At 37.3% G+C, this 52,221-nt stretch overlaps 1 protein-coding gene and 2 long non-coding RNA genes across 5 annotated transcripts; 1 reads left to right on the forward strand and 2 right to left on the reverse strand.

The window, feature by feature from the left end:
* The first annotated feature begins 566 nt into the window (after positions 1 to 566).
* hectd2 (HECT domain containing 2) lies at positions 567 to 40,283 on the forward strand. 2 transcript variants are annotated; one of them, XM_065242604.2, is made up of 21 exons: positions 567 to 1,011; positions 2,070 to 2,196; positions 4,127 to 4,265; positions 4,355 to 4,457; positions 5,001 to 5,090; positions 5,202 to 5,266; positions 5,370 to 5,415; positions 7,019 to 7,128; positions 8,671 to 8,819; positions 8,917 to 9,040; positions 11,215 to 11,311; positions 11,619 to 11,726; positions 11,982 to 12,114; positions 13,838 to 13,926; positions 24,096 to 24,254; positions 26,959 to 27,033; positions 27,163 to 27,250; positions 27,502 to 27,608; positions 37,658 to 37,773; positions 37,866 to 38,009; positions 38,108 to 40,283. In XM_065242604.2, exons 1-21 carry the CDS (start codon positions 934 to 936, stop codon positions 38,226 to 38,228), a joined length of 2,268 nt encoding a protein of 755 aa, XP_065098676.1. In that variant the 5' UTR covers positions 567 to 933; the 3' UTR covers positions 38,229 to 40,283. The 2 variants fall into 2 exon arrangements, with proteins under 2 accessions (XP_065098676.1, XP_065098677.1); XM_065242605.2 differs by lacking the exons at positions 5,001 to 5,090; positions 5,202 to 5,266; positions 5,370 to 5,415.
* On the reverse strand, positions 15,274 to 23,656 carry LOC141282554 (uncharacterized). 2 transcript variants are annotated; one of them, XR_012337333.1, is made up of 5 exons: positions 23,088 to 23,656; positions 21,292 to 21,414; positions 21,033 to 21,130; positions 16,134 to 16,263; positions 15,274 to 15,913 (listed from the first exon to the last, which is right to left on the reverse strand). It is a non-coding gene; the product is annotated as an uncharacterized lncRNA (long non-coding RNA). The 2 variants fall into 2 exon arrangements; XR_012337332.1 differs by lacking the exon at positions 23,088 to 23,656 and having other exon boundaries at positions 21,292 to 21,599.
* Positions 40,284 to 41,462: 1,179 nt separating the features above from the next.
* Positions 41,463 to 51,672, reverse strand: LOC135720471 (uncharacterized). The gene is made up of 3 exons (XR_010521286.2): positions 51,458 to 51,672; positions 43,362 to 43,395; positions 41,463 to 43,241 (listed from the first exon to the last, which is right to left on the reverse strand). It is a non-coding gene; the product is annotated as an uncharacterized lncRNA (long non-coding RNA).
* Positions 51,673 to 52,221: the final 549 nt, after the last annotated feature.

Consider the following 52,221-nt stretch of genomic DNA (forward strand, 5'->3'; position numbering starts at 1 on the left):
TTGACTAACTGTAAATGCTGTAATATAGGCCTACAACTTTAACATTTGTTATGGTAAAGTTCAAAAACACTAGTATCAAGGACTTTACTACAGTTTAGTGTAATAAGGCATGTTTCAGTGTGGTGATTAATACCTTTAGATAATTAACTATGGTTTTACTAAAAATAAACCAAATAAACATAACTATAATAGTTAATTTGTATTTAATTATATGTAACTGTACTACTACTGTAGTTTATTATGATTTTTGTCGAATGTTTTGTAGTTGACAAAGCAATTAAACAACTGAATCGAATACAAGGCTTTTACTATAATAAAACTATGATTAATTGTCAAGAAGAGGGTATACAATGTAATATACAGTATATTAATTTACCTCTTGAACACACCCCTAAACACATAAGTGAGAATGGTGGGTGTAAAACATGAGGGTGTAATACATCTGACTAGCATCAGCACAGTCTCTCTCTCTCTCTCTCTCTCTCTCTCTCTCTCTCTCTCTCTCTCTCTCTCCGTATGTGTATGAGAGTGTTACGTACGTAGAGACCGTATCCAAGTGCGTAACTACAGAGCTCCTCATCCTCAACAACATGGCGCCAGCGTACAGCTGGATCGCGCACACAGACGCCCGGAGACTTCCTCACCAAGTTAGTTAACTAACCAAACGCAGCGTCGCGAAGACTTTTTTGCTTTTCTTTTTACTTTTCTTGTTATATAGTTCGCGTTTTCCCTTCGGCAAGCAAATATCATCAGGTTTTGGCCAGCAAAACTCACCTGTTTAACAGAAAGAACAGCGCGTACTACTGGACTCGCTGCTGCTGTATTCCTCCAAGTTAACGGAAAGCAAGGACTGAGATTACGTAGACGGGGAAAGAGTTTTTCCAGAAAAATAAAGCCATGTAACGGTGCTCGAAAGTGTTTTCATCAGAAGACATGCTTTTAAACATGAGTGAAAATAACTGTCCGTTTGAAGAAAGGGATAGAGACAGACTTCCTCCAATAATAAATCACGTACGTATTTTTTTCCCACTTAAAATTACTGACTGTGAATGTGCATAAATAATTATACAGAATTTCTTTTTTTAAATAATGCAAACACGTATTTAAATTCGTCATATTTGTAAAACTATATAGTTATATAAAAGCATTGTATTCGATTCAGTTGGTTTTATATATATATATATATATATATATATATATATATATATTTTATATAAATAAATAAAATAAATAAATATAAAATAAACATACATACATACATACATACATACATACATACTTAAATACAAATAAATATAACTAAATAATTTAAAAATATGACGAAAATATATATATTTAAATCCTATTTTAAATATCAAACATAATTTGATCTATGCTGTAGTTGATCAACCTAATGGAAATGATTGAATGTTTATTATTATTTTGCCTGCTACTAAGAAAAAACAAATCTATTATTAAATAACTCAGTCACAGCTAAACCTCCATATAAATATTTACCTCAAACTATTGCATGTTTCTCATAGACCTAAGACAAATCATAAAGAATACATTAGGCATTTTGCATAACTATTATGTAGTTTTAATGATGCTTGTATTATTATAATGTATTTGCTTATACTAAAGAAGACCAAACAGATAACTTTTCAGTGTGTTGTTGGTCTCCAGTTTAGTTTTTCTTTTTGTTTGGTGCTCTGTCAAACAGTCTGGTTACATCATGTATTGCAATATTGCTGACTCTTGTTTTTTGTTTGGGGGGTGGGGATACGGTGGTGCTTTAGTTGATATTCCTATGTTGTCATGTATTTTTGATGTTTATATACATTCGGCAGCCGCTTTTATCCAAAAGCGATTTACATGGCATAAAAGCTGTGAATTTTATAATTTTCCCTAGAATCGATCATATGATCTTAACGCTGGGAAAGCTTTAGGAAAACCCAATTATCTGTAAGATCATGGATTAAAATGATTCAAAGCTTTAAACATTATACATTATAGTTTTTTTGTTTATAGATTTTTAGTGTGATACGTGTGTTTCTGTTAAGGCATATGATGGCTTGTTTGTTTAACAGAGCTTGGATCGTGGACCGAAGCTTCACTTCCCCTCATACGGAAGCTTCATTTCCACCCTGAATCACAAAAGAGAATCTGGCAGCCACAGTCTCTCATCGCCTCTACTGCTGCCTGCAGTTAAACAAGGTTAGTTCTCATCCGGTAGTGATGCCACTTTTGATATGCAAAAGGTACATACCCCAAAGTAAACTATGAAGCAAGTTATCGTCTCCAACGTAAATCTCTTTTCTTGGACTACAACAAACACACGGATTGTAGGCAACAGTTTACTTCTTGGGATTGGTGATGTATATAAGACCGACTTTATCATATTTCCTCCCGCTTCAGATTTACAGCCTATAAGTTAACTCCTGTAAGCAACCGAATCTTTCAAACATTGTAAGGAGCGTCACGTTACCGGCTGACATCAGAGGTATTAAGGCCAATCACAACATACAGATCAGCTGGCCAATCAGGGAGCACAGAGCTTTTCAAATTCGTGCATTTCAGGAAGAGAGTAAAATCTAGAGCTATACAAAAATTTAAGGTATGTGAAAAGTAATGTGTTTTTTTTAAACAAAAACCACGCAAACACATTGTATTATACCAAATACACAAAATAACGTTGTTTTTTTTATCAATGAAATAGGTGCTCTTTAAAGGTAAATCTCTTTTAAAACACATGGCAAACAAAGCTCATTGCATTTCAAAGCAGCCCTTTCGGCTGTTTTGAATTAATAACCACTTCACTGTTTCAAGCAGATGTGTTTTCTTTCTTTGTCTTGGAGATCAAAGATGTCGTCAGAGACTAGAAGTTGAATGCATCATATAGACAAGACGAGTGTTCATGCCTAACATGTCTTGATTGAAGTGGGCTGGGACCTGACGCGGCTTTTAAAGATTGTTAAAAAGTCTCCTTTCTCCTTGTAAATTCAAAGCGTTAAAATTTGTTCAGACTCTTGTACGAAAGTCATTGTACGAATCTTTTTTATGAATCTTAATGCGCCCTGGTATGGTACCGAGGGATCCCACTAGTCAAACAAACCAGACTTTGGGGGTCATACGTACTTTGGTAAACTCTCAGAAAAAGAGTTCCAAAAGTTGCAATTGGGACAGTACCTTTCAAAAAGGTCCTAATATGTACGATTTTGGTACAGATACTGTACAGTAGGTACCAGTATGTACCTCTAAGGTACCAAAGTGTACCTTTTAGGTACCAATATGCACATTTTACGTATAAAAGTGTACTTTTTGAAAAGGTACCATCCCAGTGACAACTTTTGTACCTTTTTCTTGAGAGTGTATGGTATGCATAGTTTGAGTTCGCCTTTATAAATGAACTTTTCTCCCATTATTTCCCTATTATCTTATGTGGAACACAAAGCAGAAATTTCGAGGACTGTTATATGCAGTGAATGCTGGGTTTTGTGTGACTTCTCTAACCTGTTAACTTATGATTCGCAAAATGATGGAAAATGATTCACTTACTGTACAAGGCTGGCATCATTGTTCATGAATCATTCTTGTAAGAATCAAGTCGACTCAATTCATTTTCACCTTACTGGAAGTAAAGATTGGATCTTGAGGTTTCTCACACAAAGCTATTATATCATACAGACCAATTTTATTTTGCTGTTCCCAGTCATTTTAACAGCACCAAATATTCATTTTGGGGTAAACTAACCCTTTACGTCAGGTGTGTCCATTACTCCTCCTGAAGGGCTAATGTACATCAGAGTTTAGTTGCAACCCCAACCCAACATATCCAACTTTTTTTAGTAGTTTACGAGAGGAAAGGAAAGTACAGGGAGAAAAAGGTATTAGAGGATAAGGGTCCCTTTAAATAAACCAGCGCTCTCTGTTATTTTCCATGATTTTAAGCTAATGGTGATTGCATGTTACCAGTAGTCCCTGGAAAGATGAGAGTCATTGTTTGGTTGTTTCTGATCAAAATTGTTTGTTGTAGCCTGATAATCACCTTGGAGAACCTGCTTAACCACACAGTGTATTATTTATCTAATATTAAAGCTACCATCTCATTAAACCGATGTGCGCACTTTACTCTGTTTATTTTCAGTGAGAGAGCTTCCCCCAATATGTCCAGATGTGAGACAGAAGCATCGTATCTCTATTGATGTTCTGCCTCCGGAGGTGAAAGCGCGTTTCATCTCAGAACCCATTATTCCCATACGGACCAAAACCGGCAGAGAGTTCCAGTACGTACGCTTCCTTTGTTCAGTTACCCAGCAGTATGGTCTTTCCGACAATTTACATTATGTTAAACAGTGTCTTTGTCTGGTTAAAGGGAGGATCTTGAAAGAGCAACTATCTCAGGGGATTGGAAACAAGTCCATGATTTCTACTTGATCACATTTGACTCCTTTTTGGAACTCAATGCTGCCTTTAAGGTGTGTTGACGTAGTACTTACAATACAGTGTTTTGTTCAGTTTGAAGTATTCTTTTTCTAGTTTGCTTTCTGTTGATTGTTTTCATATTGCATGAACCGAGCGTAATGGAAGCCAAATGAACTGCAGCCAACAGTCACTTATAATCCAAATGAGTTTTAAATATTTCAGTAGTTATGAAATTAATAATTGCAAATAGTTCAATTGTTTAAAATGTGCTTGTATTTAGGCTGTTGAATAATGCTAATTTTACGAGCATCCTTTAAGCAAAGCCTAAAGTTTTTTTTATAAGAACTCTGTGGAAAAAGTAACCGTGAAAGTCTGGAACGGAGCAAAACTGAACTTTTTGTTTTCCAAACGAATCAATGAGCTCATTCAGGGAGTTGTGAGAAGCAACATCTGCATACGGTTTCATTAGAAAATCTTATTATATGAGGTGAACGTTTTACTGTCAATTTTATATGGAAGCATATATAAAACGGGTCATAAAAATTGATGGTAAGCAGTGTTTGATCAGTGGTTTTATGTTGTAATGTTCTCCTCAGAAAGAAGCAAATGCGCCCTTCAACACCATAGAAGACTCAGGAATAAACATCAAATTTGTCAATATTGTTTATGATGCCTTACTCTATACGGTATGTAAACTGTTACCTCAGAGTAATCGTATTAAAATTACACAGTAAGCCATTGTCTGCTATTCTGAATTTTGGTATGAAGAGAATTAATTTAATCTGGCTATTTTGCAGCCTGCGGACACACAAAAATCAGTTCTGAAGGGAATCATTAATAGCTTATTAAGAGAATGGAAAGGGTGAGTAGTGTATTGTATTTTCTCACTCGACCACAGCACGTTACGTTTTTGGAAAGAACTGCGTTTAAAAAATAAATGACTGCATGATCTGTGTTTTTTTTAGGCCTCGCACAAAAGACGACCTTAGAGCGTATTTCGTTCTTGTGCAGGTAACGTCTTTTATGTTTTGAAAGTGTTTGTAGTGATTTTACTTTCTTGCATGTTAAAACATGACATTGTTGGTATTTTCTGTTTATCTCTTAAAGTGACCCTGTGGTGAAAATCAAGTTATTGGTGTTTATATGTCATTGCTGGTTTGAACACCATTTTATTTAATTTTCTCCATAATATTGTGGTTTTCCGTAACAGTCTCACATCAAAACAGCTGAACGAGAGGATCAGTAGTCTGAGCCATATATAGAAATGTATGCCGCATGCATAGACTCGACTCTACTTCTGTGAATGCTCACACATGCAGTGTAAAATGCTCTACCTGTTAACATCAACTGCGGAAAAAATATGTGCTGCAACTGCGCAACTCGCAAATGTATTGTGAAACCATCCGCTGCATGTCTGGAACTGCCGAGTGTGGCATCTATGTACATATATATATATATCTATGGTCAAACCTGGTGAGATTGAGTGGAGACAGGCACTAATCTGCATATTCATAGATCTGCGTATACTAAATGAGGCAAAGGTGTAAGGGTTACATTCAAGCTATTTTAAGGCGTAAAGAAATTATCACCACGGTAATAAACTCTTACGAATGCTGTTTTAATGCCGAAATACGAGTTTTAAGGGATACAATTTCTACTACAGGGGGACTTTAAAGTAACAGTGTTTTTTTACTCTTTCAACTTTACTACAGCTAATCTATTTACTAATAATCTCAGGCCATCAATACAAAACTACCTTCATTATGCAGAACTCAAAAGCACAAGATACTTTTCCGTAATGCCTGCAATTTCCTGTCTCTCAACCCATAGCAGTTATCTGCATTTGAGTCTATAGATGTGCACTTACACGGCTAAATTGCTCTAATCTCTCCTAAAGTTGCCATTTGTGTGTTAAACTGAATGAGAGGGCGAATCAGAGTTTTGGGAAAGTCTTGATCTTCTCTCTCAGCACATGGCCCATTGAGTCCAGCCATAGCTCTGCTCGGCTGCAGACAGATTGTGAGCTAAGTGTTTACTTCACACATGACCAGCGCAGGCTGGACTGAGTCTGTCCAAATAAGGACACAGCCACTGTATTGAAGTCTGGGAAGCAGTGGGCAGAGAGGGATGATGGCTTAAACGAGCTGGCCGGTGTGCTTAGGTTTGGTTCGTGTATGTTTTTTTAGCTTTATAAAGTGTTTTTCCCTCCATTCGATGGAGATGCTGTGCTGGTGAAACTTTGCCGTTTTCATAGACAGAAGCATATACTGTGAGGTCTGCTGTGAGGCAGTCCTTCTCTAAAGTTAGCATATAATGTTATTCGTCTCCAGACTGTTGATGGGCTCCCTGACCTACATTTCTCTGGAGGACATGGGGAGATTTAAAAGGAGAGGCAATTATTGGGCCGTTCTGCCCGCCGCTAATGTCAGACAGCCTCTGTATTATTTGCGTTCGCTGCGCCTAAGGAAGGGATGATGTCATGCTGGAGAGGAAAAGAGCTGGTTTCCGCTGTAATGCCACTTTTTTATGGAAAGCCAGACTTCTTTCTCTGCTCCGAAACGAAAAGTTAGATTTCCTTTTTGAAGGTTTGCTAAAATGCTTTTCTGTCTTGCAGAACCCTCAGTACACCAGTCCAGCCACATATGTCATCTATGCACACTTACTGAGGCAAATAGCAGCTCTGGCTGAAGCAGACCACCATTTCCTGATGCACTGGTTTAAAAAGTGAGTCTCACTCCAGTTTGTATAAGAAAGCATTTCAGTAGGAAAAGTCATTTAGACTTTCTTCAAGATTCATCCCATTTTTTAAAGCTCACATAACACACAATGTTTCTGCTAATCTCATGTTAATCTTGAGTATATCTATAGAGTAGTACTGCATCCTTCATATAGTACAGGCCAAAAGTTTGGACACACTCACTTATTTTTTATTTATATATTTTTTTCACATAACAGAATAATAATAAACTCGTCCAAACTATGGCATAACACATATGCAACTGTGGGAATTATGTTGGTGACTGAAAGAATCCAAAATAAATCAAAACTCTGTTATATTTTATCATCTGAAGTGCAGTCACCCTTTGCATAGAAATTGCAAATCTATACTTGTGTAATTTTATCAAGAAGCTTCCTGAAGTTTTACTTTAAACTGGATTTTAAAGAATATTGAAGCCTTTTAATCTGGGCTCTTATTGACAGCTTTTTCTTTAATATTCAGTGCAAGTCATCTATTTTAAAAATAATATTTTAAAATAAAATTTTAGTTTTCTAATAACAGAAATTAATCTGTTTAGCACAGGTATAGTTTTTTTTTCTACAAACGTAATTTCATGCATTTAACCATAAACCTTCAGATTAAAAGATTTTTAAAATCATAGTTAACATTTTAGTCAAGTGTGTCCAAACTTTTGGCCTGTACTGTATATCCAAAGAGTCTTTAGTTGTATCAGATTTTTAAAAACCAGACCAGCTGTACATATTATTTTCGTATAAACCCGAGCTCCTGGAGGCGTACCACGGGTGGAGCGAGTCACGAGCAACACACACAAAACATTATCCCACTATCTCCAGACAACTTGTGATTCACTACGTTCATGACGTTTACATTATATGCAGATACGCAACAATTGCCAACAAAATTAGACGCTTGATGCAGTTTTACTTACCGTCTCCGACACATGACCCGGTTGGGACCACCCCCATTTAAAAAAAATCCTGCATTAAACAAACAAACACACATTCACAACTCCGGGTTACCCCGGATAAACAAACAACATCAATTTTTTCCATAATGCTGGGTTTTTTTGGGAAGCAGAACAAGCTTAATTTTTCACTTATAAACAACAAAACACTTCTTTGATGATGTTTATTTCTTGTCAGCTCTTGGTTGGTGTGTGCGTGCGCTTATCCATTTAAAGCGCCCATATAAGGACTTCCACTGTACTTCCTGCACTGATATTGCCCATTAAAGAAATAAAGCAAGATTGTTAGATATGAATCTCTCATGTTTGAAAAAAACTTTCAGGCACAGCAATACTCCGTCATACGTCCCATTGCTTTTTGACACTTTGCCTATGTTTAGCATGAGGAATCCAACTCTTAAATAGTGTTAATAACTCAGAATGCATGAAAATATCTTTAACCCCCCTTTAATGAAAACTTACTGTAAAAGGTCCATAACATCACCAAGCTATCATTATGTTAAGAATAAGAAGAGTGTATATGGACTAATCCTTAATGCTTAAGAGATGTTTCATCTTTCAGGCTTCCTCAGAAGCGTTTCAAACAGCTGGTGGAGCGTTTGCAGCTCTTCATCACCACCCGCCTATTTCCTGCCAAGCCAGAGGAGTTGCCGCCCATGGCCAAATGCTCCTGGTGGATTCCCTCAGCCACTAAAGTCCTCTCCCTGCTCAGTGAGTACTGAAGAAGGGTAAAAGTGAAATGCTTTCCCATGACCCTTTCATAGTCATTCTGACGTAAATCCTCACATGGATTTCGATTTTCTAACAGATGCGGCAAACAGCATTTCCAGTCCTCCCATCGTCCCTTTTTCTGATTTCTACAACCTAACGCTGGATCACATCGACTTTATGGAGGATTACCACACGTGGCAGGCTCATGGAAATTCAAACAGGTGCAGCAGCAAAAATATAATCCTGATTTAAGTTGGCTGTCATAAATCAGGTTATTAAAAACAAAATACGCTGCAGGGCTCATCAACTTTTGTGGACTTTGAGGCCTGTAGCTACAATTTACAAACAATTTATAAACCCTGCCAAAATTATTCTGCCGACAAACTGCTACTTCTGAATGGCCTGAGGCCGGGATTTAGCAGATTTGTGAAAGTATTTGATGAATGTGTAATGCGGTCCGAGAGCATTCGGTTAAAGGTCCCGTTCTTTCTGTGTTTTTAAAGCTTTGATTGTGTTTACAGTGCGCAATATAACACGTGTTCATGTTTCACGTGTAAAAAAACACAATATTTTTCACACAATTTACTTATCTGTATAGCGCTGTTTTCACTGTCCTCAAAACGGCTGATGTCTTCCTTGTTCTGTGAAGTCCCTCCTTCAGAAATACGTATCGAGTTCTGATTGTGTAGTTTTTTTAGTGGTTTGTGATTCAATAGCAGCTTAGCTTGCCGTTAGCTTAGCTTGCCGTTAGCTTAGCTGGCGACTGACGTATTCCTGTGGGCGGAGTTTAGTAAAAAAACTATTCTGACGTCATTAAAGCAGGAAGTAGAGGGCTGTAGTCCAAACCGGCCGTTTGCTGTAGGCTTTCAAATGCGAATTCCTGTAAAAAAAATATCGCCTGGCAGTGAACTTTGAGCTTTATCATTTTACAGGTATTATTTATACTATTATAGCAACATAGCACACTAACTAGAATTTATAAAATGGGATCAGGAAGAACGTGACCTTTAAAATCATTACCTAATTTTTGATGTAGGTGGCGTTTAGCGGAATTTTAACACTGTCTATTACGAGGTGGCTAATTCGTATTAATTCGTACGACCACATTTGTACTTTTTGTACGATTTTCCCACTGCGCAAAGTGACGTCGGAATTACGTCTTTTTCATGTAATTTTTGGACGTCCGAATCCGGTCCATAAAAGGGGTTGTTTTGTAACGCCAGGCGACGTCTTTTTTTCGACGTGTTCTGCACGTCTAAAAATGTTGACAACCGTAGGACCGCCGTGTAAGGAAAAGAGACATGAAAAAAGCGAAAAGACATGATTTCCTCTGCACTTCACCCATCCACCGCACCGAAACCTTTCAGACATATCCTGCCGGCTGTGGGATTCGAACCCCCGATCTCCGTGTTACAAAGAAGTCTCTCTAACCACTCGGCCACGTGGCCATACTTTCAAGTTGCAAATAAGGCATTCTTATTGCATTCATATCATGAACAATTTAATATGAGAATATTTTCATGTTAAATTGTTAGTATGGTCATATACTTTTAATATAACGAACTACACATTTAATTACATATTTTGAATGGTACATTTAGATGAATTTTTTATGTAATTCAAGAAAGCAGAAAAAACAGTATTGTTATAATAATATAGACTATTCGTATGTATTAATCATGTTGGTACAATAATGATGATATTTGTAAATAAACACATTTTTATAGGCCTAATCATGTAATATAAACATAGACCTGTCATAGACGTCCAAATGACGTCCAAAAATTACCCAGTTTAAACGTCAAATGTGGCCCATAAATATGACGTCCAAATGACGTCCAAAAAATTACCCAGTTTAAACGTCCAATGTTGCCCGTCAATATGACGTCCAAATAGGGTCATGGTGGGACGTCCAAATAGTGGACCTAGTTTGGACGTCGAATACATGTCCAGAATTGGTCATGGACCGACGGACCCAATATAGACATGATCTGCACGTCTATCCGACGTCCTGTGTTTAGTGGGTTTCTTTGCACCTGTGACATTGGGATTAGAGGTGGGGTTTCGTTATTGTTTTTTATGATAATCTCATGATTATCTGGCATGATTAACTTCGTACAAATTCTTATGAATTAACTTGTAAAATATGTACGAATTCTTGTGAGATCAGGCTAAGCGTTTGCATCTGAGCTCCTTGTATATAAGTATTTGCGAGTCTCTTTATTAGAATACAACCAGAAAAAATGGAAAAAAAATTATAAGCTAAAGAGGCAAACATCTCCCTTTACACTTGAGCAATAGCAACAAAGCTGGTAGTGGATATATTTAATATTACATTTTTTTTTACATTTTAAAATTAATTTATGTAACTCTGCAAATTTTCTGACTTCCTCAGATTCACCTTCTGTCAGTTCCCATTCATCCTGTCCACGGTTGTGAAGAAAGCCATCATCCAGAGAGACTCTGAGCAGCAGATGATCAGCATGGCAAGGGTGAGACTTCACCCACCCCAAAATCATTCCCATAATAAAATTCGTTACCTCTCAAAACAAAACTGCTTCACATATTAGTTCATATCTTGAGAGTATTTTTGATAGCAATCCTAGAATGGGTGGGGCGGCAGTAATCGCCATTTATATGGCTCCCTCCCAAACACATGTGTCCAGAATGTAGGATAAACAGACACACGGCTGGCGAATAAACGTACCGTCCTGAGAGCACAGGGAAATATTGTACTATCTATTTATTTGGCTGTTTGAGGGACGTTGATAAATGCATTCCTCTCTTTTTCCAATATAGCAAACCTTGGTGGACAAGGTCTCTCGCAGGCAGAGGGTGGATATGAGTCTGCTGTTTCTCAACATTAAAGTTAGACGTCTGCAGCTGGTCAGTGACTCACTCGATGAGGTAATAGCACTGCGAATGTAGAATACGTCTGTATTTGGAGATGTTACCGAGAAGTCATTTGAACCAATAAAAACTATATAGGACGACATATACGTTTCTTTACGGGCTGCAGTGCTCAGTACCGAGCAGCGGCATCTAAAATCTGTTTTCTTTTGGCTAAAAGCGTGTACGATATGTTCTGGAAAGTTTTAAGTCTGGCTAAGGTTTAATTTGGGAAAATATGGCCCCACCATAAACGTGTTCCTTTTTTAATAGCTTTCGAGAAAGCGAGCAGATCTGAAGAAAAAACTGAAAGTGACTTTCGTTGGGGAAGCGGGGCTGGACATGGGTGGACTTACAAAAGAGTGGTTTCTTCTCCTGATTCGACAGATTTTTCACACAGACTACGGTAAGACTGTCAAGACCAATGTCTGTTTTTGAAGTTCTGTGAAAGTTAGATCAAAATTTATCTGACTTTTCTGTCTTTTATCTCAAAAATGTTTGTGTTGAAGTCACTTTCCATATCTTAAAAAAATCTATTAATTATCAAATCTGACCATAGTTGAGAAAACTCCAGAATGTCAGTAACTACTATCCCTTACAAAAATCAAACCAATGTTTTAGTAGTAATCATGTTTTTTTTTATAGTAACCATGTTTTTTGCCATATTGATTATTATTGGCATACTATGGTTTAACTATAATTACCATGATTTAACCATGCTTTGTGTTACAGAACCATGGTTATTTGTAGTAACCATGTTTTTTGTTTTAACTGTAGCAAAATCATAAGGTGAAAAAGAAGTACACTTCCATAATTTACTTTAAGGGGACATTTCACAAGACTTTTTTAAGATGTCAAATACACTTTTGGTTTCCCCAGTGTATGTATGTGAAGTTTTAGCTCAAAATATCATATTAATAATTTATTATAGCATGATAAAAATTGTAAATTGCAGGTGTAAGCAAAAATTTGCTATATTGGGTGTGTCCTTTAACATGCACATGAGTTGATCTCTGCACTAAATGGCAGTGCAGTGATTGGATAGTGCAGATTAAGGGGGCATCACAAGGGGTACCTATTTTTTCACATGCTTGCAGAGAATGGTTTACCAAAACTAAGTTACTGGTTTGATCTTTTTCACATTTTCTAGGTTGATAAAAGCACTGGGGACCAATTATAGCACTTAAACATGGAAAAACTTTAAAGTGCTCTATTTTGGCACACCAACTTTGTACTTACTATACCAAAAAGATTCTTTAGTACTTTTTAAGATAATCTTAAGAACATCTAAGTATATGTGCTATTTTGAGACATCATGAATATGAACTATAATGTGCTTTTAACATACTATCTCCGTATTAAAAATGTATTTAGTTACCACTTGTAGTAAATTTGACTGAAAGATGGGTTCAAGTTTACAACAAGTAGTACCTAAATACATTTTTTAAATACATTTTTTGCTAATTTTATTTTATATTCATGGTGTCTCAAAATAGCACAGATAAGTACACTTAGAAATCCTTAAGATTATCTTAAAAAGTGCTAAAAAAAGAATTTTTATTATAAATTATTATGAAATAGAGCACTTTAAGTACATTATGGAATTGTACTTTTTTCACTTTTTTTCCTCTCATATGATCAGTGTTATGTCATAACATGTCTCTTACAGTATATTGTGTGTTGCATTTTTTTTTTTTTTTGGTACCATGAATTTGGTAACTGTATTTTTTGCACTTTTGGATTATGTAAGAAATGGATGTGTTATTTTCCTGGCGCCATGAATTTTGTGGTGTTGTCCACAGAAAGGAGGCGGCAAACAGATTTCTACTTCAAACTGATGTTTGTTGATGATGGCAACAGTAATGAATCAGATTCAGCAGATTAAATGGAAAAATACTTTGCAGTATCGTTAAATCACATAAAACTTACATAAAAGTTAAGAACAGTGTCAAAATATAACCTTGATATCTTCATTATTGACCGAGTAAGGTCATGTCAAAGATTGCAACTATTGATGCTCCTAATCTCATTATTAGATTATAAATCTTCAGGCTGGATTTCACAGGCAGGGTCATACTGTATATCCGACAGTTAATCTGTTAATGATGTGTCTTTTATGTCATTTGCAGGCATGTTCACTTATGTTAAAGAGTCACAGTGTCATTGGTTCAGCAGCTGGAAATGTGACAACTACTCTGAGTTCCGATTGGTTGGAGCCGTATCCTTTCATTTCCCTGCATCTTTTACAGTATAGGTGGTCACATGTAGGCGAAACTTAAAATAGCTCATAAATATACAGTCGGCTCCCACTTGGAACAAACATCATTCGCCTCCTTTCATTTCTAAACAGCGGTGGGGAATGTATTTTTTATTTACGGCCTTTTCAGATGTCAAGTACACAGACTTGTAATGCAATTTGGCACTAATTAAACATTCACATTTTTAGTTATGGTTAAGATACGGTTTACTAAGTGACATTGTGCACACTACGCTATGAGGGACGTGTGGGTAGAGACACAGTGGCAGCCAACGCCTGCCATGTCCTGCCATTACCCCTCTAATTGTCCCCTCTGGCTTGGTTTTCTGGACGCTTATGGCTGCCACTCCAACACTTGGCCACTGTTCGCACCCTGTGCTCAGAAAATCAGGCGCCCTGGGCCTGAGCTGTCACCCCTTTTTCCAGCTTTCCAGAACAGAAGTGCTGTGTCACGTCAGCTAAAATTATGAAATAAAGATTCTTTTGTTTTGTCTCGCTAGGGCTCGGTTTGTGTTGTCTTTATCATTGCCGTCCGCATGGAAACTATCCCGTCTGTCTGCGCTGCCTCTCTCTATTTCTCTCTCTCTCTCTCTTTCGGGTTGAGGAGTTTTTTCCATCACTTTCACTACGCATATGGAGAGCACATGGAGTCGAGTTGTCAGCTACAGCTGAAAGTACTTAAAGGCATTGCTTTTCACATTTTCCTCTCAATGTATTGTACACCTGTTGGGTGTTCTTCCACACGTCTAATGGTGCTACTATAGGCTGTGGGATGAGCTTAGTAGCAGTTATTTTGCAAATATCATAGGGCCTATCAAATTTAAAGAACAGACTTAAGGACTTCAGCCTCCTCAAAAAAGTTCAAGATGTGCTTAGTGCCAAAAGAGGTAACACTTAATACTGACAAAAGCTGGTGGTGGCCTAAAACTTTTGTGCAGCACTGTAGGTTTAGGTTTTCAGATCTCATCAGCTTCATCTTTAAGTTTTCAGTAGATACAGGTATTTTAATTTTGTGTTACCTGTAACTCTTTGTTACATTTACATTTGTCATCTATATCGAGCATAATATATTTCATGCTTATTTAGTTTCTGTGTTATTTAAATCCACTTTACAACTTTTAATGAGCTTGCCCGATGTCCCATCTAGATTTGATTTAAAAGCAAATTGGCCTTTAGGTCTTTGCCGTTGAACATTTCTACTTTATTGCCAGCAGGAATGTTAAAACTTGAAGGACAAATAAGCTTGTGTGTTTCTGTTATTTCACACACATTATCAGTTGTTAAATACAGTAACCTCCAATTGCCCAGCCAACATGTCCACGTGGGCCCCATGTGGGTCTTTGATGGGCTGTAACTTGGGCCCCGCATGGGCCACCCAAATGGGGCCCAGATAAATTTGTCCATCGGCTCCACATGGGCCCCATGTGTGTTAGCCCATGTGGGTTAATGATGGGTACACAGTGGGCTCCAAGTTGGGCCCATGTAGGAGTTCAGTTTATGGGCCCACTTGGGTCCCACATTATATAATATTAATGGGCCCAAAGTGGGTCCCATACATCACCCTTATGGGCCCTTATGGGTGATTTCACTGGACCCCCAATGACCCCGTATATGGGTTGTGGGGCCACAGTGGGCCCCATTTATTAGATAAACCTGATTTCTGTGGATCAAGTTAATGTGCTTTTCTACAAAATTAACTTTCAAATTACTTCAAATTTGTAACTTTTTTGTAAACCAGTACCTTCTCAAACCAAGAAAGCATCAAATCAACAGATTTTGTGTTGCTTTAATATTTTAATGTCTAAGGGACTACTAAATATTTGCAGGGAAAAAATGACTTCAATTCAGAATGTGTAAATAAAAGTTTTTTATTGAACAATGTCTTCAAGATAAAACCTCAAATAAAAGTTGTCACTCCTGTGCCTGTACAGACTCCTCAGCTTCAAACCTAAAGAGTAAAGAAAGAAAAGACAAATAAATACTTTAAAAATCCTAGCAGAACTGTAAAAAACTCACATGAAATTCATTAAAGAAATGCATGAGTATAATCTAAATTATAATTACGCTTATACCCCCAAAATAATCTAAACTAATACAAAAGACATGGATAGAACCACACAGTTTTGTTCTCTCTGCTGCATAAGACACCTTATCATGCTACCCTGTACCTTTTGACACTCTTTAATTTCTTCCAGTATTGTACACGAGCAAACATTCCATCCCTCACTGCCATTCCACTGGGCTGAACTTGTCTGCAGGGAGTATTAGTAGAACCTGTCTGTGCTGGAGTGCTGCGAACTGGCGTTTGTGCTTCCTGTAAGAAGTAAAATAAGATGAGAAAATTATAAATCTGTAACCATCTACTACAGCATCACATCAGACAGTGCATTTTAGTCTCCCTGAGGAAAAACTCAATTGATTCACTGCTATAGAAGAAGAAGAATTGTCCCAAAGCATTAACTCATCCAAATTAACCATATGCAAGTAGAGGAGGTTGCACACAGGACACGCAGCTCAGCACTGTGCCGTTCTAAAAAAAACTCTAACACATTGCTTTCTATGAGTATACAGACACCGGTGCCTGTCCGCGCCGCCCAGCTACGACTCAGGAAGTTGGTCAAATCCCTTTTGCGCCACAGAGCACCACTCACATAGTTTAACATTAAATAACATCATATTTGCAGACCAGCAAACTCATCATAGTAAAAAAGGTGACAGTGTCACACACCGGGGGGGGGGATTGTTGGGTTGGGGGGGTTTGTGGTGTATTTGCTCTATTTTTTTGTGATTTTAATATGATTCTGAGCATGACTTAACAAAAATCAACATACTTTAATCAAAAATCAATGGTAGCCCCTTATGGAACGGCAGAAATTCCACAAGGGGGCGTATTTGTTCCTCAGACGTTGCACAATAAACGTGACATCTGAATATATTCATTATAAATCGTGACTGGAAAGTGAGATTCGAACGAATGTCCGTTATTGAACTAATTGTATACACTATTTATATCGTAATTCGGTCAGAAATGTCAAGATTGTGAGATGAACAAATCGCTTTGGATTAAAAGGCTTGGATATTCCATTTCATTGGACTTTTGGGGATTTATGAACAATTTGTTTTGGACAATTTCACCGAAGTGGATAATGGGAAGATTTTGAAGGTAAATAAATATCCTAAATCGCTGCCGCCCGGTTCAGGTAACTAACAAATAGATTACAGTTTTATGACTGCTAAAAATCATATTATGCTTTGTGTGTGCGCTTAATGGAATTCCGAAAGTCTAAGCTTTACAACGATGTGCCGCATGACCGTATATTTTGAAGGTTTAATGCTTCAAAGTTACAATGACGTAATGCAGCCTCACGTGCAAGGGAGGGGGTGTACCGTGTACGGCACAGTGTTCCTTATCAGGTTAAAACATCCTTGAAGCTTAAGGAGAATGACACATTTAATATTTTACAAATGTTTTTATTTACAACTCACGGAAACGCCTGGAAGTGTTGTGAAGCATGACACTGAAATAAAAAAATAACAAGAGACAGAAATGAAAAAAATATATATTTTGCCGATGTTCGTGAAAGCTTTGTGCGACAGAGCCACTTTGTCCTCAGCCGACGTCTGTGCAAGGTTGACGATGACGGGCAATTGTGAATGGCAGTGAGTGCTCCACCAAAGTGCCCAGAACCATTGCCTGAAAGTAAATTAAAATCATTAAAATATAACCTTGCAAACTATCATACATAGGACTAATATGATAAAACAACGTGTCTCCATACTGTATGGCTGATATGCAGTGAATATCAACATACATTTCTGTTCAATAATTAATAATGCATTTTATATGTAGGGCTCCTTACTGTACATTGAATAAACAATCTCAAAGTGCTAGTGTTCATAATGTAAATTCAACTAACAACACAATGTAAAAATTTCATTGACAGACTTTGATGCAAAATGTAGCCCTTTATTATACAGAAATTGGCTGTTGGTGTATTATCCTAGGACAACACGCTCGACAGATTGTTTTATATAAACAGCCCTATGTTGTTAAAAATTACTGTTTACCAGGTATACAGCCACCAGGAATGAATGGGGCTAGGCTAAATCCTAACACATTCACAATGCGATGTACAAAGATTAAGTGCATCCATTGAAAAAAGATAGGTATGTATTAATTAGTCTAAGTTGAGGTAAGAACATAGTAAAATATTGAAAAACGGTGGGTTTTCCTTTAACATTACTCTCGCATCAGCTATTGTGTAAACGGTCACATTTACCCACATCACGAATGACTGCCTGCGCAAGCGCGCACCACAGCCACAGTAATGAAGTTACTCAGGGTAACGTTAGCTCAGAATTCGAGTAGTAGCCGTATATCTCGGAACTCAGGGCAGAGAGTAACGATAAGCCTAGCTAACAATCGTCCTGCTAAGTTAGCTTACATTAGTCATTTTGCTCGAAGCATAGGCAAACTTTATGCAAGGTCTACGTTTGTGCATTACTCGGCGTTGACTCGTTCCTAAGAATACAATATAAGCAGTAGCTAACGCTACAAACAAACAAATAGTTGTTGTTTTTGCTCCAAAAAAGTTGACTTACCTTGAATAAGATGGTTCCTTCACGTTAAAAGTGTCCATCAGACTCGCGTGGTAGCCAGGTGTGTCTCTCATCCACAGGACAGCGCTGTCTTCAAGATTCTGAGGGAAGTGCTAAGATTCCGATTGGCCCAGAGAAAAGCAAATGCTAAGATTCCAATTGGCCCAGGGAAATGTCAATTATAAGAATTATCCAATAATGTTTGGCAATTCTAGCCCGCATGGCATTCAGATAAAGGGCAGCCTCCTGACCCCCCACCACCTCAAAAAAAAAAAAAAAAAAAAAAACACAACTCTCCGGTTCTACGCAATTCACGTGAATGACCCAATTGACCAAGAAAACGGCGATTGTCGCCGAAAAGCGACAAGTTTGCAGGTCTGCATTTGTCCTAAATCATTAACTTATTAAAATTGGCCGCTAACGTATATTTTGCATTTGGAAGTAGACGCTATTTGAAGAAGCTTGCGCTATTTAATGTGCACTTCTGGTTTACGTTACCTCCGAGTTGTTCTAGACGCGACTCGACGCAGCAACTAATAAAGATTCTATAGGAATTTTTAAAGGAACATTATGTAAGAAATTTATATCGATTAATCATAAAATGGATCTTATACCACAAGTTTTGTGATTGCAATACCAGTTTTTGCCACAATCCTACATACTGTTCCTTTACGTAAATATATTAATTGTTATTAATTAAATATGTCAATGTATTAATAAATTCCTTAATAACATTTTATTAACTGATATTGGAAATTAATGTGTTAATTACCACAATGGGTTGAAGCCATGTACTTCAACTTAGAATTGTCTGCTTTAATTAATCATTGGCTAATGACTTGCAAATGTACCATTATGTTATTACATTACTTGTTGAGGCACATGACAATTAACTAACTGTTAAGTAATATGTAATTTTGGTTTTCACATCCTCACTTAAGCCATGGATTTCAATTTACAACCATCTACAACCAAGATTTCACTGCGTTTACCTTGTTGTTCATGCACAGGAAAATTTCAGGTTAAGCTTGAGGTTGTGGTACACTGAGAACATGCAGCTGAGCACTGCTATTTCATAACACTGTGTCTAGACTGGACAAAGACAATAGAATGTCCATCACGGCGCATTCACACGGGGCGAAAGCGTTAACGCTTGACGGAAGACTTGTCTGAAGCGTGGCCAACAGCCAATCACAGTGGCTCCAGCACATGCTCCGGTCTTCCATAAACGTAATTGGCTGGCTCTGCCTAGGTTATTTGCATAAGGCAATCTGATTGGCGGACGCTCGCGTTGCCGACGGATCGACAATTCAGTTCGCCAACGCTTGACGTCACCCATTAAAAGTGAATGGGAAGCATCAACGCTTACGCCCCGTGTGAATGCGCCGTTATAGTCAGTGATATTGATACTACACTGGATGCAGCACGATGCTACAGAATAAAACCCTGACAGTAAATTGATGTCACATTCTATTTCTGACATACTCCGAGCTCTTGTGCTAGTTCTGTTACAAAAGACAAAAGGTCTGTCATGTCCAGTGTAGCCAGCTGGTCTTGTCCAGTTTAAACAGTGTAACAGCGGTCAAAACCCATAAATGGCATATTATGTACCAATAGGCTTTATGCCCATCTGCACTACTTCCTGAACTTCAGCCATTTCCTTGTTTCCTGTCTGCCATTATTAGACAAACTGATGTGTCTGATTATTGTTGTTGTGACTACTGAGGTCAGGCACACCTGGAATAATCAGTTTGTTTGTGACTACTGAGGTCAGGCACACCTGGATTAATCAGTTTGTCCAATAATGGAAGACAGGAAACAAGGAGCTGGCTGAAGTTCAGGAAGTAATGCAGCTGGGCATAAAGCCTATTAGTAAATAATCATGAGCCTTAACAAGTAAAGTCATAACATGATGATACATTTGCAAATTATTAGTTAAGCAGACAACTGGAAGTTGAAGTACATAGCTTTGACCAATTGTGGTAATTAACTCATTAATTTACACTATAAGTTAACTATTAGCCTAGTTCTTAATATGTTTTTAAGAAATTAAAGCGTTATGACATTTAATTATTAACAAACAAAATATTACTTTATTTATTAACCATATAGAATTACACCATAACATACGCAAAAAAAAAATGGTATCGGAACATCTCTATATAAAATCTTTATTAGTTGCTGATGCAGTTATCATTAATTAATTGTTTAGTTCTTCATGAGTCACACACTAACACATGATTATCTGTGTATTAGTTAAGCATGAATTAATGCATATTAGTGCACCCGTACTGTAAAGTTTGTTATCGATGGCCTTTAAAAAGGCAGACTCTTTGATCAGTGCCCTGATTACTAAACTGCTGCTTAAGACACACCTATAGTTTTGGGGTGCATAATCATTCAGTAACTGTATTCCTGTAAAGCAACACATTTGAATTATCATGATTGTATAACATGATTAGTCTTACTTTTTTTTTACGCTTGGCTCTTTCTGGTTCTGGATCCGTCTGAAGATCTGAAGTCACTTCAGCTTTACGCAGCTTTGTTCTGGCAGCTGCATAGTCAGCTAAGGAAATGTGAAAAAGATTTACTCAACATTTAAGCTTTTCCATTCACTTAAAACATTTCCCACACACATTTTCAAGTACTATGAATAACATGGGTAATACAAATTCTTTGGATAGATTTATTAAAAATTAATAATCAAAATCTAACATTACCACTTACCAGCTTTTCCCAAAACTCGCACTTGGAATTTCATCCAATCTCCTGTGGGTCTCTTCCCTCTCGACAGTGGAGAAAGGTGGCCAGTAACACTCCTCTTCCTCTGGTTTCTTGGTATAATAGAATCTGAAATTTAACAGCAGTAGATTAAAAAGCAGAATTTAAAATAATTAACAAATGATTTAAAACAACATGAGTCCTGTGATTAGTGCAAATATACAGCAACATAATCTTTCTTTAAAAGATAAATTACATCTCATCTTTTTTCACCTAATTAAACTAAAGGCACAACTATGACATTAGTTTAGGATAATTAAAATATCAATAGCGACTAGGGATGTCAATTTATGCAACTTCCCATATTTGATGAACGTTTAAATTAACGATAAATCAATAAAATAGTCGTTAACAGTAATTGTGCAATAAGCCTTTACTGCAGTGGAATATAGCCAATTACATATTTATTTTGTCTAAATAATATGCTAGTGGGATTGTAAAATGAGTCAATGTAGTTGGCGTTTTAATAAAATCATCAATTTAAACTAATTTCGTAATGAAACATAATGACAAAGTATATGACTCAACAGTCGCATGAAAGTCGCGTCCATGACATGTCAAAATAAAAGTTTCATTATCATCAAGTGTTATTTTTCTAGTTTTTCACCTCGCATTCCTAGTTGTTGATACACAGTTTGCTGTAATTATATCCAAAAAGCACACAAAGGCCACTTTTCCCGTCGTCACTTCAGCTTAGACCTCCGGCGTACATTCAGCAAAGACGCTTATATTATTGAGATGGCAACCTTCATTTAGAAAACACGCAACAGTCAACTTGGCTAGCGTGTAGCCAGTCAATAATGTTCAGTGATGTTGCGGGCGTTCAGAGTTTAACGACAGTCATTTACAGTTTACATTTGACAGTTTCTTGCCAGGATTTAAGATTACGTTATAATCTGTACATTAAAAACGGCTTCTGGTCTCCTTCCCCGATAGCAGCGTTGCTATGGTAATGTTGCAGGCTACCCTGAAGAGGGTCTTGGCTTTCAGTAACCTAACCGTATTTGAAGTTTCTGTATCAGATCCACTGCGGATTTAATTCTTATCGACAATTAATTGAAGATCAAGTACAGTAATTGTTACCATTCCTAATACCGACACTGATTCATTGAAATAACAGATAAATAAGGTAACTACATCCATGTATGCGGAGACATCGCATTACAAACTGCTTGACCTGATCCGCACTTCAGCGAGTCACATGAGTCGAGCGAGACTTCAAATGAATTATTATGTCAGTTTTGTGCAGTTATTCACCAGGTTCACTAAAAAGAACCGATTAAAAAATGAATCATTCATTGCACGGGAAAACATCACTAATGTTTATTTTACTATGACGATAAATTTCGATCTATCCCTCAAATAAAACTCATGAATACTTAAATTGTGTGTACGAGTAGTATGCATTATTTTATGCGACTTTAAGCTCATGGTTCACACCGGCTGCAAAGCAAAGAAACGTCTAGAAGCATAATGAATGCTTCTCGGTCCTCGGTCATGAGGCCGAACGATTATGAAAAATACGATAACGTTAAGCGTATAAATGACGAAAAGTCGGCGCACACACTTTTATTATATAACATTTTATAATTAACCAACTTCATTTTAGTTCGCTTTTGTAATTGTTCCATCTCGGCTAATTAACCTTCGTTAAAGTTAGCTGTAATGATTCCGAATTCTCTAGTTTTAAAAATACTGAGTAAATCTAAGTTAATACAAAATAAAACGTATAAAAATCTTACCTTTGTGGAGTTAAACAGGAGATATTGACGGTGATGTTCTGAGAACTTGTTGCCAGGAGAGTTGAGACCGTTGGTGTGGGTTTTTTTTAAATGAAAAGGCGGGAGGAGGCAATCCGTATGGGGGAGGGGACAGCGTCATGCAAGTGCTTTTACTCTTTTAGATATATTATTAAAAAACATTGTTTTTTGCACATATGTACATTAAAAAAATTAGGCCATGACATTTACACAAAAAATCTTATTTGACAAACATGCTGTGCATTTTGTATAACATAAACTTAGTAAAAAATTGAAATGTTTTTTTTTTAAATACGCAATTATGGCAGTTAACTTACTTTTAAAACAATTACAAACCAAATTTAATAATTAAAGTTAAGACTAATATAGCCCACTTGGGGCCTAATCAAGACCCGCTAATAAATAATAATGGGCAGCCTAACTCGAGCCCACCACCTAAACCAAACTGGGGCCCATAATAACCCCATCAAATTGCCCACTTCGAGCCCATGCCCATATGACACCCATATAAACCAGAGAAAACCCATGTGGGGCCCACATGGACATGTTGGCTGGGTGCTGCCTAATATCCCACAATCCTATGCATGCAGTTGGTCTAGAAATGAGAGGAATGAAAATGTTGTCTGCCTGAGAGTCTTAAAGACCTTGATTCATTTATAAATCTTCACTTTTCTTCCTAAACCAAAATTATGATCCTGTTTGGTCTCGAAAATTAAGAACCGACGTCATTAAATATTTGCTTGGTTATCTCACGTATTTGTTTTAAATCTTTAGACGTGGCATTACGGTGCCTCGGAAGCCTGAAGCCAGTTTCCTTGAAAGGTGCCTTCATAGAAAAATTCTGCCTGTTAAGTTATTGACTGTCTGGGCAGCAAGGCAGCCGTCTTTGGTTTTGGATAGGGCTATTGTGTAACAGAAAGTTTAAGATGTGTGTGTGTACTATAGACACAGTGAATGTTCACAGCTGTGCACACTTAACCCAACTGTCAGCTCATGGGCTTGGCTGTGTACAACAGCATCACACTGGACATCCGCTTCCCTCCCTGCGTCTATAAGAAGCTGCTGACCCCGCCGATTGTACCGTGTGACCTCGACACTCCCGTTGGCATGGCGACTCTCACCCTGGAAGACCTTCAGCAGGTTATGCCCGTATGTATACAAGCTGTGATGGATCACATGCTGTAATTTCTTATTGAAGCACGTGGTGATGTGCATTTGTCAATCACAGATGGCTAAATCACCAGCTTTTAATGTTTTTTTTTATTTTTCTTTGTCTGATTAATATCAGCGTGGTTACTTTTACCTTTCCGCTGTATGTGTGAAATGACGGCTGATAAACTGAAAGGCGAGTCGGAAAGGGGCTGTGTGGGACGCCAACCGTCTGCGGGTGCATAATTATTGGATCCAATTTGAACCTTTGGATGCATTAAAAAAAAACTTGTGGCAGACACTACTTAAGTATTTTTACTTTCTACATAAAAGTACATTTTTAAGTATTCGTATTTTATCAGTGTTTTTCTTTGGAAAACATACATTCCAAAGCATATTATCATAATTTTTACTCCACTATACATTTCATAATCTCAAGTTTTTGGTTTATATATATTTAATATTTAAGTAAATTAAAATCTAGTATTTGTTTTACTTAAGTATAAAGGACTTTTGTACTTTTACTCAACAAAAGTAAAAGTACACATTTTTTATGTAATTAGATATTAAATCAATTTTAATATGCAATATAAAAGGAATAGTATGATTCCATGCTTTAGAATGTAGTGAACATTTTTTAGTAAAGTTAAGTACATTTTTCCCAAGACAAACAATCTGATAAAGCACAGATGCTTGAAAAAAATGCGTGGAAATTGTGCATCTACACCACATTTGACATGTATTTCAGTATGTTTCAATTAAAACACTGTGTGCACTAACACTTGATTCCTTTTAAAACAATTGATTACTGATAAGTAAATTATTAACTATAAATATATTCATAGATTAAAGGCTCTGAAATGAGCTTCTCTCCCATGTTGACAGGGATTTAAACTGAAATTTGATTACGACTGCCACCAGGGGGCGAACTCTGACTGTCGCATCCGAATGTAGTTTACAATGGAAATGTGGTTTAGCCTATATATCTTTAAAATATAAAAAAAATTATCATTACGAGAAGACTTGACTATATGTTGTGAATACAGTTATAAACAAAGAAGTTTAAGAGCTCTGCATAACAGTTAGTGCTATACAAAAATATAGCAAATATATGTATAAAATATATTAATATATTATATTAGTAACACATATATATAAAAAATATATGTGTTGATTATTTACACTTGCACTTTTTTGTGGAATGTTCATAGTTGAACTATTAACATATGGCTCTTGCATTGTTAAACTGCAATTGTTTTTAAAACTTAAAAAAAGAAAAAAACTCAGTAATTAAATTGGGTAAAATTAAAAATATATATAACAGGTAAAAGTTTGGACCGCATCATATTTTAAAAAAATTTAATCTGGCATATAGGAGTTGAATAGTGGTGATGTAAAATAAGCTCCATGGATGACTGGTAGACAAACACTGAGGCACTGGAGTTAAAAATAGCACACACCCATCTGTCACTGGCTCACATACTCCTGTTGTCTGGTGGTCTGGATGACATTAATAAGGTTGGGATGGTTGTACTGAGAACCATAGCAATACCGTTCGGCTGTCTGTCAGCTAAGCTGTCCTGTGAATCTCACTGTAGTGGTTTGGTTTTGTTGTTTTTGTCCATTTCAGCTGCTTAACCTTTCATAACCTGTTCCCAGTATACCAAAAAATGTATATCTATCTTGTATATTTTGTATATGTATATCTTTTACTTTTACCTGTTATATTTTTTTGTATATCTTTTCCCAGTATACCAATTTTTTTTTATCTTTTACTGAATGTCTCATCATAGTTATTTTTATTTTAGAACAAATTGGGTAATTTTTAAAACCAATTGAGCAATTTAAAATATTCTACTTGCACTTTACAGTAAGGTTGCACTTGTTGACATGAGTTAATGTTATTATGAACTGACAATGAATTCACGGTAGCTAATGCATTTACTAATGTTAACAAATACATCCTTATTGTAAAGTATTATTGATTTCTAATAACAGATCCTCAAACACACATTACATGTCATTTTTCATTGACCCTGGCATGTTTAAATATATTTGTTTTATATAATAATGAATGTTGTTTATTTTATTCATTTATTTATCAATACAAAATTTCAATAACAAAATGTCCCACAGAATCAGAAAGTACAGTAGCCTGTTCCTAAGTCCTATTTTGTCCAGCAGATGGCGCCCAATATCAGCTTGTTCTTCTGTAGCGTACGTGCGCCTCTGTGCCTCCATAACACCAAGTAATATGCTGGAATATAATATTTACTGGCTGAGTGCATTTCTACAAAGTGTCTTCAGTTACAGTAGTTAAGCTCAGCTGTAGTGTTTATTTTCATCCCTTCTTGTGTTACTGCACAGTCGGATTTAAATGAGCCAGATGTTGTGTTTTAAGGGTCTCTGGCATCCTCCTTGCTTACATAACTGCCTCTGGGCCCTGTTTGGTTCCATGTTTCAATTTGTTTTCAAAGGTGAAATGGATGCTGAGTCTCTAAGCTACTTTGTAGAATAATAAATATGCCATTTTCACAGCGTTTGATCCAAACATCTTTCAAATGTATTATTATATAGTTGCACAGATAATTTGCTCTAATACTTAAGTAGAATGGTTCTTATAATGGCGTCTGTATATAGTTTTAGAAATTATTTATTGCATTATTTTAAAAGGTTGATTAATTTGCTTGTGTTAACACTTTAGGATCTTGCCCATGGTCTTGGGGAACTCCTCAGTTATGAAGGAAATGTTGAGGAGGACTTCTATACCACTTTTCAGGTTAGTCCCTTCTGCACTAAACATGATCTATATACAGTACAGTACACCCTAAAACCTTCATATGCTTATTTTTAAAGGGCATATATTCTCTACTTGAACAAAAATTTGAAGCTTGTAAATGGTTTGTAGGTTTTTCAGGAAGAACTTGGTGTGGTCAAGTCATATAACCTGAAACCAGGAGGAGACAAGATTCCTGTAACCAACTTAAACCGAAAAGGTGAGCAATGATTGAGTTAAAATATATGGAAGATTTATTGGCTTAAACCAGTGGTTCTCAAAAGATGCTTTGGTTAGTAACCTAAGATTTAATTTCACAGAATTTATGATAAATTAATGTATTTTATGAAACTGAGCCCCCTGACACCATCTCGCACCCCCAGTTTAAGAACCGCTGGTTTAAACAGTGAACATGAAACAACTCATTGTCTTTCCGATCACTGAATGATTGATCTGTTCATCCCTGCACAGAATACGTCCAGCTCTATGTTGACTTCCTGCTGAATAAGTCCATCTACAGACAGTTTGCTGCTTTTTATAATGGTTTTCATAGTGTATGCGCCTCCAATGCCCTCATGGTGAGTTTTGCCAAATCATTTTTTGTTTTGTAAAAATCCTTATTGCATTGTAAATAAGGAACTGCAGATAGCCAAGAAAAGCTGAACATACAACTGAAGCCATAGTTTTTCTTTTTTTTTTTTTTTTGGAGCAGCTGATGTTGTTGTTCAGCAACTGCTAGAATATTCTACAAGTGACTCAGACAAAGAGTTTCAGAGGCGAGGGCCGGGTCTGAGGACCGTTCTGTTTGTGCGTGTGTGTGTGTGTGCGTGTGTGTGTGTGTGTGTGTGTGTGTGCGTGTGTGTGTGTGTGTGTGTGTGTGTGTGTGTGTGTGTGTGTGTGTGTGTGTGTGTGTGTGTGTGTGTGTGTGTGTGTGTGTGTGTGTGTGTGTGTGTGTGTGTGTGTGTGTGAAGGCTGGATCTGTGTATTGGTCTGTCCCTTCCCCCTCTGTTGGCAAGGCTTTTTGTAATTGGGCCTTCTTTGTTTGTTCAGTCTTCATAGCGTATCCAGGCTGTACAGCTACCGACAGTGAGAGAACCTTAGACTTCAAGGTCGTATTTAATGAATAAATAGGGACCATTTGAAAATTGCAAGTCTCCCGTACTGTTTAGCATGTCAATTAAAATCTGAACAAAGGTGTGTTTTTGTGCAGAATTTGCTCATGAAGTGTTTGTCAGTGATATGCTGTCCTCCATGCGTTTTATAACCCATCACTAGATTTTATGAACATTTTAATTGCACTTTAATTACAGTGCATGTATTTGTGTGCATAAGCCTCAATTGTGTTTTTATTGATGCATAGATTGGCAAAGATTTTTTATTTATAGCTTCTTGACAGATTCTAAGGATGTGGCTTTCAAACGTTGGTTTTTATTGCAAAACTTTATCTTGTGTTTTAAAGTAATTTTAATGAATGAGAAAGCAATGCTGTTTGATGTCACACCCCATGCACCAGGGAAAATAAAAAAAAAGTCTTGATTTAGGTGTTAATTTATACTCGTGAGTCTTGCGTAGCTTCTACGCCGTAGCTTTGCGTAGCCTGACGCACAAAATTTTTAAAAATGTGTCCGATCTATGTGGACCGCAAGATTGGTCTACTAGAATTCCTACCGTCAGGTAAAAAAATCTGCATCGCATTTCTTCATAGGCGTTTCCGCTTGCAATAGTAAGATGGGCCAAGTTAAAAAGCGATTTAACTCAAACTGCATCAAAAGTCACTGGGTCTCATTCATCAAGCATGCATACGCACAAATTTGCAAGTGAGATTTGCGTACGGATGTTTTCACAATCAAATCGTGATTTAACAAAAACTTTCGTATCAAAATGTCTTAAAGGTGACATAGAATGAATGAACGGAGTATTTATCCTTGTTCTGTGATGTGACATGTAGACAAATTTTTTTTTGTTTGGGACTGTAATGCCTTAGAAGCTTCCTAAAAACCTCTCTCAGATAGCTCTATTAGGGTGGGGGATTTTAAACAAGTGGTTTTGCAATTATTTGGCTCCCCCTACTGGCTTAACTTGCAATCTCATTACTGATTGGCTGACTTTACTGCCACTCAAAAAATGTAGCCAATTATTTTGAAGTGGAGGGGCAGGGAGATGCCTCTGATGTAGGGGTGTGCCGGTTTCAGAATTGGTGATGACGGTTATGACGTGAGTCAAATGTGACGGTTCGTCACATAACCGTCGGTAGGGGGCGTTTTGCTCGTTTAAATGCTCGTGGATTGACGGGAAAGTGTCATTTTACCATAAAATCATGAATGTGATGCCAAGTGTGTTTCAAACAGTAATAACTTTGAACAATTTAACAGAAAGCAATGAAATATTTAAAAAAACACACTGTTGCCAAAAGACTGCGCTGTCACTCTCTGCCCAGCATAAATGAATCCTCTATCTATCATCTATTTTAATAATCTTCAGAGAAACAGATTTGTGCATTGGGCTTTTTATGTCTGTAATTGTGTCTATATATGTCATTACACGGACCAGAACAGCACGAAAACAATGTGGATTAAAAGCATATTGAAGAGGTTTTGCTCATAAATGCAGGTAAAAGAAAGTAATGTGAACTTGAGATTGTTATTAAACGCAGCAGGTGTAAAAGCACAATGGCCACGCGCAGCAAACGCTCTCCGCAGACGCGCTGCACAGTGCTCACCCGGCGTTTGAATAAACTAGACACTGATTAGCTACTTGCTCTACGTTTCTTTAAAATTAACAGCAAGACAACTAGCAGTGAATGTGCGTTCAAGAGAGTTAGTAGATTAGCACGGGAGGATTTGAACTTGAAAAGCGGAGTGTACTGACGCCTTTCCGCGGTTAAAACAACATTCCTTCTCATGGTCATTCATGTTTATTTGATGCTATAAATTAACTAGAAGGAAGAGATGATTTGAAAGGTGAGACTTGGTTTAATATGATAAATCTCAAAAGTAACCGAAAAGTAACCTGGTTTGTCCTGTATGTGAGCGCGTTGTCAGTGTCTGCTCCGCTCTGTATTTTTCACTGCTTGAGAACGTGAGGGGGCGTGTAACACAGACTGTTAACAGTTGTTTTTAATTAGAATTTAAACATTCTTTATGATACAAAATGTTTTAAAAAATATTTTAATAACACGGTTTTGGCGGTTATAGAGTTCTAATGATGGTGTTCAACTATAACCGTCGGTCTCACGGTTATATAATGACCGTCACACCCCTACTGTGATGTCATAAGCATCAGTTTTTCAGATTGGGCTGTTTTCTGGCTGACATTTCTAAAAGAGGAATTTCTATGAGACTGAGATGTTTAGCATGTATAGCACTTTTTGGATGTTCGTGAATGTGGTTGACTACTATTATTCAACAAAGACAAGGTAAAAATGTTTTTTCATTCTCTGTCCCCTTTAAATATATACGCAAAAATTTAAGAAAACGTAAAACCACTCATACGCAATAATCAAGTATGCTATAATCAAATACTAGGCTAATTATAATGTCTATAATAATGTTGATATATAACATTTACATGATTATATTTTATATTATAATATTATCTATATTATTTATTATTATACATGATCTATATTATGATTATATATATACTATATTATATTATATTATACATTATTATACCCTACTTATTTTTTAGAGGATGCATGTAATGACAAATCTTCACACTTTCCTTCTTCCCTTTTTAAATCTCTATGAAAGCGTCTGCTTAATGCCTAATGTAAATGTCATGTAAATGTAATGAAAGGTCCGATCGTCAATCACTTGATCTCCTGTCTTTTTTATTTTAGATACAGATGCGCGTCTCTGTCATATTAATTAAATGTCATATTTGTTTATGCATCCAATACTTATTTAATGTTACTCCGGTCGGTGGACAGCACTGGCTTCCTCCAAAACCTCAAAAAAAAAATGCAAAGCAAAACTTTACAGATAATAAATATAATCATGTATTTCTTTTCGAGCTCTTTTGCTTCTATGACAAACTGCCATAAAATATTCTGTGGACCAGCTGCGCTGCAGAAAACCCTAATATGGAGCTGCTTTGGGCGTGTTTTATGCAAATTACCAACCTCGTGCACGCGGCCGCTCATGTAGAACACTCCAGATTCACTAACGTAAGAACAAGTATAAGAACAAACTCATGTGCGTACGCACGTGTTGTCTATTAGGTGTAAAGTTATCGTGAGAAGTTCATGTTTGCTTATACCGGTAAATATCAGGGGCGTCGGACTGGGGGTAAAACCAGTACTTATTACCAGGGCCCCAAAGGAAGAGAGGGCCCTTCAAAAGTCTGAAATATATTATGGGGTGGGGCATGGGGGCCCATCAGGACTGCCTATGCACAGGGCCCGATATCTTGTGCAACGTCCCTGGTAAATATGAAAAACTTACGCAATTGATAGTGAATGAAACTGTACCTCCATTACTGCTGGTCTTCTCAAATCATACGCAACAAGCTGCTGCTTCAGTTGCTGTGTCCGAAATCGCCTACTTCCATACTAAAAAAAGTACGCGAAAAGCAGTAGGCGAGGTGAGTAGTATGTTCGAATACATAGTATTCGAAAAACAGTATGCGAAAAGTACCCGGATGACCTTCTACTTCCGGTTAGATTTTGCAGTGTGCATACGATGGACACTTCACTATACCATGATGGCCCAGGAGAGGAGTTATCCAACGAAGAAGAAGAGGCATGGGGCTGTTTTCGTGCTGGAATGACATGACGTGATGACGACTTATGTCACGTGATGTAGCAACATGACGGATGTAGTACGTCCGAATCTCATTCATACTACCAGGATGCATTCTATACAGTACCTACTGTTTTAACGGCAAGTAAGTAGGTACTTCATCTCATTTAGTACCGTACAGTATGCGGTTTCGGACACAACCTTTGTTTTTGGGTTTACTGGCCAAGCTGCTTCTTCTTTGGCTGTTGCACTGCTACTGTGGGTTACACATGTGGATACTGCCTACTAGTGGTCTGCATGTGTCATTGCATGTCAACACAGATGAAGACGTAGAAGTTTGGCTGTTTCCCAATTCTAAGAACGCAAAGAACGGACTTGCGTTCTTGTGGAGACTGGTCTTGCCAGGCCACCTTGGAAGAACGAACTCAGAAGGTCGCGAGAACACAGAACGCACTTGTGAGAATTGAGATCTTCCTGCTGGTCACGTGACCTCCCCAGGGGCCAGTTGCATAAAACTTTAAAACTAGTCTTAAAAGTTAGTCATTAATTTTTTTCTTCAAGACTGATCATTACTGTTTTAAGTGTGTTACATATAAAGGTAGATCGGTCTAATTTAAATCCAAATAATAAGACTGATTAGCCCTAACCAATTGCTAGTTAGTCAGAATCATTCTTAAAACGCAGTCTTAATGTCACGACTATGTTTATGCAACCGGTCACAGATTTCAACGCGCAAGTCTGCACTTGATGCATCCTCGATATCAAGAACTCATTCTGGTATTTTCACGCATCCTCTGTACTTGCGTTCTTGAGAATTGGAATTGAACTTCGACTGTTAATCATGATGTAGAGCGAGGATAGCCTGGTCCAACCAGACTCTCGTACATTCATTTCATTTGTACAGAGAGTCTGGCCACGCTCCATTGCAAAGTGTTACTTCCGTTAAGGAGGGTCCATTGTTGAAGTTTAAAACTATTGGATCTGCCCAGAGTCACTCAGGATCTGCCAAAGCCAATCGCTAACGTGTGGTCGTGACGTATCATGCACCAAAACTGGACGGAAACAACAAGTCAGAATAATCAGACAAACAAAACTTAGCAAACCTGGTTCTTGCTCCGGCTTTAACTTCTGTATATTCGGCAGTTTTGCAACAACGGACCGAATAGCTTTTCTCACGTCTTTCTCCGCTGCCATTACTGAACTACAACTCAAACTGACGCACGACCTCAATGTCATCGTTCTTAGCCACCCCCATCTGTTCGCTGATTGGTCCTGCAGATTTTTGCAGGAGAAAACGAAACTCTATAGAGCCATCCCAGACGTACTGCTGAAGCGAAATGAAAATTAAGCGGAAGCACGTAGGAGGGCGGAGCCAGGCTAGAGCGAGGACACAAGGACGCAAGATCGCTGAAGAACGCATATTGAGAAACAGCCTATATATTTTATGAAAACCGTAGAGGCTATGCTGTAGGACCTACGTAGAAGAAGAATGAGCACTTTAGCTGTCTTAAAGCAATAGTCAACCAGATATAAAAAAATTATTCACCCAGTTTATGGTGACTAGGGCTGTAAAAAAACATTAAATCACCATAAAAGTCGTCCATATGCCTTGTGCAGTGTTTTCCAAGCAACATTTCCAAGTTTATTTTAAATTCATCTGTAGCACTTTTCACAACATTACATTGAATCAGACCATAGAGGTACAGCAAATATAAAAGCAGATCATTATATTAAGTGACATTTGTAAATTAATACCTTGACCCAATATTGGCAAACTCCAGTTAAGCAAGCCAGAGGCGGTATGGCAAGGAACCAAAACTCAGAAACCAGACTGAGCTGGGAGGGACAGTTCTCCTCTGGCACGTCAACATTGTTATTTAATAATGTTAGGCTTAGGGTTTTGTAAACAAGCCTCAAAAAGTACCTTATATAAACCAGGTAACACAAACACTAGTGATTTACTTGTACATTGAATGAATTGAAGCTGCACTTAGTGTTTTGGTTATGTTTTTCGTCTTTTTCCTTTGGCTCTTGTCCCTACAAAAGGACTTTATACTTTTGTGTACCACAAAAAACATAATACGGCCTAGGGGTGACATGAGGGTGATTAAACCAATACACAGAATGCAAGAAGGCATTTTTATCTAAGCACTTTAAAGGAATTTTAAGGCCTAAAGTCATTTAATGTTTCTCTGGGTTCACTATTCTGCACAATCATTGGTTGCTAGTCAATGTTTGGACTCTATATTATCCTGCTTCTTGGATGGCTACCTGGCACAAGAGTAAATTACTGGACACAAAATTTGCTTATTAGCTTATTAGTATGCAAACTTTCCTAATCATCTGTTGTTAAAAAAAACGTATATGCCAGGGGTGGCAACAGGCAGCCCGTGGGCCAAAACTGGCCTTTCAGCAATAATGTCTGGCCCGCAGCCAGATTTTTTTATAGTGGTAATAGATCTGTCATGAAAGCCACACTCAAGCGAAAGAGAAATATCCACGTAGGAAAAGCATCCTCGCAAGTGCGCAGAGCACTTTTCGCGTGCAAAAAAGTGCTTAACGCACACAAATGCAGTCAGGCGAGCAAAGGCTGAGATGGACGCCATGCTCTCACAGCTGATCAATAAGCGCTCGCTTATCAAGATGACTGGAGACTTTGGGGCTGGACAATGACTGGTGTCTTCACAACTGTGATTACTTGTTTGATTTAATCAGGGACACGCATAATCTTTTATTTGTGTCCAGTCAATCTAGGTAGAGAAGACACTTTTTAATATCGCCATTAGGCCTATGTCAAAGCAGGTAATTTGTGGTAAAACACGTCTTGTTTGATCCAAGCAATAAGCTGCAAACCAAACAATAACGGCAATTTGTAATGTTGCTTAGTAATTTTGTTTTGTAGTTTTGTTAAATTACAATGTAATGGCCCGTCATCTAGTGGCACTTTTTTTTGGCATGATGCCAAACTTTCCAACCCCTGCCTGTTATACCTGTAGGTCAGTTATACATGTATGCAGTGTCTTGTGTGTGTGTCATAGTGCCTGCGTTTATTCAGCAGGGATTCCGATATTTTCCAATCGTTATCTAGGCTTTATTCATATGTAGAAATAAATTAGATATAAATTGGATACATGCATTCGTGTCTGCAATGTGCAATCCGAACTGAGAGGACTGATATTCCCATCACATGTCAAAACGTGTTGTGCGTTGTTTAAAATGCGAAGCGGTGGACACCACCTTCGATCATATGACTCTTCTTAGCAGCGCATCTTTAGCGACGACTCCAGTTAGTGTCTTGTTATAGAAATAAAGCTCTATAATATTGTATAATCAATTTGTATCCATTGCATGTCGCATCGTTTTACTTCCTCTGTGGTTAAAGCTGTTCCGGGTCAGTACGCCTACTTAAATTGTGTTTCGTGTAAATGCTGAGATTGCATACGAGTCGCTTTTAAATGATGATGTAAACAGGTCATTAAAAAAAATCAGATATAGTCAACAAAATAGAATGGTATATGCACAGTGTAAATGCAGCCATTGAGAAGACATAAAACTTAACAAATGTCTCTGTTGGCTGGATGGCCCTGATCGTTTTCAGACTCTCCTTGATGTCTGTGATGGTTATGCAACAGTTGACTCTGTCCCCGACTGCTTATGTAAGGGGCTTGGTAACCGCAATCTCTCACTGGCTGGTTCTGGTGTGATGTAGGGTGAGATTATGAGAGGGGATGGATTTGGCAGATCGGTGTGGACCATACCAATTCTGTGGTTTAGAGATCTATCTCTCTCTTTCTTTCTTTCTCTCTCTTTCTCTCTCTTTCACTCACACGCACAGACACACACCTTTTTTAACATACCGCAAAGCTCAGTGGCGTACGTGCAGAGTTCAGGGTGTGGCAATATTTATAGGTTCATAAAAGGGTAGTACAAGATAAACAGCATAGATGGCAGAAGTGGAATCAATCCCTTGAGAAATGTTTAAATGTGGAATAAAAATGTGTGGTTAAATCAAACACGGCAAACACAAATAAATGCAAAAGCACTCAGGGGAGAATTTTAGTTAAGAATGAATTGCATCAGTTAATATCACAAATGCACAAACCGTCTGAATTTCAAGTCATAATTCACGATCATGCTGGGTCCTATGTACAATCCGGCATATTTAACTATAAATAAGGTGCATGGTGCTAGCAACTGTAAGTTCATGGCTTTGGTTATTGAGAAATGCACATACGTAATACATTTATAGCTGTTTATTTGTTGAAATGAATGCATTGTAAGAGGATATTTAAACAGGATATATGTGTTTTTGCTGTTTGTGTACACAACAATGGCATTTTAATGACCTGAAAATGCAGGTTTTTGAAACCAAAATTTCCAACTAACTATATCATCCTACAGAACTGCATTTGTACTACAAATATTGAGTTAATTAACGCTTCTCTAACAAAGTTTATACATTTGCTGCTTAACTCTTTCCTTGCCAGCATTTTTTAAAAAGGTTGCCGGCCAGCAGCAGCGTTTTTTTTTATAAACCTACAGTATATCAAATGAAAGAACAGATCATCTGCTTTCAAACAAAAATTTTCATCCTATCTTCATTTGTTCTCTTTATATCACCTCAATCACCACAATTATGCGCAAAAAGCTGAGATAATTGCATTTTTGTAATGGACTTTTTTTTAGTGATCAGATTCGGAGCGATAATCAAAACATACACAAAGTTTTTACTGTTTTTGAATACATGGATACTTACTTCAGTGTTTTATGAGTTGGGTAAGAGTGCCACCTAGTGGATAATAGCGGAAATATGGAGTGCCATAAAACATTGTTATTGGCAAGGAAGTGTTTTCTCTTAATTGAAGAGATAACTTGTTAGTGGCGGGGAAAGAGTTAGCAGTCCTGGGTTACTTATAGTAATAAAACAAACTTAATGTTCGTCCCAAAAAAATTTCCGCAAATTTAATTGTTAGTATTTATTGTTCTGTAGAAGAGTGTGTATTTGGCAGGTGCGACATGTTCCTTTACAAAGTTGAATCACCATCTATGGGCCTGGCACGCATAATACAGGCTTTTTTTGTCATTTTCACAAATGACATTGTTGTGTGAACACATGACAAATGAAAAGCTTTTCCGTTTATACAGTACTACAGTTGTATTGTTGTAAAGGTGTGTTAAAGGGATAGTTCACCAAAAAAACTGTCTTCATTTACATACCCTCAAGTTGTTCCAAATTTCCCCCGGAAAATGGCACGTACGGTCACCCTATCCAAATTTGTATAAATTTCTTTGTTCTGCTGAATACAAAGTAAGATATTTTGAAGAATGTTTGTAACCAAGTAGATCTAGGGCACCACTGACTTTCATATTAGGGAAAAAACACTATGGAAGTGAATGGTGCCACAGATCGGTTTGGTTAACATTTTTCAAAATATCTTCCTGTTGAGCAGAACAAAGAAATTTATTCAGGTTTGAAACAACTTGAGGGTGAGTAAATAATAACAAAATGTAAATTTTTGGTCAACTATTCCTTTAAGTCAGTGGTTCTCAAACTTTTTCAGCGTGCGGCCCCCCTTGGTATGTGGTGCATTCCTTCGCAGCCCCCCCCAAGAAAATTTATGACAAAAACCATTCTAAAATGTAACATTTTAATTAATCAGAACACATTAAATTATACAAAGAAAAGCTGTTGGTTTGTAGCTTTATTGTTTAGGTTTAATTACACAGAATTCATGATAAATAAATGTACCATTTGGCACCATCTCGCTGCCCCCCTGGGGGCCCCGGCCCACTGTTTGAGAACCACTGCTTTAAGTCACTTTGGATAACAGCATTTGCCAAATGTGAAGATGTAAGTCATTAATCTCTGTGTCATGTTACTGTAGCTCTTGAGGCCAGAAGAGGTTGAGATCCTAGTTTGTGGAAGTCCTAATCTGGACATGAGCTCTCTGCAGCGAGTGGTGCAGTACGAGGGCTACAGCAAGACCGATCCCACCATCCGGTACATGTTTTGTGTACAATACTTCACAAATACTCTCACTGTATATATGCAATCTATCAGTAGATGGATGACTGTTTGGTCTACACTCACAGGGCCTTCTGGGACGTAGTCCTGGCTTTTCCTTCAGAGCTGCAGAAGAAACTCCTCCACTTCACCACAGGAAGTGACCGCGTTCCTGTGGGAGGAATGGCAGACCTCAACTTTAAGATCTCTAAGATTGATGTCTCCACCGACTGGTAAACATCAAAACCAGTGATTCAAACAAAATGGTTGCATGCATCTATGCATCTACCGTTTTTGGTTAAATTTGCATTTTCTTGTGTTTCCTTTGTAGGCTGCCGGTGTCGCACACGTGTTTCAACCAGATCTGTCTACCTCCGTACAAGAGCAAAAAAGAACTACGGCAAAAGTTAACAATTGCCATTTCAAATGCAGAAGGCTTTGGATTGGAGTAGATGTACAGTGGTGTTGGTAGATATAAGGACAAAATGCAATGCCGGTTGTAATATTTGTTTCTTTAAAACATATCAGGTAAGCATGAGGATCACGCGCACAGGAGAAGAAATGTAAGCTCTAGATGTAAAATTTCAGCAGTAGCCAATCGAAACGGTTGTGTTGTTTTGTGTGTACAGTGTATTTGTTGTGAACCAGGTTTCCAATGAGGAATCCAGTAAAGCTGTTTGTCTTTCGTCAATATTTGGACTCATAGTCAACTGCTTCGGGTGAAAGACCAAACATTTTGTGTTACATTACAATCTGGATACCATAAATAATATAATGTAAACCTGTTCAGGAATTTAGTCAAATAACAGATTTAAAGATCAGATGTAGGGCATGCGATGTCTCTCTAATGCAAGTATGGGCCTCTGTCCTATGCTCCCCTATTTATATGGCTGAAAGTAGGTCACAGGTCTCATCTAAAATATCCTGACAAATAGTCTGTTAAACCCTCCCTGAATTCTTAAAGGGACAGTGCTCTTTCCCAAGCGACAGTTTCCCAAGCGACAAGAGCCCAGAGATAATAAAAGCATCAGTGTGACATGTTACCTAACACAAGCATTCCCTCCGGAGGTGTTATAATGTCACCATTAATAAATCCGATTTTATAGATGTCTGTGTCGGACCTCAAACGTTGCAGTTGAGTATAGTTTAGTAATTGTTGACAACGCTTTCCTAACCCATGAAAGGAATAGTGGTAAAGTGAGTGAGTGTTTTTATGACTGTTGACTAGCCATAACAAGAACAAACCATTTGTATTTTTTATGTTAATAGTGATTCATCACATAGAGATGTGTTGTGTTGTGCAGCAGTATTCAACAAGAAAACTTTATTTATTTATTTTACGACTGATGCTTCGCTTTGTCGTCAGTATTTCATATTTTGTTCAGGAAGAAATTGGTGAGGTTAAATGCACCCGCAGTACAGTATGCTAGTAGTTGTACTAGGGTGTACATTAGTCACATTATCAGTGTATCCAGTGCCCTGTTGTATAAACTGTTAAGACTAGTCTTACAAGTTAGTCTTCTGACTAATTTCTTCTTGGTCATAACTTTTTAGTTAGTTACATTAAACGGTAGATTGTTCTTATTTGAATCCGAAAAGTAAAACTGCTATCTTCTATGTCAGGGATGGACATTCCTGGTCCTGGAGGGCCACTGTCCTGCAAAGTTTATCTTTAACCCTTATCAAACACACCTGAATGCCATTTCCAAGGCTGCATCCGAAATCTATAAAATGCTGCCTTTGGAGGCAAAATTCCAAGGCAGGAAGGCATCAAGGCACATCCGAATCCAGTGTTTGCTTAACTTCCTGTTTTTCCTGTTTTTCCCACAATTTTATATGTGTGTGTGCATGGGGAATGTGGTTGGTCGAGCCTGGCTGAGTTCAAAAAAGTAAAATGGTGGCCAGAAGCGGCTGGATCTAAAAAAATTGTTAAATTTTCACTTTTTTTACACTTTTTGATCGCATTTCTAGTGAGAAATTAGAATTGCCGTTTTCAAATATGGTATTAATTATCACAAAGACGCTCTCTGTTTATTATTTCAAACTGAATTTCATGGAGGTTGTCCAAATTCTTTCCCCAGGCCTTCGTGCCTCCAAGTCATTGTTTTATGAGGCAGCGATGCGACAAGTCAGCTGCCTTGGGTTTTGGATGCAGCCTTTGATTAGATTTTTCAGGTGTGTTTGATTAGGGTTCGAGCTAAACTTTGCAGGACAGTGGCCCTCCAGAACCAGGAATGCCCACCTCTGCTCTGTGTTGCAATTGGCTTGTGGCTTGGATCATGTAATTGGATACTCTTGTTGTCAAATGTCTCATATTTCTGGCATATCATGTCATCAGATTTTCATTGGACTCATACAGTGGCCTTATTGGTATATAATCTGTCAACCTGAATCACTTTAGTGTTCATGTTATGGCTTTTGTTTCCTAATGACTGAATACAATTGTATTTACCATGTATTTATTTCAACTTTGCTCATTTTGTAATGAATAAAGTTTGCAGCAAGTATTTTTATAGTTCCTCATTTTTGGGGGTTATGGCCAAAAATGATTGGCCTGAATAACTCTGACGTCAGCAGGAAATGTGACGCTCCTTACCATGTTTGAAAGATTCGGTGCTAACATTAGTTAACTTCCAGGCTGTGAGTCCGAAGCGGAAAGAATTACGATAATGTTGGTCTTCTCTACATCACGAAACCCAGGATGTAAACTGTTGCCTACAATCCGTGTGTTTGTTGTAGTCAGGAAAAGAGATTTACCTTGGAAACGATAACTTGCGTCATTGTTTACTTTGGGGTTTGTACCTTTTGCATATCGTTAACATGTACTAATACACACTTTCACACCAAAGGAAATTTAAAAACGTGAATCGGACAATAGGTGCTCTTTAAACCCCCAAAAAGTGATTGATCCTTCACAGAGGTAATCCACTCGGCTCCAATAGGACAATAAAGGTATTCTGCGGGTAATCAATGTGATTTTGTAAGAAAAATGTTCATATATCAAGCTTAAAAACTGACATAACTAGTTTCCGGTAACAAGGCCATCTTGGACTTTATGAGAGAGTTTTAGCATAGTGAGCGTTGGTTGCCATGTGTATGTTGCGCAGTAACTCTCTTTAATCGCAAGATTACTGGAAGGTAGTTATTAAAGCAATAAGCCCCAAGAAGCAGTGGTTTACCAGTGCATTTTATAAACCCCCTTAGCTGTTATAAAATGCACTGTAACCCCACTGCTTCGCGGGGGTTATTGCTTTTATAAAACGGTTACTTCATATGCATAACGTTAGCGGGATTTTATCAAATAAAACACAAATAAGCTGTAATTATATTAGTACAAATATTACTCTTCCGCCAAACAAAGTAGTTCCGTAAATACGGCGTAGAACCTATGCACGACTATAAATCGGGCTTTAGAACGTGTTTCAACCAATCAGAATGAAGAACCAGAACTGCCCGTTTTATAATATAGTTTATAAAGTTTGAAATATGGATGTTTTTCTTACAATATTCCAACGATTACCCACAAAAAAACCTTTATTAACCCAACAGAGCTGTGTGGATTACCTTTGTGAATGTTTAATGCACTTTTTGGGCTTCAAAGTCAAAAGTTGTTCCCTGATCCCTGTTTTTGCTAGGGCGAGCAAGGACATTTACTCAAATAACTCCAAATGTGCCCGTCTGAAAAAATGATGGACATATGAATATCAGATTGCTTGAGGGTGAGTAAATCATGGGGTAATTTTGATATTTGGCTGGAGTATCGCTTTAAGATGAGAGCTCTTAAAGGTCATAATGAGGGTATGGAGGGCAAATGAGGATCTGCAGAGAAAAGTGGTTTGCAGTATAATTTAATTTGAGAACAAAGTGAATAAACTGTTATTATTAATAAGAATATAACACATTATCACCTATTTAGAAACTTTAGAACAATTTAAACATATTATTTCAATGCATTCTTTGGCACATTTAACCCATTGCTGGTTAAATATGGGACAGAACACACACACGCTGGGTTTTAAATAAACCTATGTGGGTTGTTGTTTCCATTTAGCTTTAAACAACCCAGCATAGGTTTATCCAATGTGTTTGTTCTGTCCAATATTTCACCAGCTATGTGTAAAAAACAACTCAGCATTTTAAGCATATAAAAACAAACACAAAATATTATTGAAAATTATAAATAATGAGCTATAAAATAACATTAGAAACAAATAAACATTAATAACTTTGACTTTAAAAGTGACAACAAAACATGGCATTCATCAAATTCACATTCCCCCCTCCCAGTAACGTAGTTCTTTGCTCAGTATAGATCATTTGTTAATGTGAAGCTGATACAATGTAACGTTTCTGCACTTACAGGAGACACTGTATCTCCAAACAATGATCTGTCTGTATTCGCCTGAGGGTCAGAGACATTCTGGTGCCGTAATCAGACCGGTCCTCACCTCTGCTTGCATGAACTTAGGCTTTCAGAGGCTCCCAGCTGTTCACACATGACAGGAAAACTGAGTAGTCTACTGAAAGTGTGCTGATTTAGAATTGACAGGGCATAAAAAGCTGAATGATAAGTTATGATACACTTTGAAACATGAAAAGCATTTACAAAAGGGTGCCAGATATTTGGCCTTTGACTGTTGCCCATGAAGGCTGTCTTAATGAGCTGCCAGTGATAAGGGAAAATGGGTCTATATAGCGGGACAGGCGTGAAAGGGTGGACAGGTGTTTATCGTATGCCAGGGGTGAATTTTAAAAGGTGAGCTGTTGGGTATCAGCCAATGGAAACTGTCATAAAGGTGCCGCCAGGAATTCATCAGTGGAAGGATGGATACTTCATTTTAGATATTTTTATTTAAAGTACTTGAAATCTTAAATTAACATACATTTCGACTATAGAAATGGTGTGGATTAAATCTATGTAACACTCAAAGCTATTGACGCAAGTCTATGACACTGAATGCTCGCTGTCATCATCTTTTCATGGCGCAGCTGAAATGCAAAGATTGATTTTCCATGACAACAGTGAATTGATAAATTCAGTTTTTGCCTCTAGTCAAAACAAGCTTTGTCAATTGTAGCACAATTAGTAGCATTTGTTAAGCAGCACAAAAGGTCATGGGTTTGATCCCAAGTAACACAGGATCTTATCCACAATAGACATTTAGTGGGACATGTTTCCACCTATAATCAAAGATGTGGTTACGACCCTAGGAAAACACAAAAAATGACAAAGAAATGTACATAGCAATAGAAGTAAATGTAAATCTCACTAATATCAGATTTGAGTGAATAATAATCATTAACATTATAAGTTTCTTTACTGTTTATGCTCATTGCTCTGAAGTAATGCTGACCTGCCTGCTTTAAATGTCCTGCATTGCTCTGGCACAGGAGGAGATCTGGCCGCAGTGTTACTCGGGCTTGTTGGGAATCCCAAAATGCATTGCTGTGTGGCCTGGTTCTGTCTGTGACACAGCATGAAAGAGGAGGACACAGCCAAAATCAGCACCACCCCTCTGTGATTCAGAGACTTCAGAGGGGAAAAGTTCACCAAAACAAAAAAAAATCTGTTATCATTTACTCACCATCAAGTCCTTTCACAACCATATGAGTTTATTTCTGTGGAACATAAAAGGAGATTTAGTCATCATTAACTTAAAATGAAGTAAAAAAATGAAGCAATCATCATTCTTCAAAATCACTACACTTATTCCACAGAAATAAAGTCACACAAGTTTGCAACAAGAGGAAGTAAATGAAAAGAATATTTAAATTTTTTTTTTTTAAAATGGTCCTTAGCTGTTACTGGGTCAGTACTGTACCATAGACTGTAAAAATAGGCCAGTATCCTTTCAAAAACTAAACTCTTGCACATAAAAGTTTATATCAGTACACCAAAGGCACATATTGGTACTAAATAATGCATATTAATACCTCAAAGGTACATTCTAGTGCCAAATATATACATATCTGTAATTGTACATATTTTGACCTCACTGTAAAAAAATTGCTGTAATTATGCAGCTGGTTACTGTAGAAGATAAAGACTAAAAATGTTTCATGTTCATTTAACTTTGGACAAACTGTTGCCAGTAAATAACATAAATGTAAAAATCTACAGTAAGTTACTGGCAGCTAGTTGCCAGTAATACCCAGTAATACTGTAATTTCTACAGACATTTTTTACAGTGAAGGATACTGGCCCAGCTAGGGACCATCATGTTGACCATTTTTTTCTGACAGTGCACAGTAATTTTAAAGCATGTAAAGAAGCTTCACATCAAAGCCAACTGCCAAAAGGTTAACCTAATTGTGTCTTTAAGTTTAGCCTCTTTGCTCAGAGGTGGTTTTAAAAGGGCCATGTCACAAGGCTTTTTTTAAATGTCATATAAATCTTTGGTGTCCCCAGAGCACATATGTGAAGTTTTAGCTCAAAATACCATATAGATAATTTATTATAAAATGTTAAAATTGTCACTTTGTAGGTGTGTGCAAAAATGTGCCGTTTTGGGTGTGTCCTTTAAAATGCAAATGAGTTGATGAAGTGCAAACACTGATCACAATGATGGTGGTTTGTTGAAATTGAAACTCAATTGTGCTGTGAATTATTTTCTCTCTCTCTTTCTCTCTGCACTAAATGGCAGTGCTGTGGATGGATAGTGCAGATTAAGGGGTGGTATTATTATAATAACAGCTCCTTATGACATCATAAGGAGAGCCAAATTTCAACAACCTATTTTTGCATGTGCTTGTAGAGAATGGTTTACCAAAACTAAGTTACTGGGTTCATCTTTTTCACATTTTCTAGGTTGATAGACGCACTGGGGACCCAATCATAGCACTTAAACATGGAAAAAGTCAGATTTTAATGCCATGGCCCCTTTAATACTAAATTCACTTGCAGATATGAAGACTCTTCAGAAGTATAAGTACTGTACATACTGCAAGTCTGTTTAAAATTTGGACATAAATGTGTGTTGGCACTGGCAGTGTGTGTAGACAAAAAAATCCACCCTTTCCTTTTTAAAATCCTCATTAAACCAGAGCAGTCTCTGTTTTGATTCTCTTGTTAATGTGATGTCACACTGACAAAGCCTTTCCCACAACCACTGGCTGACTGGTTAATTTGACCCAAATGCTTTTCTAAAAGTGTTTCTTGGCATGTTGTAGCGACAATGCTGCTGAATATATTATTATCTCAGACTGTACTCACAGGAATCAGGTCTATTTTTAGGCAGTAAATACATGAACACAGCACTTTTTGCTTCCACCCAAATAAGGGCATTTTGGACATGCTGTAATCAATTACCAGAGGGGTATTTTGAGGTAAACGTCACAGACACATTCTAGGCACACCTGAGGCTTATATTACATCTTGTGAAAATGGCCATAATATGTGCTTTTTAGACTGGTTGGACTTCTAGAGTTGGGCACTGGGATGGTATTTTTTATTCACTCCTTGTAAACATTAAGAGTGGCTGTTTATCTTAACACTATAAAATGTTAATGCAATAACGTGGTGATTATAGAGAGTGCTGGATGCTAAATGAAGGGGCTACAAAAGGCAATGCCATAGAAGAGCCATATTTGATTCCTTAAAGAACCATTTAGTTCTTTATAATCTAAAGAACCTTTTGTGAAACAGAAAGGTTCTTTATGGAACCATACAGACAAAAATGGTTCTTTAATTGCATTGTATCGCACCTTTTTTTAATGTATAGAATATATGCAGAAATTTAGTTATTTACATTTACTTTATATCATCATTACATGAGATTAAATCTCAATAGAATGCAAAATGAGTTTGCCTATGCAACAAGGTCTGTAGCCATCATAATCAGGACTAAATAAGTGCAGATGGGTCCTCTATCAGATTATATAACCGTGTGAAAAGTGTCCCACATTATGTACAAACAGAATGCATGTGAAAGTCAAGGGAAAATACACTGAATATAATGATATACGCCACATTTTAATAGTTTCCCCATTTTTCAATAGCTGAACTTAAAGATCTAAGACGTTTTCTATGTACACAAGAGGCGTATTTCTCTAAAATATTGTTCACAAATCTATCTAAATGTGTGTTAGTGAGCGCTTCTCCTTTGCCAAGATAATCTATCCACATTACGGGTGTGGAATATCAAGATGCTGATTAGACAGCATGAATATTGCACGGGTGTGCCTTAGGCTGGCCACAATAAAAGGCTGCTATAAAATGTGCAGTTTTACTGTATTTGTGGTGTCCGGGGGAGGGTCCGAAAATCGTTCAGTATATGGTTCAGTGACCACCATTTGCCTCACGCAGTTGATCAGGTTGTTGGTTGTGGGTATGTTAAAAACACAAATATATTTCTCATTTTGTTTTTGAACATGTAATGGTTAGAAATATGTAAAGAAAACAGTAACTGGTTAAATTACATTACTGTTTTTCTTAAATCCATTATTATTTAAAGCATGCATTATAAAAAAGAAAATTATATATGGTTTAAATAATTTTATTGCAGTACAGCTGTAGACTGAATTGGACATTGTGTTAATCCTGTACGTGCATTATCTGCTAAAGGACCAAAATCAATGTTCTGAAGCAATAACACATTCTTTAAACCTTTTCATTGTTTTAATGATTGCAATATTGGTCTTTAGATTACATCAACCAAATTACTGTTTTACAGATCACCTTACTTAACCCTGTCAGGACCTAAGTTTAGACTGAAAGTAGATACAATTTTTCTAGTACATCAACCACATTACTGTTTTACAGATCACCTTACTTAACCCTGTCCGGATCTAAGTTTAGACTGAAAATAGATACTATTTTCTAGTACATGCCAGTGTCTACAAAATAAGCACGTGCATGACCCCGCAGTAAATCTGGATGTTGCACATCGTGGTCTGTCCATGTACGGCCAACTCCTGATTTATGGCATCTGATGCAATTCAGTATTGAATGTGTTCATGTGATCTTATCGAATAAAGAACCTTGCAGATTTTTTATTGAATTAATATGTCATGACACACGGGGGAACTGTAAAACCTGTCATAGTTTTCGCTTTAGACGAGCACTTTCTGCAGGCGTATTATCCACAATTTCACGTCATGATGTGACCAGATGGATTTCAATAAAAATTCATGCTTGACTTGTGAATTGCATTCCTTTAAAGCAATCTCCTTTACAAAACATTTTTGTCATTTGCCTGTGGCAAGGTGGGGATTTTAAACACATTTCCTGCTCACATTAAAGTTATACAAATACTTTAATAAAAATCAAACCAAAGAAGGATATTAAAACAGGCAAACTACAGTTAAGTTTCTGAATGTTTTGTGGTTTTCCTTGTGACCCTACTTGTGAAAACCCAGGTAGAGTATTTTTTGTTGTGATTTACTGTTTTCTACATAAAAGAACTTTGATATCTTAATATTGACAAATTTTGAGTAAGACCATTAAAATCAAACTTTGATGTTCCTAATCTCATAATTAGATTAGGAGTCTTTAGCCTGGATTTCACAGGCAGGGGCGCATAAATGGCATAATGTTAAGCTTTGTGTGATGGTGGACCAAAATAATTTTAGTTTGGCCCTATCTGGTATGTCATGTGTATGAAAACAATGACTCCCACGCACAGTTCTCACGGTACGATAATGACAAGTCTTGTAAAAACAGACAGACATATGCATCTGTTTAATATCTCAATTGATGAAGAGAAATGTGTGTTGATGGTGTTGTCTGGTTTTATTCATCAGATCTTTTGAGCTGTTGTGCTATAGTCAGAATCGATCAGGCCCTGCTGTTTGGTGAAGCAGCAGAATTTGGCTTTGTTATCTTCAGGCACTGAGCCTCTGTCTGCAAAAACCCAACCTAGACTTCCCTGTAAACATTCAAAGTGGCTGCCCACCATGTTTTCATAAAACACTGTATAAAAAAGTGGTGATTGTGAAAAGTCTTTTCGTGGCACGCTGGACACATTTAAGGTTACAATTCTTGGTTTTTAATGTAACATTACATCATTGTTTACATCTTAACCCTTGTGCCTTGTTCCAATTCACTACCCTTTCGTGTTGTTAGCGGCCAAAAAAGGCCACTAAATTAAACGGCTGTAAAAATGTATCAGATTAATATTTTTTTCAAATTTTTTTGCATAAATCTGTTAATCAACCTCAGAACTGATCAAAACTACCAAATGTTTCCAAAAATTTCATGATTTTAACTCTTTAATTGCCAAGCTCATAAGTGATGCCACTGATTTGAGAAAAAAAAAACACAAAATCACTGATTTTCAATATAAAAAGTGATTGTGGACTGAATTTTTTTTCACCCTTTTCACAGTCTTGGGCATGCCAAAAATTGGTAAAAACATTGGCTTTGATGCATTTTTAGTTTTTGTGCAGCATCAGATTAAATTTTTTTCTCCCTCATTTATTGTTTGTGGCCATTTTTTCCCCATTGACTTCCATTATAACAACATTTTTTGATTGCAGAGCCATGACACCTTATTACCATGCATTTTTGATTCTTTGTGGTTTTAGTTTTTGCAAAGAGGTTAAATTTGTCATTTTTACTGTTGATCACCATGTGGCACAATTAACCCTTTAGTAGCCTGTGCAAAAAAAAGAGCTTGAATTCTGGATTGTACATTGAGTTATATGGACTATAACAGCATATTAGAGAGAGAGAGAGAGAGAGAGAGAGAGAGAGAGAGAGAGAGAGAGAGAGAGAGAGAGAGAGTGTGTGTGTGTGTGTGTGTGTGTGTGTGTGTGCGTGCGTGCGTGCGTGCGTGCGTGCTTGCGTGTGCGTCTGTGTGGAAAAATCTGTAAAAAATCTTCTCTTCATCAGATTTATTAACAACATTTATTATGAACCAAAATGCAAAAAACAACTTCAAATAAACTGAACAATGAAGCAAGAGTAGAGGATGAATGGAGAACTAAACAATCAAACAAATTTTTTGGTGTGTATATGTGTACGTGTGTGTGTTCAGTCTTTTTAGCAGGACTTGCAGGATATTACTTGGTGCTCTCTGCAAGTGTGTCTACCACAACGGATACAAATGCTGACTGTTCTTTTTTTGGTTCTGTACACCACTTGCATGTTCCCCTCTTCACTCCTGAGCTGCTGGTCCCTGCTGGTGTCTGTGGATTTGTGTCTAGAGGGACAGCTACAGGAGACTAAATTCCTCTCACCAGTGCAGCACTAACTGGTGCGCGAGGGAGGTGCTCTCTCCTCAATACTAACACTAACCCTACACACACACACACACACACACACACACACACTCGTACACACACACACTCGTACACACACACACTCGTACACACACACTCGTACACACACAATGGTTTTATAGTCCATATAACTCAATGTACAGACCAGAATTTATGCTCTGTTTTTTTGCACAGGCTACTAAAGGGTTAATGGTGCCACATGGTGATCAACAGTAAAAATGACAAATTTTACCTCTTTGCAAAAGGAAAAGGCACAAAGAATCAAGAATGCATGGTAATAAGGTGTCATGGCTCAGCAATCAAAAAATGTTGTTATAATGGAAGTCAATGGGGAAAAAATGGCCACAAACAATAAATGAGGGAGAAAAAAATTTAATCTGATGCTGCACAAAAACTAAAAATGCATCAAAGCCAATGTTTTTACCAATCTTTGGCATGCCCAAGACTGTAAAAAAGGTAAAAGAAAATCCAGTCCACAGTCACGTTTTATATTGAAAATCTGTCATTTTGTGTGTTTTTTTTTCCCAAATCAGTGACACTACTTATAAACTTGGCAATGAAAGAGTTAAAATCATGGAATTTTTGCAAACATTTGGTAGTTTTGATCAGTACTGAGGTTGATTAACAGATTTATGCAAAAAAAAATGTGAAAAAAATTTCATCCGATACATTTTTACAGCAGTTTAATTTAGTGGCCTTTTTTGGCCGCTAACAACACGTAAGGGTAGTAAATTTGCCCACGGTATATTGTTAAGTTTTTGAAAAATTTCAAAGCATTTTCTTAAAATATGTGTAAATATAAGATTTGTCACCAAAAATCATTCCATTTGCTGAAACACAGAGAAAGTTGTGGCCAAATTAAGACAAAAAAATTGCAAAAATGGCCAAAAATGGCCCCAACAACACATAAGGGTTAAACAAAGGTCGGGTGTGGCCAACCCTAACAAGACCGACACCTCCGAAAACACAGTCGAATGTTATCAATCAGCTTATTCAAGTGTTGAAACTCACATGTGAACACATATAGATTGACATTAACACATGATCCCCTCCATCACTGCTATATGCAGGAGGTATGCAAAGAGGGATCAAGTTTCTTTTGCCTTGGTTCACCTTGGGTACCTTGCAGTCCAGAGGGTCACCCATCCCCACTTATTTTGTTTGAGGGAGTTCTTCAGCTTCCTAATTTGTCATGTTGTAACCATCAGCTGGGTCACAGTGTCCTTGATTTGCTTTTGGACACAAAATGGTATCACTGAACACAATTTGTGTTTTGAGAAAGTTTCAGTTGCCAGATGTAAACTCTCATTTTCTGGTCAGTGCACACTTTAAAAAATGCTGGGTTGTTTTGACCCATTGTTGGGTCAAATATATTTTTTTGGGGTTAATTTAACCCAACGCTGGGATGTAAAGATTAGATGTAAAATAAATATTCGGTGTCCCCAAAGTATCATATAGATCATTAATTATAATGTGTTAAAATTGCCACTTTGTAGGTGTTTACAAAAATGTGCCGTTTTTGGGTGTGTCCTTTTAAATGCAAATGAGGTGATGAAATGCAAACTGATTGCCATAATGGTGCTTTGTTAAAATTGAAACTCAACTGTGCTGTCAATTATTCTCTCTCTGCACTAAATGGCAGTGTCATGGTTAAATAGTTGCAGATGAAGAGGGGGTATTATTATAATAAGATCCCCTTCTGACATCACAAGGGAACCTATTTTTTTCACAGTTACTGGGTTGTTCTTTTTCATATTTTCTAGCTTGATAGAAGCACTGGGGACCCAATTACAGCCCTTAAACATAGAAAAAGTCAGATTTTTATTATATGTCCCCTTTAAGCCCACCAATAAAGAGAAAAGTTAGAAGACAGTATATGAGAAGCTCAGATGCAAAATCCTCTAAATTTAACCCATGAAAATAACCCTGCCTTTTTTTAGTGTGCAACCACAATAAAGTTTAAGACTTCAAAAGCTAGGATTTGTGAAGCTGTGGAGTGTGCCACTATAAAGACAATTCAGGAAATTACACCATTCAGGAAAGACTTTGAACGTTGAAATGTTCAATTTCCGTCCCATCTCTGAAAGATTACTGTGGCTTGCAATTTCCACGTTTTGTTTGTATTTGTGAAGCTTGTGATCAGTTTTATATCAATGCCATGCTGTACGTGTTATAAACTTGTTGCACGAGTATCCTCTCCACTATTGGAAGGGTAAAATAATATTTTATTAAAGCACATTAGTATGTTTCCAACTAGTAAGAAGAAAATGGCTGGTCAGAGCATTTCAACACTGAATTTTCTAACTCCATTTCATTAAAGTTTCACTTCCTATAGAGATTCACCTGACAGACCTGATAGTTGACTTTTTAAAGTTTTGATGCAACTGTCTCGGGGTGTAAACATTACTAAAATACCAACTCTTTAATTAGATTTGAGTCATATAAAGCAATGGTCACCAACCCTTTTCCTGGAGATCTTCTTTTCGGCAGAGTTCATATCCAACCACAACCAAACACACCTGAACCTGCTAATCAAGCTTTTCACAGCTTCCTTAAAATTTGAGGTAGGGTTGGATCTAAAGCATGCAGTATGGTAGATCACCAGGAACAGGGTTGGTGACGACTGATATAAACATCAGAAATGTAATTAGGTCACAAAGTGAAATCTGTACTGTATGCCCTAAAATAATCCACTGAATCGCTTACAAAAATTAACTATGGTTTTACTACAGTTAAACCATGGTTGGTAACCACAAAATAGCCATGGTTTTCCAAAACCATAGTAAAAACAATACACAAAAAACCATGGTTACTACACGTTTGCCACAATAAAACCTTGGTTAATTTTTGCATGGGATACTTAATATTTTACCAGGTGCTTACGTGAGGAATATGACCAGTCTTTAATTGTTCTCTCTTTCACATTTGTCCTAGTCTTCATACAGGAGAGATAAACACTGGCCATGATAATCCCAGCTTGTGTCCTACTTTACAGGCCCTGTCCACACAGTCATGAGTAATGTTTAATCTCTTCCCAAACAGCAGAGTCGCTGATTTCTCACTGTATGCGTTTAGAAAAGAGAGTGCAAAATCAGCTACTGATATAGTTTACAGCAATACAGACCTAACAGGTTTTGTTGATTTAAGCAGTTCCTGTAAACTGGAGCATCTCTGGTTACACAAAAACCAGGGCATGCATTTGACTTAGTCAGAGTCAAAGTTACT

Source organism: Paramisgurnus dabryanus, chromosome 1 (assembly GCF_030506205.2).
Source record: "Paramisgurnus dabryanus chromosome 1, PD_genome_1.1, whole genome shotgun sequence".
NCBI classification, from domain to species: domain Eukaryota; kingdom Metazoa; phylum Chordata; class Actinopteri; order Cypriniformes; family Cobitidae; genus Paramisgurnus; species Paramisgurnus dabryanus.

What these genes read in the sequence shown, in the direction of transcription:
- hectd2 (XM_065242604.2), top strand. Translation starts at nt 934, where the DNA reads ATGCTTTTAAACATGAGTGAAAATAACTGTCCGTTTGAAGAAAGGGAT. An exon ending in GCTGCCTGCAGTTAAACAAG is followed by an intron (nt 2,197 to 4,126) that starts GTTAGTTCTCAT and finishes GTTTATTTTCAG; the next exon opens with TGAGAGAGCTTCCCCCAATA. An exon ending in TTATTAAGAGAATGGAAAGG is followed by an intron (nt 5,267 to 5,369) that starts GTGAGTAGTGTA and finishes TGTTTTTTTTAG; the next exon opens with GCCTCGCACAAAAGACGACC.